This window comes from Aegilops tauschii, chromosome 7, assembly GCF_002575655.3.
Source record: "Aegilops tauschii subsp. strangulata cultivar AL8/78 chromosome 7, Aet v6.0, whole genome shotgun sequence".
NCBI lineage: Eukaryota > Viridiplantae > Streptophyta > Magnoliopsida > Poales > Poaceae > Aegilops > Aegilops tauschii.
The window spans coordinates 322,706,469-322,778,557 of NC_053041.3; the positions used below are offsets into that span (position 1 = coordinate 322,706,469).

Sequence of the window (72,089 nt, forward strand, 5' to 3'; positions counted from 1 at the left end):
ACAACGGGGCGGTGAGAACCTCCAGCCCTTTTGCCATGGGCTGCTGAAACGCAAATGTGGCATGCGCCATCACGCAGGACTTCGCAAAGACTGCAGAAGATGAGAGGCGAGCCTCCAATAGGACTTTGCAAGACTGCAAAACCTGAGAGGCGAGTCTCCCATAGGCCCTAGCCAAAGACTAGCTATTCAGGACTCAGGCGCCGTCAATCATGGGTATCGATGGTTGACCCCCGCGGTCTAGGCTACCCAGATACACTAGGGAGTAGGGCGGTCACGGTGCACCCTCCATAGGTCACGAGCTGGACCCCTAACAAAGGGCATCAGGCACCGTGATTAGAGATTCGGCTCAATAAAGAGATGTGAGGGTGTTCCTCGGGGACACTACCTCTGTACCGGCCCGACCAGACTAACAGGTGCCACTCAAGACTCTGACCTACTACTGACAATAGCCGGACTCCACCCGCTTGAAGTAATTGGATACCACCGAATCTTACCCGCTCGTAACTCAACCGCCACGGCGTCCTTGCCCGACGGGGAGGTCATCGATAGGCTTTTGTTTCCTTCTCTCTTCATCCTTTTTTGCAGAAATTCAACAAGTCCTAGGCAGGCGACTTCCCGCCAGGTAGGTCACGCGGTAATCAGGGGCTACTGACAAGGATATGACACTCGGACATGCCAGGCAAGCATAGGGTCAGCTACAACATCGACCAAGGTGACGAGTCAAACCAACTTGGGAGACAGGGAAGCAGGCGGCTACCCACACACAGCATGGTCCGATTCGACCAAGGGACCAAGGGGCGCGAGCCCACAATTAGTCCGACCCGAGCAATGTAACCCTAGCTCGACCAAGTATAAGGCAAGCTAGGGGGGCTCTTGTGGGACAAAGACAGCATTCTAGAGCCGACTAGCTAGGGTCTTACCTACACCTCTTCTTTTTCCTCGGCCGCCGCCACCACCGAAAGCTTAGAACCCAAGAAACACATCTCTTCAAGCACTCAAGCAATACAACCACCATAGGCTAAGGTGTTGCCTCTCCAGGGAGGGCCCGAACCTAGGTAAATTGCTTGCTTCTTGTGCTACCATCTCGATTCGTCGCTAGCATCCTCTCCGAACAAATTTGTTGTCTCTCGACAGTATTGTCGGTCTCAAAACAACGACAACACGGCTCTGTCGTTTTTGGCCCTACGGACAATCTAGCATGTGCACTCCTTAATTTCTACTCCCTCCGTCCCATAATATAAGAACGTTTTTTACACTAGTGTAGTATCAAAAACGCTCTTATATTATGGGACAGAGGGAGTATTGATTAGTGTTTGTCTTTTTAGACCACTAAGCTGGTTCGCTAGATGGGAAGATAGAGAACAGTGGACATTAGCTGCTACGGCAGTTGCTTTGAGCCACGTCCGAGGAGCCGACTCCAACCCCACATGGACCTGGACCTAGCCTCGACCCATAACTAACCAGTTTAATCCAACATATCCCATTATTTATAACCTTTAGTACTATTAACAAACAAAAATTACATATGAAAGTAATAGGTGTTTATCCCGTCAATTAAACTTGTTTCGTGTTTAATGATAAAATCAGCCTTCATGGTGGATTAACACAAACACCTAAATTTCGGCGCTCTAGCATATTGGGTGATGTGTCGAGGATGCATACCCAAATTTTTCGGCAAGAAATGAGTAGCAAAATGAAAAGAATCAATAGGTCAACTGGCTTGCATCTAGCAGAAGTTCACTGCCACACCGTTTTTTGTTCTTACTTTGATTTTTGTTTGTTGTATTATGTCCTTATTCCTTTGAAAATCCTCCTCAAAATAAATGTCAGCAGTGAGTCGATTGCCTATTTCTGGATTGTCTGCTTGTACCCACACTAAAAAGAAGATTATTTATTGTGTTACGCAGATTTAATATTTCTAATATGTTTAAATAAAATTATCTAAAAGTAGGATAAAAACAAACGTGGTATCGTTATAGTATATTTTGGGTCAATCTATGTCGAGTCGAACCTTTAGCATGGTCCAATTTCTTAAATCGTGTATTAAACTACCTTATGAGTAGGCGACATATTAGCTCATTTGAGTGACCCTCCAAACTCCTCGGGTCAAACCTTTAGCATGGTCCAATTTCTTAAATCATGTATTCAACTACCTTATGAGCACCCCGCAAAAAAAACTACCTTATGAGCAAGCGATATATTAGCTCATTCGACCGACCCTCCAAACTCTATTCCTACTCTCATCTTATGTCTAATGCAGTACCAGTTAGATCTAAATGTGAATGTGAAGGATCGACAACATTTTTGTGTTCGAAAAAATTATGTGGCGACCATTAGGCCAAACAATCTGTTCACCATCCGATCTAGAATCTAAGGGCGACGCGTCGCTCCCCTCTTTAATTGCCTCTTACTTTTCTCCCGCAATCACACTCCACGACTCTATCATCAACCATGTACCCATATTTTCTCTTTCCAGGTTCCGAAGCCGCATGTGCGCCCAGCATTGCCCCTCTCCGGCATTCTCATCACACTATTCCACTCCAAGATTTTCTACCAAGATGTCCTGTCCAGCACCAACAGAGGCTCCTAGTCTTGCCTGGGGGCGAGTTGGATAGGGACATGACCCCATGGGGCGTGGCATAAATACCGTGGCAAGTGGATTTGCTGCCATGGCAGGTTGAGGGGGCCAGGCTAGGGACCGGAGGTCACGTGTTTGCCATGGTGGGTTCCTCTAGTCTTGGACGACGTGAGCTTCCACTCCATCGAGTTGGCAACATAGTCCTACCCATGTCATACTCCTGATGTGGCGCATCTCAAGTCGTTTGTACCAAGCTGGAGATCCGAATGTAGTCTCACTTATGACAACTCGCCCGCTCCAGCATGCATCCCTCCCCACTGCGTCACATGTGCAGCTTCAATGTTATGCCATGCCTCGCCCACCACATGCTCGACATAATGCCATACACCCAATACTCTCTACAATGCCTTCCCCAGCTCTTGTCCTCACGCGCCTACGACTGCCTTGTCGCCAAACTCCGCTTCAAGCGCAGCCTGATTGATGAGGTGCTCAGAATGACTAATCTCTAGCAGCCAATCCTGTAGGTTTTGTAGACTGTCTACACAGGAGTGATTTGTCTACAACCTTGGTTAGGAGGGGAAGGTGGTGCAAAGGAACACAACATGGTGGGGAAGCTGCTTTGGCAAAGCAACACATGTGAGCCAGTGCCTCCATGAAATTGATGGAGTTACCAACAATCTAGGTGACAGTTATTACTGTTAAACAACGTAATTACCCAGTATTAGTATTGCAATAGTTACTGAGGTATTTTGGTTACAGATACTTGTAATCAAAGCACTACAATATCTGCCCAACTTTCATATTGAAGTTACCACTATGGCACTTTTAGTTACCCAGTTGTCCGGGTTACAGTTACCATCAAAGTACCATGTAGTTACTCGGTAGTTCAAGCTTAATTTGTCACTCAGACTTCATAACGCTAATATAGTTGCCCAGTTTCTCACTGATGCTCAAGTTTCAGGTATCACGGCCGATATATTTACCCAGTTATCCATAGTACAATTACCATCATAACACTACTACTGTAAGTCGCAATTATCAACATGACAATTATGCAGCTACCCAGTTGGTCATGCTGGTCATGCTACAGTTACAAAGCAATTATGTAGCTACCCAGCTCTTATGCTACAGTTACTAACATAGCAATTACGTAGTTACACGGCTCCTTAAGCTAAGTTACATCATGAAACAATTGTAGTTAACTAGTATAACAGGTCGTAGTGACCACCACCACTGTAGTGATGTATTTACATGGTGGTTCAGTGAGATATAGGACAACTTGTGAGTACTTCGGTAACTTTAGTGACCTGATAACCACTCAGTATAGTTACCCAACATCCAAATTATACTTACCAACATGGCAATTATGTAGGTCCCAAGTTTCTCATGCTACAACAGTTATCACCATGAGAGTTAACCAGCATACTATGTCACAGTCACCACCATACTAGTGATGAAGTAATGGTGGTTCTGGTGAGATCTATTTTCGAGGCAATCGCTACCTAGCTCGCACATTACTGTTTGGACTGTGAGCAATCCAGTAGCTCAAATAATGTTGGCTACCAGCGAGATTTAGTTTTAAAGTTGATAAGTATATCTTGAACTATCTGGCATTGTTCCAAATATCGGCCAGTTAATCGGCATCTCGGTCAGTTAATCGCTAATCGGTGCGTCACCGAATAGCCGATTAACTGATTCATTGGCCGATTAATTGGAAAATTCTCCTATTTATCCGTACTCAGCACCCGACTGATATGGTACCAATTTACCGATATCCTAAACATTGTTATCTGGTAACTGACACATTTACTTGGCTTGGTAATCTCTAAGCTCCCAAAAATTTGATTAGACATCCAACCGAGATAATTTTTCAAGACGATAACAATGACTTATATAGTAACAATGATAACTTCTGAGCTCTCAAAAGTCGCTGAAACATTCCAAGAGTTCTAGTTTTCATGTTGAATAACTACTTGTGAGTAGCTTGTAAGTAACATGTTGCAGCTTCGTAATTTTTAACCCGAAAAAGAGATGTCAGGGCATACCCATATGAGATCTAGTTTCAAAGATCTCGTCATGACGAACTTAGTGATGAAAACGGATTGTAAATTGGATGATACTATTTGGGAGTTAAATCATTCTGATTTTTCAAAATAAAATAATATTTGCTGACATCATCTTTTTTCGTTATACTTGCATGCATGCACCAAAGCTTCAGTTTTGCTAGCTGTAAGAGAAGGAGTGCGCGCCAAGATGGGGATAGGGAAGTGTTCGGCAATTCAGAAAAAAAAGATGGGAATAGGAAAATGTTCAGTAGATCATACCAAGGGCTCATTCTTTTCAGCTCCAGATTCTCCAGAATTTTATTCTGAGAAACTGCCCACAAAAACAGTTGCGTACAGATTCAGTTGTCCAGTTCTTTTCAGCTATTGCAGTCCGAGATTGTTGTATGAGTTGTGTGCTGAAATGTTTATAATGCCCACTGTGTGCTAAGCATCAAAATTCACATAGCACCACATCACATAGCATGTCCTCTATCTACTAAACATAATAGTCCAAATAAGAAATAACCACACCCAAATAGCATGCCCACTGCCAACTTAGCATCAAAATTGGTCACAACATTCACATAACAAACATTCTGTTCCTGCATACCCGTACCACTCAAAATATAATCAAAACTGGAGCCTGGACGCCCAATCCTACGGAACTGAAGATTGAATATGATAAGCAAAATGGTGACAGCGACCAGTAGCATCACAGCAACAAGCTCATGGCCACAACGCTCCTGCAGCCGACCACGGGTGCTAGCTCGTGCCCACCACCAGCATGCTCTACGGCATTGTCGCGATGCAGCACATGACAGAAGCGTCAGGAGGGGGAGGTGGCACCCTCAGCCGGTGCTCCCTGGTGCCCTCACCACACGTGCCCACGCCCACAGAGCTGCGGTGGGCGCCCTTGCCCTGGTCCAACATGATGTTGTTCAGCGCCACGTGCCAGCCTGCCAGCATGCCGGTGATAGGGTGCAGTACCTGCCAAGCGCACCCGCCTCCAACTCCCATGCGTCCACCGGCATTGAAAAAGAGGAGGCGGATCAGCGTCAGGGACGAGCAGTTGCACCGGTCGATGCGACGAGGTAAGGTGGGAGCAGGACGAGCAGCAGCGGACGTGTTGGGGATTCGGGGGGCCGAGGTGGTAGCGCTAGGTAGAAAACGATGAAAAGGGGGGCAAAGCCAAAAAAACGTTTGTTCAAGTTACATAAGTTCGGGAATCAGCTGGAAATTGGGAGTGGCGCCAATTCTCCATCCAACAATTTTTTTGAGGGAAACGGAGGCCATGAGCTGGCAGCTAGGAGGCTTTTTCTAGTTCTTTTCAGCTCAAGATTCCGCAACCCAGAAGTTGTCTCAGAAGATGAAAAGAACTTGCCCTAAATACATAACATTCAGAAAATAGCAAAAGTTATTTTGTGTTTTACACTGGATTTTATTTCCCCACTACTTTGAACACCTATGCTAAACAAAATTGGATCCCATGCCAAATTGCAGCTCCCAAGCAAGCGAACAGAATTCACAGAACCAAAGACCAGTGCGAAGCTTTGATTGGATCATTTTTATTAGCTTACCGAGGGAGAGACGGTGTGAATCTAGCTAGGTGAGGCACGGATCAGTTTTGGCCTTCGGATCTAAGGTCTACGGTAGGCTCTTCGTTTGCCTCATTGGATTCTTCTGTCGGTGGTCTTTGTTCAATGGAGGAATTGATGACCGATGTGGCGGTTGTTCGATGTGACTATTCAGTGTGTCAGTTACCGTAAAATAAAGTTAGAGGCTCCTCGATTTCTCCACGGCATCAAATATTTTTGCACAGCTGTGACTATAGGAAGTGCATGGTTCCACGAGCTGCAGAAGCACAACCGTCTATTCGTTGTTCCTAGTTCACACGTTAATGCGCATGGTAACTGAAACGTCCTTCGCCAAGGTTAAATACTGGCCGTGTTTTTGAGGTCTCCACGTCGCATTGTAGCCACAGAACATCAGGCAGTTCCCACCGTCCTCAGCACTTCCCAACCTCGTCGCAGAGTCTCAGGAATCTCCATTGGCACCTTGCTGCTCGCTGCCATGGACGACTTTTTGAACACCACCAAGTACCATCCGATAGTTGCCGATGGTAACACCAAGCTCGACGTGTGGTACACGAACGAGCCTTGCAAGGTGGAGGAGACCATTGCCTTGTACGAGGACTGGTTGCGCGAAGAGAAGTACAAGTTTGTTGGTCTTGGCATGGAGTACACACGAAAGGATTGTTATGGGCGTAGAAAAGTCACCGTCATGCAACTGGCTATGCAGGATAACCTACATGGAACATAGCCATAAAATGAGCAAATAAATAACAAGCAGTCATGCATGGCTGCACAAGAGTTTTGCAGGAACCAGCTAAGTCCCACTCCCGCATCAATCTCCGAAAAACCCGCAATTCAACCAAGACAGAAATTGGCTGCTCACCTATCGACCCAAGAAGTTCTACCCTCAAAAAAGAAAAACTCTACCATCAAGTAACCCCATCACCTCTCACATATTATCAAGATCTCAAGCTCGCGAGTAATACAAAACTTACGGGAGAAATCCTATGAGATTAATTTAGGGGAGAAAAGGGAGGGAGGGGGGGGGGGGGGGGGGGGGTAGTTAGGATTACGGGGAGGTTAGTTGAAGTTCACGGGGAGGATTATTCTGTACATCTCATCCCTAGCAATTTGTCCGTAGGTTAGTTGCCAGCACATTCAAAGTAACATCAAATCTCAATGGAGCGTTCAAAGATCCTCGCGGACCATCATAGCACCTACAGAGAAGACCCTAACACATCAAGCAAGCAAGAAAAACGCATCTACCCAGTTACTCTATTAAACATACAGTTTTGCTAAAGTACATCTAGATGTGCTCTAAGTATTGCACATCTAAGTCCTATGTCATTGATTTTATGCTAAGATCCATGCAAGCATTTTCTTTTATCTTTTTTCTCTATCTTTCTAGTTTGATTGAGTCACTTAGATGTGCAATAACTATGACACATCACAGAATCCGGTTTACGCAGGCAAGAGCAAAGGATCGCACCAGAACTTGAACTCAGGCAGGCGGCGGACGAACGGACGGAACTCGTCCGAGGAGCGCGTGGGGAGCGCGGGCCCCTCGCCGAGCACCTCGGCGAGCTCGGGGTCGACCTGAGGCGACAGGAAGGCGATGAGGAGGTTGAGGAGGTAGATGCCGAGGGCATAGGTCACGATGTAGTAGCCGCCGACGAACCACGCGCGCAGCGCGTACACCAACACTACCCCAGCGAGGCCCAGCCAACGGCGGCCCACGTGCGGAGTTGACCGGTCCAGCAGGTGCTGAAACCGCCGGGATGCCGTGGCCACCGCTGCCGACAGGGCGGCGGCGGGCCCCCCGCTATCGCTGCTGTGGGTGGAGGCAGCCGGAGCGGAGGCGGTGGAGGAAGAGGAAGGGTCCATCATGGCGTTGAGCGGACTGGGGTTGGGGATCTCGTGCAGCAAGGCCTCCGCCCTTATGGCATCCCATCCCATCCCATTGACGTCTAAACATGTGCCTCCTCGGAGCTTAGAGCTTCTCGGCCGTTCGATTGAAATCTTCTGGATAACACAGACCGTCGGATCTCGATCCAAATCACTATAAGTCGTTGGATATTTGCCAGATCAACTTTAGCCGTCGGATAAATTTCAATTGCATCAAAATGTAATATCCTTGTCCCCACCGAGGCATTTTTGTCATTTCACATATGGATATAAAATGGCAGCAGCATTGTGTTGAATAAAAACCTAGTTGCGTCCTCCTGCACTTACGGTTACGTGGTTGCGTCAACCTCGCGGCCTAGCCCCCATCCCTAACACTAGCTCATCCTCTACGCCGCCAACATCCGTCCTTCCTCCTAATGCATCCCATCCCCGTCGTCAGGCGCGTGTTGCCGCCAATTTTCCTCCTCCCCTCCTACCTTTTTCCTCGCATATGTCTAGATAATTAGATTCACGTTCGAACCTGAGCCTCCTCGGAGCTCAAAACTTCTCGACCGTCCGATTGGAATCTCCTCGCGACACAGACCATCGGATCTCGATCCAAGTCGATGTGAGTCATTGGATATATACCCAATCAACTTTAGTCGTTAGATAAATTCCAATTGCATCAAATGTAATACCCTTGCCTCCACCAGGGCGTTTTTGTCATTTCATATATGGGTTATAAAATGGCAGTAGCACCGAGTTGAGTAAAAGCCTAGCTGCGTCCTCCGGCGCTCGCGCCAACCTCGCGCCTCGGCCCCCATCCCTAACACTAGCACATCCTCTACGCCGCTATCGTCCATCCTCCTCCTCCCGCGTCCCATCCCTATCGCCAGGCGCGTGCTGCCGCCAAACTTCCTCCTCCCCTCCTACCATTCCCCTCACTTACGCCTAGAAACTGATGAGGAGGCCGAGCCGCCACCCGCTGTCGAACCTGCCAATCAGACATGGCCAGAAGCTTAGATAATATCACTAGTTTCTCTGTTCCGAACATTTCCTGGAAGTAGACGACACGTTTTAAGGACCGCCCTGCTCGAGAAAGCTCAGGGCGCGCCGCCAACTCGAGTCCTCCTGCTCCAACCCCACAGAGGGCGCCAATGGCCGGAGCAAAGGAGATTGTGGTAGAGCGCACCGTCTCTGTCGCTGCCACCCACCTCCTCTTCGCGTCTGCCCCGCCCCTTCTCCTCTTCCTTCTTTAACTGTCGATGCTTGGCAGCAGCAGCACGAGCCAAGGCGAGCCGCCGCCGATTCCGTAATGCGCCAGATAGTTGTCTCCTCCGCAGTAGCAACGACAAGCCTTGGACTAGGTTGTGGCACCAGAAGCGGGCGATGAAGGCCATTGCCAGGTGCGTCCCTTTCCCTTCCTCTCTCCCTCTCTTTTCTATCTGTCTTTATGTGTGTGTGTGTGTGTGTGTGAGAGAGAGAGAGAGAGAGGGAGGGAGGGAGAGAGAGTGTGTGTGTGTGTGACTGATTATGTTCACCATATTGCAGTTGGTCCAGGATCTTAGCGCACCTGTCGCATCTGACGTTTGTCATCCACTTGGCCGCAACCATCCACAAGAAGAGGGGATGTCGCAGTCGGGTCCTCATATGTGATGTAGGGTGGAACCCTAGGGGACGATCTTTCACAATTTGAAGGGGAATTCCCGAAGAACACGAGAGGAAACACTCAAATCAACGAGATTCGATTACACATGTGCTAGATCCGAGTACACAAAGAGACACACGATCCAAACACAATAAAGGACGATACAACGGTAGATAGTCCTCCCCAATCCGTGAGGAGATGGGGTCTTGAATCCATGAGGGGATCTTCCCCGAGAGGAGGTCTTGAATCCACTTGGGGGAATCTTCTCCTAGATTGAGGTCTTGGCCTCCAATGGAGTAGGGACACAAGTGGATGAGCAATGCTCTATCTCCAAAATGAGATATCACAATGCTAACCCTAAAATGGTGGTGGAGGAGGAGTATATATAGTCTAGGGGGCGAAGGGGTACATGGGCTTCGGCCCCTTTACTGTGCGCAAACAGGGGCCGGATGTCCGAGCTGGGGGCCAGATGTCCGGCGGCTCACGTCGGGCCGGATGTCCGGGCTGGCGGGGGCCGGTTTCGGTGACGTTCTGTGATGGAGTGCCGGATTCCGGCCTGTCGGGCCGTATGTCCGGGTCCTGGCCGGATGTTCGGGCCCTATAGCTCGTCGGCTGGGCTGCTGCTGCAGTAGTCACCTTCAGGGGCCGCATGTCCGGGGTTGTGCCCAGATGTTCGGGTCCTAGGAGTTGTCTTCGGTTCCTTTTGTCGTTCCTCTTCATCCATGTACTTGGAGACTTGTCCGTCTTCACGAGCTTCTCTGAGAGAGTCTTCTTGATGCCTAAGAACACATAGCATTCCGGCTTGAGGTAGTAGCCATGTCTCCGGTGGGTCATATGGAATGTCAATAAGGAGAGATGTCAACCTCGGTCTTGAGAGCTCTTGCACGTGCTCGTGTCATTGGTCCACTTGGCACTTGGTGAGACGTCGGTAGGTCCATGGGGATGACCATAGGATGCTCCGCATCATCTTCCCCCTGGGAAAGATCCGACCTCGAATCGAAAACCTCATCACCATGGTAGGGAGAGAGATCCTTGATGTTGAAGATATCGCTCACGTGGTATTTGTCGTGCGGTATGTCGATCTTGTATGCATTGTTGTTGTAGCGCTCGATCACCTTGAAGGGGCTGTCACTACTACAGGATGCTGCTAACGCGACACTACGATCAGAGACCCTTCGACGAAACTATGTGCGATGCAATAATCGCAAATGGTGGTGTAAAAAACCGTCAAAAAGGTGCAAAATGTTTGCGATGGAGGATGCATCAAACACAGTTCAAATTTTGGTTGTGTGTGCGATGCAGGGCATATGGTTCAGTTCAATTAACTGTTTGCAATGAGGAGGAACAAAAGAAACGGGCAGCCAGATGGAGGTGTGTGCGATATACAGCATACGGTTCACTCGGATGAACTGTCTGTGATTAGGCAACACAAAAGAAACGGTCAGCCAGATCAGGGTGTGTGCGATATACGGCATGCGGTTCACTCGGATGAACTGTTTGTGTTGAGACAAGAGAACAGAAACGGTTGAATATAACAAGATGTGTGTGATACGCGACAAACAGGTCTGTACTCAGAAATGTGTGCGAAGACCGATAATAACACAGACGGTTGCTGCTAATAAGACGTGTGTGTTGTGCGATGGGATTGCATACAGAACAACAACATTATATACACACTTATAAGGACATGGTTGCATAACCAAATTAAACATCCACTTACATATGTGGCTACTACAACCATGGCATTTGCACACACCAAGTAAACTATTACATGCAAATTACATAGGTGGCTACTACACACATGACATTTCCACACACCAATAAAGTAAACTATATATTACATGCATGATTAACTAGCATAAACGATCATCTGATCATCATCTACTTCTTGTGACGCTTGCTCTGCTTGTGGCTCGATCCGGGCTCGTCGATTTGGGTAACGAGGCACTTCCTCATGTCAACGATCCGCCTGTGCATCTCGTAGCATGTGTACACGCTCTTGGCCACGAACCTGAGGTGAGGTTCATCTAGTTGCCGCATCCAGGCCCAGTGCCAGGATACGGGACTTGTTCTCTGGGCATCCTGCTTCATCTTTCGTAGTAGGGGTCGATGATGGTCGAGGCGAGAGTCCTTCTTCGTGCTGCTCCAGACCCTGTAGTGGTCATGGATTTCAACAAGGTTCTTGCAGGCCAAGCCTGTAACACTGAGCATTTTTACATCGTCTTCGGTTTCCACCGTCGTGAACTTGTAGTCGGTGTTGTTGACAAACCTGTTGAAACGGTCGCAAGGCTCTGTGGCCATCCAGTAGTGGTAGATGAGGACATGATGGCGCATGCACAACTGGGCGATGGCAACCTTCTGATCTATGCCGGGACGACCGGCGGTGTACTGGAGGTCAATGCCGACCACCTTATACTTGTCTCGAGCAAGCAACTGCTCAACGCTGTTGATGTAGTCGTCCACCACGGCCGGGTCAATGGTGTACACCACCGAGAGATCCGTCTCCCTCGCAGTGGTCTCCACTCTATGCTCGCCGAACTCCATTGGAGTGCCGCTAGAGATCCCCTCTCTATGTGTCGTCGTGGGTGTGCTTGTTGTGTTGTGGGGCGCGATCGAAAGGTTGAAGAGACTAAGGTTATAATGGCCGCGGGAATTAAAGGGGAAGCCAGACGGACAGGAATATCGGCAGGCCCTGATGGGAGTCCTAATTTGCAGCGCGTAACTCCATCGTGCCGCACATAACTGCATCTCGTGGCAATGTGCGCGGCGCAACCGCATGCATATGGGGCCCCGACGTGATCGTGCGCACGCCCAACCGCTGGCAGAGCGCGCGCGGAGGGACATGAGCAGAGCGCTCTGCGGTCGCCTCAATGGCGAGAAACCATATATATATATGCATATAGCAGTTGAACACGCAAGGAAAAGGTGTCCACAAGCCCAGCGCGCCGACGGACGCGAGCAGAGCACGCCAACGAACGCGAGCAGAGTGCGCCACGGCGCCTAACGGCGAGCACAACGCGCTGCAGCGCCTAATGGCGAGCAGAGCTTGCCGAGGGACGTGAGCAGAGGCCGGCACATTGATAGGTGGCAAATAAGACGAACCGTGCGAGCGATGTCGGAGACATCAAGCACGAATCAGATTAGAGTTGCGCGTGCAATACATGGCATACAGTTGATCCATCCGAGCTGTTTGTGATGGAATAAGCCGTGTGTGTTGCGGGCAAACGCTTGCTGGTATATAACCTTAAATTTAACCAAAAAGTGTTAATGCATGTTACAAAAATTGTATAGCTGAAAACTATGTTCAAATACGACTCCAACGATATAATCTTTGGCGACATGCATTCGTATTTTATTAGTTAAATCCTACTTATAAACCAGGACGGGGGTATAGTAGGTAATTAAATCGCAAATGTTTTTATTAACCGTATGTGTACATGGCCTTTCATCCTCCTCTCGCACGTCTTGTCACCCTGTTGCCGCAGACGGCTTACAGCGCAAGCTTGCGCAGTGCGTGGGGGCGTTCTTTTGGCCAAACGGTGGCTCAAAGTGGCGCCAATGAATCGTCGGTGAGACCGTTCCCGCGCAACCTCGCAGGTTCCCGCGCAAGCTTCCCGCCCGGCTCGGTGAAATCCCCCAAGATCCCAATGCTTACCGGCCTGCTATATAAGCCCTCACGGCCGGCGTGTCCTGCATCGCATTTTCCCCTCCCTCCATGTAGCTTATCTCGTCTGCTTCTCCCACAATCGCCAATGGCACCGGTCCGTCGTCGTCGCTCAGCCACTCAGCCGTCATCAGAGGACAGCTCCAGCTGGGAGGATACACCGCGGCGGCGGCGCAGTCCCCGGCGTAGTGTAGTGCGTGTGGCATCCCTGTTGGGTGTGCGCGGAACACCATCACACACTCCGCCGCCGCTGCCCGCCGGCAGCTGTTGCCGGCTACCATTGCCGCCACACCACCGTTGAAAGCCAGGGCCATCTCCCGCTCTGCCGCCGCAGCCAGAAGGCGGGAGGTGGCCGTCGTGGCCGCCACCCCACTGCCGGCCACCGTGGCCATCACCCGCTCCACCACCGGGGCCCGAAGGTGGGAGGTGGTGGTCGTGGCCGCCACCCCATCATCGGCCGCCATGGCCGCCAGCCCACCGTCGACCGCCGGGATCATCACCCGCTCCGCCACCGCCACCCGAAGGAGGGAGGCGGAGGTGGAGGCCCGCACGTGCGTCAGCTACCTTGCGCGCTACATCGAGTTCCTGCGGGAGGAGGAGGAGCGCCTCGTCGAGCATGCAAAGAGCCTTACCGAAGCCGTGGCCGCAGCACACGCCGGCGCAGAGGCGAGGAATCAGGAGATCTACGAGAAGTCCGGCCGCTTCGAGAGGGATCGTCTGGAGCGGCAGTGGGCGTTCGAGCTGGCGAGCGTCGCTGAACGTGAAGTGGCGGCAGACACCGTATTGCATTTGTCCAGCTCGTTGGTAGGCTCCTCCTCCTCCTCTGCCTTTTACTGAGTGTGCTCGGCAGAGGTGAGGCTGCCGGAAGTAGCACAAAGCCCCTCCGCAGTAGTAGTAGTATTTAGGGGCTATTTTGTTCAGTTCATCTAACTATAGATGTGTGGTGGAACTGTACAACTTACTTAAAATTATCTAGTATATATAGTTGAACTAGCTATTTCAGTACGTGGTTGGCAACAATTGGGGAAAAGTTTGGTCGGTTCAGCTGTCGAGTTGAACAGTTTGTATAAATTAAGAACGACTGCTTAATCTATGAATGAAATCTATGCTTAATTACTGAATTTGAGTTGCAAAAATTAAATAGTGCTAGTGATTTTTAGTTGCATATTTTGACAAAATCACGGTGTTACAAGGATTGACAAATGGCAATGTTACTAGATCAACAAATGTCAATCTTTCCAGTTTGAAAAATGGCAACATACCCAATATGACAGATGCAAATCTTACCAAATTGTTTATACGTGGTTGCACACGGGTCATCCAAAACAACCGTTTGCGTTGAAGGGATGCACGAATCTTGCGCTGCGAATTTTCCCTCGACTTAAGGGGGAAGACCATAGCTCTCATCTTGCATACGGGTGCTCTATCTAAAATGTTTGCGATTAAGAGCTGCAGAAATCCTGCTCGGCACATTTCTCTTGGCTTCCTGGGGAAGCTGTCGGTTTGCATACGGGTGTTCTAACTAAAACGTTTGCGATCAAGAGCTGCACAAATCCTGCTAGGCACATTTTCCCTTGGCTTCTTGGGGAAGTTGTCGTTTTTCCATACGGGTGTTCTAACTAAAACGTTTGCGATAAGTGTTTTAAATTTAAAAACTGTATTAAACTGCGGCTTGGGCGTCATTAATGTAGAGGATGCGAGCAAGGCGGGCAGCCATGGAAGTCAAAGGGCTCGCTTCCCGATGAGCCTGCGCCGCGTATAGCTCGCACGCTTCCCGGTGAGCCTCCGCATTGGAGTACAACTCGCACGCCTCCCGTTTAGTCAAGCACTCAAGCACCTGTCCGCACGGCACCTCCTAGCCATTAAAAGAGTGAGGCGTGGCGTCACGTGAATGGTTAACAGAACGCACACAATTTAAATTATACAAAATGTTTGAGATGTTACAGTGGCAGCTATTTGTTTCAAAATGCCTTCGTTGGTTGTTATTCGAGTGCGCCTTCTCCCAAAATGGACACGAAAAATACCACAGCATGTCGGGTGCCATTCCCTGATAGCATGCCAAGTTTCATGAATTTCAGACGAGTTTTGGATTCACTAGAATTTAAAATAAAGTATCTCAATGTTTTGCCGGCAATCAACAGTGCCCTGGAGTTTGAAATTCATTCCCATTTCTTGCTTGGGACCTAAGCATGCAACGAAGGACACAGATCTGATTTTTCAACCAGTTTATATGCACTGGAGCATGTGCATTTAGTTCAAATTTGAATTATTCACATAAAATGTCTGGAAAACCTAGTTAATGTATAAAAATGTCCAAACGAACCTCGAAAAATTCCAAAATCAAACACAACACTCCTGTTGTTCTATGTTGACACTGGAATTTTTTTGAAAGCAATAAGAGGCAATGGATATCGTTTCGTCCCCAAAGGTGGCACGTTCCCTACCAAAACCATCACGCTTGTTGTGAGAAGCTCTGGTTTGTGAGAAGCTTATCCCCAAACCTGCCCCAAATGGGATAAAAAATTACCACGACATGTTGATGCTGCTCCATGATAGCATGCCAAGTTTCATGAATTTCACACGAGTGTTGGATTTACTAGAATTTAAAAACCAGGTGTCTCAATGTTTGAGGCCGAGTGATGGTGGCAGGGTGTTTGAAATTCATTCTCATTTCTTGCATGGGACCTAAGCATGCAACCAAGGACACAGATTTGATTTTTCAACCAGTTTATATGCACTGGAGCATGTGCATGTAGTTCAAATTTTAATTATGCACATAAAATGCCTGGCAAACCCAATTAATGTATAAAAATGTCTAAACGAACCCTGAAAAATTCCAAAATTAAACACAACACTCCTATCGTTCTATGTTGACACTGGTAAATTTTTGAAAGCAATAAGAGGCAACAGATATCGTTTCGTCCCCAAAGGTGGCATGTTCCCTACCGAAACCATCACGCTTGTTGTGAGAAGCCCTGGTTTGTGAGAAGCTTATACCCAAACCTGCCCCAAATGGGACACAAATTTTACCACGGCATGTTGATGCCGCTCCATGATAGCATGCCAAGTTTCATGAATTTCATACGAGTGTTGGATTTACTAGAATTTAAAAACCAGGCATCTCAATGTTTGCGGCCGAGTGACGGTGGTGGGGTGTTTGAAATTCATTCCCATTTCTTGCATGGGACCTAAGCATGCAACCAAGGACACAGATGATTTTCAACCAGTTTATATGCACTGGAGCATGTGCATGTAGTTCAAATTTGAATTATGCACGTAAAATGCCTGGAAAACCTAGTTAATGTATAAAAATGTCCAAACGAACCCCGAAAAATTCCAAAATCAAACACAACACTCCTGTTGTTCTATGTTGACACTGGAATTTTTTTAAGCAATAAGAGGCAACGGATATCGTTTCGTCCCCAAAGGTGTCACGTTCCCTACCGGAACCATCACGCTTGTTGTGAGAAGCCCTGGTTTATGAGAAGCTTATACCCAAACCTGCCCCAAATGGGACAAAAATTTTACCACGACATGTTGATGCCGCTCCATGATAGCATGCCAAGTTTCATGAATTTCAGATGAGTTTTGGATTTACTAGAATTTAAAAACCAGGTATCTCAATGTTTGCGGCCGAGTGACGGTGGCGGGGTGTCTGAAATTCATTCCCATTTCTTGCATGGGACCTAAGCATGCAACCAAGGACACAGATTTGATTTTTCAACCAGTTTATATGCACTGGAGCATGTGCATGTAGTTCAAATTTGAATTATGCACATAAAATGCCTGAAAATCCAGTTAATGTATAAAATGTCCAAACGAACCCCGAAAAATTCCAAAATCAAACACAACACTCCTGTTGTTCTATGTTGACACTGGAAATTTTTTGAAAGCAATAAGAGGCAACGGATATCGTTTCGTCCCCAAAGGTGGCACGTTCCCTACCGAAACCATCACGCTTGTTGTGAGAAGCTTATACCCAAACCTCCCCCAAATGGGACAAAAAATTTACCACGGTATGTTGATGCCGCTCCATGATAGCATGCCAAGTTTCATGAATTTCATACGAGTTTTTGATTTACTAGAATTTAAAACCAGGTATCTCAATGTTTGCGGCCGTGTGATGGTGGAGGGGTGTTTGACATTCATTCCCATTTCTTGCATGGGACCTAAGCATGCAACCAAGGACACAGGTTTTATTTTTCAACCCGTTTATATGCACTGGAGCATGTGCGTGTAGTTCAAATTTGAATTGTGCACGTGAAATGCCTACAAAACTAAGTTAATGTATAGAAACGTCCAAACGAACCCTGAATAATTCCAATTTTTTTGACGACACACCTATCGTTGCATGTTCACTACAGATAAAAGTTCTAGCAATTCAAACACCATCCTTTGCAGCTGTGACCCCATTACGTAATTCAAATCAAGACGAAAAATCAAGTAGATCGCACACAGTTTATTATCACCAACCGTGTGAGATGCAACACAAAATATCTTGGAGCACCGTCGGTGTATAGTATGCCTATGGCTTACGCGAGAAGGCGCGTCGGCTACAGTCCACAGCCGGCGTGTCAAGCACACTAGCTCACTCCCCAAATAACATTTCACTGTTCAATCGTGGTTGGTGAAAGATGGGGACGTGGACCCGCGTCGTGAGGGCAACTTCGCTGGCCACTCCGGCGAGAGCGCGGCCGCAGCCGCCAGACGCGTGCTAACAAGCTTCGTGAGGGCGACCGCAATCTGCGTCCGGGCGGCCAAGGCAGCTCAAACGGCCGCTGTTGCTTCTCAGGCGGCCGCGGCAGCATCTGCCTCGGGGATAGCAACTAGCGAGAGCGGCACAACAGCTGTCCGTTCCGCAGCGACATCCTTAGCCCTGATGGAGGCCGCCCACTACCATGTCGAGGCCGCCCACTACCATGTCGAGGCCATCCACGCCCTGCTCATGGCGGTCACCGCACAAATCGAACGAAGCTTCTCCGACAACGGTCGACAACCCACGACCGAAGAGTTGGCAATCGCCGAGAGAGTTCGAGCAGCCATCTGTTCCTTCGCGGCATACCTTGCCACGACGGAGCCCGCCAGAGCCCAGATCGCGGCCACCCACGCCCAGCTCGTGGCAGCCTATTCCAAAGATATGGCGGATGCGGATGGCGAGATGCTTGCCGAGTATGGTGCAATTGATGCCATGGAGCCCCTTCCCCAGGAGACCGTCGGGCGCGAGCTGGACATGGAGGCGGTGGCGGAGATCGACGAGCACCAACCGTTGTAGTACTCTTTGTTTTGTTTAATTAAGAGCGTCGGTCTTTAATTTGTTCGAGTAATGTTTAGGTCAGCTAGCTCTGTTTAATTGATGAACTTGCTCGATTAAGAAGTGTGGGTGTGCTGTAGTCTCCTTTGTGTACCCTAATTATGCAATGACGTGGATGACCACTGTAACCACGGAAATTCGAACCAAAATTTTTGACATTCAAACTCATCACACACGGTTAAGCTATCTGAATCGTTTGTGATGTTCACATACCGTACATAGTTCTGAATAAGGGACCGTGTCTGATGACAACTTGTGCACCAGTTTTTTCGTTGAAGCGATTCCAAATTTTCGGCTTCCGTGAAAATATCTACCTCCCCGCCCCCTCCCCCTTACCAAAAGCCACATTTCCCATGTTTCCGCCTTCCTTTCCAAGTTGATACCTTCACTCCTTGCTTGCAGCGCCGCCTCCTCGCCGGCAACCCTCCTTCACGCTGCTCGGCCTCGCCTATCCAAGCAGGTAATCCACACCCGACCCCCATCCTCCTCCACCTCCTTCCACATCCCACATGCCCCGACCGCCGGCGCGAGCGCGACACCTTCCACCCAAATCACCGACCCCTCCACCAAATAAGCGCCGCCCTAAGCCATGGTGCACGCAGTATAGCCAGGATCTCAAGGAGCATTTGGCAGCGGAGAAGCAAATCACGACCGCACGCGCGGATGAGGTCGCGATGGGTGCCATTCGTGCCGGCCCCCAGATCCTGGAGGAGCACCTTGCCATTTTCTAGCTACGCCGATTAAGCATGCTCGGTTTACCCGTTGTGTGTGCTGCTCCTGCCTTTCCTTCACACTTTATAGTGAATTATGCTATCTAATTTTACCATGCAATTTGTTGCTCTAGTGTATATGTTCTATATGTCGTGCAGTGTGGTGCTCACTTATTAATTGTTTTGTTAATTAGTTGTCGTCTTCAGTTAACTGTTTGGTTCAATTCTGCAAATGTGATGTTCAATTCTTCAGGCTGCAATTTTGTATTGTCTTCCATGTGAGAAATAAATCGAATTTATCTTTACAAAATACATGAGAAACGGATACAATTACTATATTTCCAAGTTGTCAAGCATGCTTGGTTTGGTTATACATTGTGCAATGTGGTGCTCAGTTAACGTTTGGTTCATTTGTGTTGTGGTGTTTAGTTAACTGTTTGGTTCAATTCTGCAACGCGATGTCCAATTGTTGTGGCTGCATTCTGTTATTGTATACCATGTGAGAAATAAATCGAATTTGGTTGTACTAAATACATGAGAAACAAATATAATTGTTTTATTTCGAAGTTGTTAAGCATGCTTGGTTTGGTTAACTGTCTCATCTTCTATTAGGAGTATGTTATATTGTGCAATGTGGTGCTCAGTTAATGTTTGGTTCATTTGTTGTGGTGTTTAGTTAACTGCTTGGTTCAATTCTGCAATGCGATGTCCAATTGTCGTGGGTAGAATTTTGTATTGTTGTGCATGTGAGGAATAAATCGAATTTGGCTGCACTTAATACATGAGAAACATATACAAGTGCTATATTTCCTAGTTCTTAATCATGCTTGGTTTGGATAAATGGGTTTTCCATGTGGCTTGAATTAATCTGATGAATCTGCAATGTGCTTATTTTTCATCAACATATTTTACTGATAGCATGCGAACCCTTACTTAACCTGATGACTAACTACCTTATATGTGTTGCAGGGAAACAATGGGAAGCACCGAGGTTTACAATCGAGGTTAGCACGTGCATGGTCCGTTGTCTAATAGCACATTATTGTGCAATTGCAGGAACCATTCTAATATTTAGATTTTTAACAATTTGGTCTTGCACATGTAGGTCCTGCTGTCAGAGGTTTTGACCCACTGTTCGACCCTTTTTGCATACGGGGAAATGAGTTGTCCATGAATATCAGTCAAGTCAAGAAACTCAGAAAGATTGTTAGGATAAAGAAATTAGCGACAAAAAACAACAAGATCTTTGTCTGCATAATGAAGAAGACATCAGTTCACTCCGGGATGGTACTAACTATTATACCTTGCCTTTTTTATTCCTTTGCCCCATTTCCAATATAGAGAAGATATTTATGCACATCCTTGTTTTCAGGCCTTTCCAAAGCAGTTCACTAATGATTACCTCTCAAACCACCTGTATGGTCAGGAGGCGAGGAAGGTATTCACACAACACCCATGGTTCAATATTGAAGTGTTCCTAAAGAGGACGAAGGATGGACGGTCAATCATCCACAGGCACTGGCCTAAAGTTACAAAGACCTTCAACAACAATGATGGCTCAATATTCGCCTTCTGCTTCAGCAGTTTTCCAGATGAGATACAGTTGTCTATGTACCGTCTATGATGCTAATTTCGAAAGGTTATAGATGTTGCATGTGAAACTTGGTGCTGGTGTAGTTGTGTAATGGGTTAGCTGAGTGCTGAAGCTATATGATGTACTCTAATGTATTTCAATTATGAAAATGAAATATATTGTGTGCTTAATATGAAATGTCAATCAGATTAATAAATAAATTATTAATAATTGGATAATTAGCCTGCTAATTGGGTTTTTCTATTGCAAACGGTTATGGAGAAAACACCGTGTGTGTGCATTCAATAACGTACATAGTTTCTAGGAATAAACCGTGTTAGATTAATGAACAATCACACACGACATCCTCTTGAAAACTGTTTGCATTAGGCCACCTGGCGCAAACGTTTAACACATAAAAGTTGTGTGTGATGGACAACCTTTGCCACACAGTTTCTTCTACGCACCTTGTGTGATGCATTCAATAACGCAAACGATAAAATTGTTAATACCGTGTGGAGTGGCAACGCTATCACAAACGATTTAATGGGGAAAATTGTGTGTGATGTACCTGTGAACGGAAACGTTTCCTTGGAGCGACTGTGTGGGATGTACATACAAACATAAACGTTTAGCGGGGACTGACTTTGTGGGATGTACTTGCGACCGGAAACAATTTCGCGTGTATAATTGTATTTTTTAGCTCTATTATACGTATTTTCGTATTTGAGCGCTCGCTGGTCGCACACGACCTCATTTTGCCGAGTGTGTGTGCCAGGAGGGCATATCCCCGACGGTTTCTGGGTTGTGTGGGAAGGACCCCCTATCACCCACACTCACTTGGTGACGGTTCCAAATGTCGTCGCGGAAAGGGGTTAAAAACCGTTTGTATAGCACCTCGCTGTACTAGTGTGTCGGCTTAAGGCAGGAGTTTGGACCTGCGTTCGTTGGGGAAGTGGTCCTTGCGAAGGTGTAGCCACACAAGATCTCTAGTGTTGAATATCATGGGGTGCTTGTTGATGTTAATCTTCACTACCAGGGAAAAGCCTAGCAGTAGCGCGGGTCAAATGCCTAGCAATAGCGCGGTGCTGCTAGTAAGGCGCTACAGCTAACTTGTAGCAGTAGTGTTGTTTGTCCCGCGTTATTGCTATACCTAGTTAGCCGTAGCGCTGTCCGGACCAGCGCTACTGCTAAGTGGCTTAGCAGTAGCGTTTTCCTGTCCAACGCTGCTGCTTCTTGCTAAAGAGCGCTACTACTATATTTTCACATTTTTTGATACGTATTTGCGATGTTTTTGTAAATGTTTTATACAGTATTCTAATCATATCATAAACATGCAATATGCTCATCATATCATACACATAATAGTCTCATCATATCATCCAACATAAATCATGTCGTCACATCATAATCACGATATAGCGATACAAGTTAACTGACATGTCCCATCATACATAATGTAGTACTTATTGAGGCGCTGGTTCGGATCCCTCTCTCGCACTAGCTGAACCTAAACTAACCATTTTCTGCTTCATCTTTGCTATCGAACCCTCTCTGGTTTTCGCTCGGATACCGGTACACCTGGGCCTGACACCCAGGCCACTCGTCGTATACTCCTGGAACCTTCCCTACGTACACGGCGTAGCACTTCTTCGCCATTGATGATCTATGTACCTGCATCGTCACATGATTCAATAATATGCAACATAATATATAGTTGAGCAACAGAAAGAGACAGAGCTAGCAAAAATAGAAGCAACATATCGTAAACATGAATAAAAAAGTTCATCATACCCAAATTGCCCTAACTAGAGTGATCTACGCTAGTTGAGGAGGATGGTTTAGTTACATCACAAAGTTTTGTCGTGCATAAATTCAATGTTTCGTCATAGAGAAAGTAGTGACTAAACGGACACATTGTCATCGTCAATCACTCCAACATGTCGTGCCGACCATCCAATTAGGGAGGAAGACCCCGAGCAAAGTGAAAGGCTTCAGGTCGAGACGCTGAGTGGCTACGCGTGTTCAGACGTCTTCCCGCAACATTTGCCCTTCTTCGTAGAACATCCCTGTTTTTTTGAGGACCTCCTTCATGATGATTTGAGCAAGTTCATGCTGGATGTGATAGAACTCAGCTTGGAGTTGATGATCCGGGACATTTCCTAGATTCTTTGCCCATTGCATAATATCGGCATCGCCGGATCTAGGTGACATGCGAAGGTTTTGGTGATCCCGTCTATTGTAGGGTGGAACCCTAAGTGAAGATCTTTCACGAATTGGAGGGGTAATCCCCAAGAACAAGAAGAACACAAAGGGGGAAAACAAGAGGAACACTCAAATTGACTTGATCCAATCACACATGTGCTAGGTCCAATTACACAAAGAGAGATACAAAGGTCCAAATCCAACACAAGAAGATACAAGAGGTAACTAGTTCATCCCAATCCTATGAGGAAAGAGGTCTTGATGATCCTATGATGGGGATCCTTCTCCAAGAGGAGGCCTTGATATCCACAAGAGGATCTTCTCCAAGCGGAGGCCTTGATCTCCAAGAGGAGGATGATGAGCAAAGCTCTCTCTTTGTCTATCCAATACTTTGCTGTCCCTAACATATGGTCTAGGTACTGAATATATAGGTAGGTGGAAGGAGGGGACGAGGTGGAGGCCCAACAGCAGCTCACAGCCGTCCATCCTGATGGGCCCGTGCGCGCGGGGTAAGTTGGGCCCGTGCGCACGGGGGTCCCGTGGGCACGGTACAAGCCCGTGCGCACGGGGTGCTCCGGCGCCAGCTCTCTGAGTAGTCCGTGGGCACGGGGTCGCATGGGAGGTGCAGAGTTGATCTTGTTGCACTCCTTCTTCCTCCTTGTGGCCTTGGGGTCCTTCTCCTACTCCTTTGGGGTGTTCCTCACCAGCTTGTGGTCGTCGGTCTTCGTATCTAAGGACACATAGAGCACTTTGGTGAGGTAGCAAGCAAGTCCAATGGATATTCATGATATTCTCAAAGAAGAGCGGGTTCACCTTAATTCCGGTAGGTCCACTTGGGACTCGAGCTGCTATGACGGTGTACATGGAGATGACCATGGGATGCTCCGCATAATCCCCTCCCCCTTGGGAGAGATCCGACCTCGGATCGTAAACCGTATCGCCATGTACACGGTCTAAAGGAATTGATGCCTTGTCACTCGGTGAGGTTCTCTAAGATGTTGGTGCCGTGCAACGTGTATGCCTTCCCATGATGAAGATAGCTCATGATGGTACCACCTTGCAAGACCTTCAAAATGAAAGAACATGACAAGCACATGGAAAAACCCATGAGGTTAGCGTGAACACAAAGCCTATCATTCGGGAAGGGACATGCCCAACAAGTGAATTTATCATGTGTATAATAAGGAAGGGCAAGGTAGGGTGACATGTCATGGAGGCATATGATGTGAGTACAACCAACTATAATAAACTCAACCAAACAAACATGCTTCACAAGTAATATGTCCAAGTCTCCAAGATCAATAAACATAGCATGGGTGCACTCACTAGAATGGCATATGAGAAGTGCAACTAATGGAGACAAGAGACAATGATCAAGACAAATCAAGTGAGAGGCGTGAACATATATGTCATCAACCCAAGAAAGCGAGTAATAAAGGAACATGGGTGATGCAACCAAGCAAGCAATCGTAGTAATCAAGTCAAGCAAGCTAGTAGTGTGAAGATGCAACATACTAGAAGGAGTCATGGCAATCATGTCATGTGTGTAAATGGTAGTCATGAATAATGCACAAGACATATCACAAGTATGGAAGCAAGATATGAGCAAAATATCATCAATGTATTGGCGAGAGGCCATATGTAAATAGTAATGGGGCAGCATGACTCTCCCAACACAACAAGCATCACTAGCATGAGGCACATGATAAACATGGCAATAGCAACAAGGATCTCCACCAAGCATGCAAATACACATAGGAGTAGTATAATGATGAAGCATGGGTAGATGCAAGCAAGGGTCACAATTGCATGGCAAAGGCATAGAAGCAAGCATAACATGCAAAGTGAACACGGGAAAATGAGCATAAGATGACAAATGGTAAATAGCCCATAGCCGTGTGAGAGACAAGTAAAAGAGATGCGCGTAGTCCTTGCGCAAAAGGAATGGTGGGAAGGATAGTCCATGGGATCCCAAATCGTCATTGCTCTCAAGAGCTCGTTTCGTCAACTCGTGGGATTGAGAGGTTGTCGAGTATACGTGAGTACCTACACACAACAAAAACAAAGGGAAAATTGTGTGTGCGTGGTAGATGTACACATCATCCATCATGATGCGCACGTGCTTGTGTTGGTTAGCACCAAATAGCCAATGCTCAAATAGATGAGTTGCATGACATAGAAACATGTCATCCATCATGAGAGGTTTGTTGTTATGTATAGCATAATGGAGACTCAAAGTATGTAATGCATCACTCGCAATATCTAGAGCATTGTGAGGAATGGTATGCATGTGGTGCACACAAGGGATGTAATCAGGCGATACACAATAATTTTCATGGCATGGCATATGAGATGAATTGCACAAATTTTGCAAAGGAAGCATAGCAATATCATCGCAAGAGAAACAAAAGCCAATGACCATCATCTCGTCATTTATGCCATAAGTGCAAATTGGATTTATTTTAATGGGACGTGCATAGTTACTATGTTGAGATTGAAATGAAGTAATATGGGAGATCTCACTCATAGCATATGACAAGTTCAATGGATTGTCAAACATGACGTGACCAATAGAATTTTGGGACAATTACATCTTTCTCCCTAGTTGGTTCCCACCCCCGGGTTTTGCCCTTACTTTTTGGGCATGCTCAGTTTTGCCCTTAGTTTTTCCCCTCCGTCAGCTCGAATGCCCTTCTGTCACAGCTCCGCTTGGTCAGCGCCGTTTGACCGTGACGGCTCGACGTTTTGGACATCGGTTGCCCCTGGGCCTTCCTTACAGGTGGGTCCACATAGAGTAGACAGTGTAGTTGCCATTTCCCCTCCCCCTCCCTCTGTCTTATCCCAGCCCCGAACCCTAAATCGGCGACGACAAAGGCGACCCAAACCCTAGCACTCGGCGGCGACGCGGGCTCCCATAGAAACCGTGGCCTTGATGTCGTGAAGTCCTCTTCGCCGGATCTACATCGCGCGGCGGTGATGGTGGACACACGCTCTTCGCGCGGCGGTGGTGGCGGCGGCGACGATGCCATGAGGAGTGGCTGCACGACAGATTCAAGGCAGGAGATCCCGGCAGGGTAAGTTTCCAGATCCAGTACTTACTCATCTGTTTCCATGATTAGAAAGGTGCAGTCCATGACTTCGGTTGTGTTCACAATCGTAGGATGGATCCATCGCGTGCGTTCTTTCTGACAATTAGAATGGAGACCACTCTTTTAGCAAAGGGTGGTACTAAGGGACATGATGCAAGCTTCAGTTTCCCTCTATTGGTGGACTGCACAAGCTCTTTCAATGATTTTAGGTCTGCAATCTATAGGAAATATCCTTGGGGTATGCATGATGCAGTTGGGTTCAGATTCTGGGATGTAGAGAAAGCAACTTGGAATCCTCTACAGTGTGATGATGAGTTAGGTGTAATGTTTGCTACATATGTTGATTCCAAAACTGCAAATGTTGAAACTACTGTAATTTAGAGATGTAGAGCAGAAGCAGCAACTACAGCAGCAAAGCCCCTGCCTCTAAAGCAACTACAACAGCAGGAAGTACTTCTAGGAGCAGGTCAGCACCCCCTAGTAGTACTTGCAATCCACCTGTAACTCCTACTGCAAATGTACCAAGGCAACCTGGCTGCAAAGACACTGAAATTCCTTTAGAGCCTATGATTGAGGAGGCTGAGCCTGATGATGTGCTAGGCTCAGATGAGGAGGATGAGAGGATGTTTCCAGATCTTGTGCAGAAGACAAATGAAGAGATAGATGAGGATTTTATTCCTTGTGAGTTTTCAGATACAGATTCAGAGGAGGAACAAGAGAACATTGACATGGGACATTTTGAGAATGATGATGAGGACAGGCCTGAGATGATGTATGACAGGGAAAATCCTAGTTTAGCTGAAGGAGTTGTTTTTCCTTCTGCTGTTGACTGCAGAAATGCAGTTGCCACATTCTCAATTCAGCATGAAGTAGAGTTCAAAATAGAGAAGAGTGATCCATCAAGGTTCACTGTTTATTGTGCATTTCCAAGGTGTAGATGGAGGCTACATGCCTCTTTAATGAGAAATAGTACTTTGTTTCAGGTAGTAACAGTACTAACTAACTAATCTCATTGATAGTATTTTGCATATTTAGTTTGCATATCCAGTTTCATTGAGCCACACAGTTTGCCTTAACGTTTACCTTTGTTTCAATTTACAGATTAAAGTAAATCCTTATGAGCACCACTGCCCAAGTGTGAACAGAAGTGAGAGGCTCAGAGCAGCCAAGAGGAGGTGGATAGCTGATGCTGTGCAAAATTGGGTCAGAGAAAACTCCAACATTGGTCCTGGTGAGTTGGTAACAAATTTGAAGAAAAAATATGGTATAGAATTGCATACATGAGAGTGTTTTATGGTAAACAAATGGCAATTGACAACTTGTATGGTAAATATGAGGATAGTTTTTAGCTTTTGTACACATTCAATGCTGAGGTTGAGAGGGCTTCTCCAGGTAGTGTAGTAGAAATTGACACACACACAGTTCCTTTCCAGCTAAGAGGAAAGAGGTATGAGAAGCAGTGTTTTAGGAGAGTTTTTGTCAGTTTCAAAGCTTGCTGGCAGGGATTTTTAGCTGGTTGTAGGCCCTACCTTGCTGTTGATGCTACTGCACTAAATGGTAGGTTCAGAGGTCAGTTGGTTGCTGCATGTGCAATTGATGCACATAACTGGATTTTTCCAGTTGCATATGGTGTTTTGGAGACTGAGTCTAAAGAGAGCTGGGGTTGGTTTATGTGCTTTTACCTGCAAATATCTCTTGTACTGTTACTAACCAACTATTTCTTCCCTATTTGTTAGCACACCAAGGAAGAACTACAAGAAGGCAGCAGAGAGAGGAGCATCTCCAATGGCTATCAGCAAGAAGAGGAAGCTAAACACTTCTACAAGTCCAGAAGAAGAACCTTGCTCAGTTACTGGCAGCAATGTAGATGCAAGAGTTGCTGCATGTGAAGAGCAAGTTCTCCCTCTAGTTGTTCCCCAAATCCCCGTGAAACTGACTAGGAGCAGGGCTAGGGAGATGACAATCCCAGCTAGCAACACAAGGAGCAAGAAGGCCAAATCTGGAAAATGAGTACTAATGTGCTGTGCAAGTTTGAAACTGTTAGATTTGTTGTAATGTGTTCTTTTGGTTGCAGCAAGATTGGTTGTGAACTATGTTCTTTTGGTTGTTGAAGAATATCAAATGCTGCTTGTGAACTATGTCTAGTTGCAGCAAGATTGGTTGTGAACTATGTTCTTTTGGTTGTTCAAGAATATCAAATGCTACTTATGTTCCGGCAAGATTCATGTTTGATCTTTCTTTTCACAATACATGCATTTGGCAAATTGTTGCGTCCATAAAGCTTCATAACATAACATAACAACTGTTAGGTTCATACAACTTCATATGTTCATTACAGCTTCATAACATAGCAAGTGCATTTGAGCTACATAGATCATAAACTAATGTGCATTCTGTGCACAGACAGCCATTGAGATTGCTAGAAAACAAATGAAAATGCTAGCAAACAACATTGTCCCGATGCGCATCATTTCTTTCATTTTCTTCAACTCCTTGTTCAATGCACGATTCTTCTTCGCAAGATCAATTGCTCTCTTCTCCAGGTGGTGACTTTTGATCCAACTATGTTCGATCACTCCGTGCAATTCTTCAAAGGCAAGACCAACACGTTCTGGAGGTGGCGGGTCAACCCAAACTGCCCATTCACATTCATCTGGCAACTGAATCAATAAATTTGGTTAAAATTTTCCTTGAAAGTTAAATTAGAAAATGGAAACGAAAATGCAATGCAAATGAAATCATACATCCAGAGGGCAACCCAAAAAACGACGTCCAGTGCTTGCGCCTCCCCAGGCGACACGACGAGCCGGGATTAGCCGGTGCCCCGGACAATGATGCTTCGAGCGCGGCTCCAGGCCACAGTACGTCGAGTCTGCCAAGTAGAACTCAGAGCTGTGCTGAACATTGCCTACCCCATCCACCTAAATCAGGCCAAGATCCAGAAATTAACCCCCAAATCTAGCAAACCCTAGAAAAGCAGGGGAGCAGATGAGCTATAAAACCTGTTCGGCTGCCGGCGACGAGTTCTTCGACGAGATGGCCGACGTCGACATGTTCCTTCCCACCTCTCCCCACACCGCGATGTCACACCTCTCTTCCCAGCCGCTTCTCTGTTTTCTTGTGCAGCGGGAGCTAGAAGACGACTAAAAGGGAGGGGGTATCAAACCCAGGGCAAATGTGTCCAAAACGTCGAGCCGTCACGGTCAAACGGTGCTGACCAAGCGCAGCTGTGACAGAAGGGCATTCAAGCTGACGGAGGGGAAAAACTAAGGGCAAAACTGAGCATGCCCGAAAAGTAAGGGCAAAACCCGGGGGTGGGAACCAACTAGGGGCAAGAATGGAATTGGCCCTATAATTTTCACATGATATCCGATGGAGCATAGCATCACAACTAGGCAACTCAACATGATCATCATCATATTTATCATAAATTGGTAAGTCGTGACATGAGGAAGTCGCACTAGCATGAAGCATGGTAATATGTGTGTCAACATCATGCAAGCAATCATTGGTAAGATAGTCCACTAGTGGGACAAGAGAAGCACCATCACCTATGTTACCTTTGGAGCATCGCTCATGTGTTGTAGTTGAGGTGTCCAAGATCCACTCGTTGTCATCTTCATCTTGATGGAACCATGTGGGGGGTGCATCGTTGTACACCATGGCCATCGTCGTCTCCATTGGAGGTATGGACTCATCGAGGATAGGCATGTCGTCATGTAGGAGACCTAGCACCAAAGAAGAAAACACACTAGGAGTAGAGGTTAAGTCATTAGAAATCATAGTGGCCTCACATGTTGTGTCAACTACCTCACTCACTAAGTGTTGTGGCTCACTCACTCCCTCTTGGATGCTCTCACTCGTATGGTTGGTGGAGTCACTCAAATGGCTCTCAACCTCACATAGGATGTGTGGCATGCTCTCATGTGTGGGGCTAGTGGTGGTCACACTCATCCGCTCATAGGAAATGCACTTAATGTCACATATGGTGGAGTCACTCATATCACTCATGGTGGGGTGGCTCTCCTCACATGGGAATTGAGGCATCTCTTCATATGTTGATGTCAGAGAGATGGTGGTGCAAATGTCTCCATGCTCAACTCCTATCGCCGCCTTGGTTGACGGGATAGTCCCATGCTCAACCTTCTTGTCGCCGTCTTGTTGTTGGAGGCCCATATGATGTGGCACCTCATAGCTCGTCTCCATGACCGAAGGGAATTTCCCATGCTCGGCCATCGTCCTTGATGGGATTCCGAAGATGGAAGTGTCGCCCTCGCTCGTAGGTGGTCGCCTTGTTGTAGAAGATGTCGATGTAGGCGAACTCACGGGAAGTAGGCAAAGATGCCGTACGTCCAAAGGCGAAGATGCCTTCATAGCACTTGGCGAAGATGCCGAAGTGGTTGTTGTGGTAGCTCCGTCTTGGTGGTGCTCGTCTCGCGGTCTTCTCTTGTGCTCTTGAAACTTGGACTTGTCGTGAAGTAGAGCTTGTTGGGACTTGTGCATTTGCGCTTGTGGAGCATCTTCATGATGGTGTCGTTGTCGCACTTGAGCTCGTAGTAGATGTCGTTCATCGTCGTCGTGCACATGTTGCTTGGAGGTGACTTGCCCTTCATGACGATGTGGATCACGAACGTGATGGTAGTCGCCGTGGAGATGTGGACGTGGACGACTTGCACTTGCATCATTTTTGCGCTCCGAAGATGATCGACTTGCTCACCGCCGCCTTGAGGATGATGAAGGCGAAGAAGACTTGTAGTCGGCCACCAAATCTCGTAGTTGATCCTTTAGCTCGCCCAACTTGGTGTCGATGTAGTCCCTTTACCTTGCTTCAGAGTGGTGTATGTCGATGGCGAGGTTGTCGAGGCGCTCTCGCAAGGTAGATTGTGCGCCTTGCATTTCGTGTTGTAGTCCGAAGATGGACATTTTGGTGATGTAGTTGTTTGCGTCATCGTTGTCGTGGAAGACCGGAGATGAAATGCCTTGCCTATCCATCACAAGACTCGAGCAAATGTGAGTGGAAGAAAGGAAAGAAATAGACCAAATGTACCTTTTCCAATGTTGAAGATGGATCAATGATCACTCAATAATGTATCAAGGAAATATCACAATTGGTACCGGATCTTGTCAATTCTCACACCTACACAAATAAGGCTTATGGTGGAGCTCGGTGAGGATAGTGGCACAAAAAATTGATGCAAAATGTTAGCAAGAGTCAATAATGTTGGAAAAGATTCACAAATTCGCAAGTGAAACAAGTATACCAATAGCAATATGTGGCACACGGAAACACGCACACGGATAGATAAATGGGGTCGTGCAACCAAGGAATGAGCACAAAATGTGGAATCCACGGAAAACGCTCGTGTTGCACAACTCAAGAGAGACGCTAGCACGATTGCTCAATAGGCGGATACGACACTTGTGCACAACCTATAAGGTGCAAAATGTATGAGCTTTCTATCCCAAGTATGCTATGTGTATGATGTTCCCGTTGTTTGATCCAAGATGATCGGATATGGCAATCTTATGCGATGTTGTAGGATGCTATGGCGATTGCTTACAAGCTCTTTGCTCTCTTTTCTTTTGCTTAAAAGCTTATTCTTTTTTTTGATATGGCCACTATGCGAAATGCACAAACCAAGATAGCAATTGTGTATATGCGGGAACAATCTTGTGACACAAGAGATGATATGATGATACCAATATGATATGGTATGTATGCAATGGAAGGGTGGATCACTAATGTGCACAAGTAACGTTGCCGGCAATACTCAAAGGCTAGTCTCGGTAGGTAAGTGACGCAAACATGGGCTAAGGGGTTAACAATGTAATGGCAAGAATGTACAATGATGGGATACCACGATACCAAGATGATATAGAGGTTACCGTTCTTGCTTACGGTTAGGTTGTCAAAATGGTGAAGTGGTCGATGTCGAAGACGACCTCGTGGCGATGATGAGTGGCGGTGTTCTTGATGTAGATACCAAGATGATGTAGACCCGTCCCTAAGTAGCCGAAACACCTTAGGAAACGGTAAAAACCGCAAACGCAAAATCTCCAAAGGAAAATGTCAAATGGCGGTAGCGGGGATGGCAATGCGGAAGTGGTGGTGGTGGTTGATGAAGAAGCAACCATCCCTAAGTAGCCGAAACACCTTAGGAGACTCAAGTCACCACTCAAACAACCACAAATGCTTAATGGAGCAAAATGGGTTAGGTTGCGGGAGTTTATGGTGGGTTTGCGGATGATATGGTGGAAGGCCTAGGCAAGGATGCCAAAATATCAAAGTTTTGATGAAGTCAAATGGTGTTGGAGCCTATCTATATGGATGGGGAATGTCAATAGCTACTCAACGAGCTAAAGAACGTGAAAATCGGACTCCGGATGTGGAAGTTATGGCAGAAACGGTGAAGTGCACGCGGCTGCTGTAGGGGGGCCGTGCGCACGGGGTATAGGGCCCGTGGGCATGGGGTGCCGTGCGCACGGTACACACACCGAGGGCACGGGGTCACCTGGGACACGCGGGTTTGGCGGATTTCTTCCCGATCTGGGCTCCAAATGGATGGATCTCGTTGCTGGGGTTTAGTTGGGGGTATGGTGGTGGTATGGGAGGGTGGGAGGTCGAAGTGACAGCGGCCGAAGCGCACTGAAGGGGTCGTGCGCACGGCGTCTGTCTGGCCCGTGTGCACGGGGTCCGATGGCCCGTGGGCACGGGGTGCTCTGTGAGCGGACGAACTGCTCCGGATCCGTGGGTAATCTCGAAATTGTGGTCAAAATCGAAGGATGGAAGGTAGGGGGAGGTAGAGGAAAGCTAGATCCACTTGAAATCAAGCAAATCCATGGATCAAATCCAACAAAACCTCATCAAACCAACAAATCACAAAAAAAATTGGGGCTATTTTTGGTGGGGAATTTTCGAAATTGGGCAAGAACAAGCAAAATTAGGCTAGAAAAACAAAGAGGGGGCTCCAATTTCATGATCAACGTGGCTCTAGATACCAAGATGTTGTAGGGTGGAACCCTAAGTGAAGATCTTTCACGAATTGGAGGGGTAATCCCCAAGAACAAGAAGAACACAAAGGGGGAAAACAAGAGGAACACTCAAATTGACTTGATCCAATCACACATGTGCTAGGTCCAATTACACAAAGAGAGATACAAAGGTCCAAATCCAACACAAGAAGATACAAGAGGTAACTAGTTCATCCCAATCCTATGAGGAAAGAGGTCTTGATGATCCTATGATGGGGATCCTTCTCCAAGAGGAGGCCTTGATATCCACAAGAGGATCTTCTCCAAGAGGAGGCCTTGATCTCCAAGAGGAGGATGATGAGAAAAGCTCTCTCTTTATCTATCCAATACTTTGCTGTCCCTAACATATGGTCTAGGTACTGAATATATAGGTAGGTGGAAGGAGGGGACGAGGTGGAGGCCCAACAGCAGCTCACAGCCGTCCATCCTGATGGGCCCGTGCACACGGGGTAAGTTGGGCCCGTGCGCACGGGGGTCCCGTGGGCACGGTACAAGCCCGTGCGCACGGGGTGCTCCGGCGCCAGCTCTTTGAGTAGTCCGTGCGCACGGGGTCTTCGAGGCCCGTGGGCACGGGGTCGCATGGGAGGTGCAGAGTTGCTCTTGTTGCACTCCTTCTTCCTCCTTGTGGCCTTGGGGTCCTTCTCCTACTCCTTTGGGGTGTTCCTCACTAGCTTGTGGTTGTCGGTCTTCGTATCTAAGGACACATAGAGCACTTTGGTGAGGTAGCAAGCAAGTCCAATGGATATTCATGATATTCTCGAAGAAGAGCGGGTTCACCTTAATTCCGGTAGGTCCACTTGGGACTCGAGCTGCTATGACGGTGTACATGGAGATGACCATGGGATGCTCCGCATCACCGTCTGTACTCCAGCATGTGGTGGAGGACATAGAATCCATCACTGAGAGTACCTCTCGGTTGCTGGATGCAGCAGAAGTCGGTCTTATGGCCGAAGCAGGGCGCGCGGTTCCTTGTCTTCTTGTCTGTGATCTCTCCACCCCATATGCCGTAGCTTAAGATAGCACTGTCGAGAACAGTCTTGATGTGGGTGTAATCCTTTTTGTTCATGTTCTTCAACGAGTCTAAGTAAAGAGCGTGGGAGAATCGGGGGTAAAGGATGATGAGGAGGGCGTGCCCATCGCTGCACAAAGTAAGTACACCTCAAATTAGCCTCCACGCGTACAAATGAATGATTGAAATCGAAGGAAGGATATCCATAGATGACTTACATGGGATGATGAGGCAGGAGAATTGTCTCCTTGTCCTTATTGCCGACCATGAAATCAACGATGTAGTTCCTCGCGTAGTCACGGTGCTCTTGGCAGACTGCCAAGAAGCCCTCGTGCATGAAGTACGGGTCAACGACACATATGCTCAATCCTGATGATGTAGTTCATGTACGAGGCAAAAAGGTGGACAAACATAAAATCCAGATTTTTCAAGTGAAACATGTCGAAGATGTAATCGAATCGGAGGAAGAACTTTTCCGCAGGGAATGTTTTGACGTACAACATTTGTTGCCGCACGTTAACCACGTAGAGCAGGTATCCTGGATTTTTCAAGGCGATCAGGCTTTTCTCTCTCCGCAGCACATCGTCATGAAGTCTCCTTAGATCGCCGTATATGGCCTCTACCACTGCCTTAGGTAGGATCGGATCGCCGGGGATATGGTATTTCGCCGCACCTATGATAGGTATATGGTCTTCAACCCGAGGCTGCGGAGGCGGCTGGCTCATAGAAGCGGCTTTGCCTTTCTTCGGTCTCTTACTATGCTTCTTTGCTACTGGGGGTGAGCCTATCATACATTCATCCTTCAAAAATTCAGGCACCAACTCATCACGCTCAAACCCTGAGTACTCATACTGCTGAGCCATCAATCCTCCGTCGTCATAGGCGCCGGTATTGAGATACTTTAGAGGGTCATCATCCTCGTCGATGGCATCATGCATTGCTTCTTCGACGGTGGCGATGTCATCAGCCACTAATGGAGCCTCTTCCTCACACCATTCGCTATCACCTGACATGACAAGCAACGCTAATTGGGTAGGTGCGGTGTTGGTGTTCATACCTTGCTGAGGCTACTTGGTCGTGGGTATGCTCCCGGCCGCCTCCAGACGAAGCAGACTCACCGGACACAACATGACCCAACTCTTGCAATCGCCAAGCCGCTGCGGGGTCTCGTCGTCATCTCGCCCTAGTGCTACCGGAGGAGCCAAATTCTCGTGGCCCGGTTTGACACTGGCCACAGAAACCTTGAAGATGTTAGGGGGGTCGGCCAGCCGTGGAACAATTCTTCCTTCGGCTTCACTATCGTCGCCTTTCCCACGTCCACCTTCTGGCCACTGATGGTGTATAGTATGGTGCACGGGGTTACGTCGGCCCGCAAAGACATGTCTGCGACGTGAGACATCCGAAAGGCAACAGAAATGGGAGATTATACATATATTTAAGAGGGTCGGTGTGACAGGTACCGTGAGGGCGTCGAGCTCAGCCAAAGACAAAGCCTCGCCGAGCACGCCAGAGACGGAGGACGAGCTGCTGTGAGCAGGTGCTGGTGCAACGCTAAACGAGCTGCTCCTGAAGAAGTTGAAAAGGGGAAAGTCCGCTGCCTCTTTATCTGGATTTTGCTTGGTCCAATTGACGATAGCCGGAATCAAGACACTATACGAAGCTACCATTTCCCCTCTTGCGGCAGCTACCTCTACTTTGACTGTCTCAGCTGATTTCGTATCAGCCGCAATCTCAACCTTCTTGTCGATGTTTTCTTCGTTTAACCTCCGTCTTTCCTTTCTCTCCTCGGTGGTCTCACGGTAGTACTTTTTCCATGTGGCACCGTCTCCGACGTCGTGCATGCGTCCATACGGCGGTCGAGTGTCCACCGGGAGTCCTTTCAATATGTTCAAGGCCCGATTGAATGGGGTGTCCCACTTGGGGCCTCGCCAACGCCTCAGACGGTGAGTCGCTTTCGGCCGCAATCCTGTGCTGCTCTTTCTGCAAACGGAACGTGGATCGTTTACAAATGTGACTAAACATGTAGTCGAATTGATCACAAGCTAAAATTAGGGGGTAAATTAATAATTACCAGCAGTCTCATGAACTCCTTCGTGACCGCGTTTATATCAAAAACCTTCTTGACTCGGTCCCAACGGTACCGGGCCTTGATGACGTCACGCTCATGCGGGATGGTGAACTCCGCCAAGGGGTATGGGATCCCCAGACTTTCGCGTTTCGCGTCCTCCTTGGCCCATATGGGCCTCTTCCCCGCGTAACCACGACTTCCGAGGTGGTGGCACCCCATGTTCCTCTCTTGAAGCCCCTTCATGCACTGGTATGACGAGGTGCTATACAAACGGTTTTTAACCCTTTCCGCGATGGCGTTTGGAACCGTCGCCAAGTGAGTGACTATGATAGGGGGGTCCTTCCCACATGACCCTGAAACCGTCGGGGATAGGGAGCCTTGATGTATATAGTTGTCCCTATAAAACCGTTTCTGATATCTTGAATATCCCAAACGCTTCATCATTGCTACTCGTTTGTGCTCGCATTGCCATCACAATTGGAGTTCTGTGGGTTTACCTAAAACCAGGCACATTCCACGAACGAGAGTTTTCCAGGCACGTACCAAACTGGCTCTACGTTTACGATGCCTGGCACATCACAAACAGTTCATGATTGTAAACCGTGTACGATAGGTCGACAATCACACACATTTAGTTTTCCGGCATCGTTTGTGATAGTGTCTGACATTACACACGCTTTGCAAACGGCAACTGTGTGCATTGTTACACACGTTTCCCTCTTTGTGAACCGTGTTGGATTATGATGTATATCGCACACGCTGTGCTTTATAGACCGTGTGCGCCGTAATGACCTGCAAACGTAATTTCACCCTAATTTAATTGCTACTATTTAAAATTGTACCTAATTTGAACTTGAAAGTAGGCTATAGCTTTATTCATATCCATCGGGTTCAAACAACCAATGCATTATTGGATTCACAGGTACATGTGTTCAAGAATTACATAAGCACCAAATAAAGAATGATGAACCAGGGTTCTATACTTGTACTATTACAGATGGTAAAGGAAGAGGCAACAAACATTCTGGTTGCTGAACAAGGTGAAGCGGAATGGCCCTATTATGCTCTCCTGGATGCATAAGGCACGCACGACTATAGTCCAACCCCTTCTGATGGACGGTCGCCAATCATGTAGTTTGAGAGGTAATCTTGAGTAACTGCTTCAGGATCCACTGCAAAGGAAAAAAGATTCAGACATTGTCATCAAACACAACCCATTATGGGCAGTAAAAAGAAGGTGAAAGTGCTAGTTATCGATTAGAGGGGGGGGGGGTGAATAGGCAATTTTTATGGAAGTCTTCAAAGCACGAGGTCTTTGAAGACAAACAAACAATTAAACCTATATGATATGCAGCGGAAGATGAACTATACTAGACATGCCATAGTCAAGTAAGCAATATAGTGAAGGCACGAAGACTAATAGCAGCTAGGTAGTACGGATCAGAATGGAAGACAATATGAAGTCAAACAGGTAATAGTCTTCGCATAGTGAAGTCAAACAGATCAGGCAAGCAAGCAAAGACTTCACGAAGACAAACTAAAATGTAAAGAAGGGAAGGGGTAAAACCAGTAGCTTGGTGAAGACAAGGATTTGGTATACCAGTTCCAGTTGTTGTGACAACTACGAAAGAAACTATGTCTTCGCACTCCGTAGTCTTCAAGTGAATGTCTTCACAGGTCACTATCTTCAACGTGAATGTCTTCATGAACCACCATTGTCTTCAATGTCTTCATACATTTTTAGGGGTCATCTCTGGTAGGTAAATTGAATCAATGAGGGACTACTACCTATGTTATCCTGCAATTCTCACAAACACATTAGTCCCTCAACCATGTTTGTTGTCAATACTCCACAACCAACTAGGGGTGGCATTAGATGCATTTACAATCTCCCCCTTTTTGGTGATCGATGACAAACTGGTTGAAGTTTCCAACGAGGATAAAACTATGTGACAGTTAAAGTACATGGGCATTGTCTTCAAAGGTTGGAAGATGCTCCCCCTAAAGATGTGCATATAAATGTTTTGCTTTTGAATGCAAGTGCACATGGCAAGTTTTGCTTTGTGGAGATCCTCTTCAACACATGAAGACAATTCTGAAGGAAATATGCCCTAGAGGCAATAATAAAGTTATTATTTATTTCCTTATATCATGATAAATGTTTATTATTCATGCTAGAATTGTATTAACCGGAAACATAATACTTGTGTGAATACATAGACAAATAGAGTGTCACTAGTATGCCTCTACTTGACTAGCTCGTTGATCAAAGATGGTTATGTTTCCTAGCCATAGACATGAGTTGTCATTTGATTAACAGGATCACATCATTAGGAGAATGATGTGATTGACTTGACCCATTCCGTTAGCTTAGCACTCGATCGTTTAGTATGTTGCTATTGCTTTCTTCATGACTTATACATGTTCCTATGACTATGAGATTATGCAACTCCCGTTTACCGGAGGAACACTTTGTGTGCTACCAAACGTCACAACATAACTGGGTGATTATAAAGGTGCTCTACAGGTGTCTCCGAAGGTACTTGTTGGGTTGGCGTATTTCGAGATTAGGATTTGTCACTCCGATTGTTGGAGAGGTATCTCTGGGCCCACTCGGTAATGCACATCACTATAAGCCTTGCAAGCATTGCAACTAATGAGTTAGTTGCGGGATGATGTATTACAGAACGAGTAAAGAGACTTGCCGGTGATGAGATTGAACTAGGTATTGAGATACCGACGACCGAATCTCGGGCAAGTAACATACCGATGATAAAGGGAACAACGTATGTTGTTATGCGGTCTGACCGATAAAGATCTTCGTAGAATATGTAGGAGCCAATACGGGCATCCAGGTCCCGCTATTGGTTATTGACCAGAGAGGTGTCTCGGTCATGTCTACATAGTTCTCGAACCCGTAGGGTCCGCACGCTTAACGTTCGTTGACGATATAGTACTATGAGTTATGTATGTTGGTGACCGAATGTTGTTCGGAGTTTTGGATGAGATCACGGATATGACGAGGAACTCCGGAATGGTCCGGAAGTCAAGATTGATATGTGGATAGTAATGTTTGATCTCCGGAAAGGTTCCAGAATCCATCGGAAGGGGTTCCGGATGTTTCCTGAAATGTTTGGGCACAAGAACACTTTATCTGGGCCAAAGGGGAAAGCCCACGAGGTTTTTGGAAAGCGCAAAAGGAAGTTTTGCGGAGTCTAGGGGCCAGATGCCAGGGTCCCTGGCGTCTGGGTCCAGACGCCGGGAACCCTGGCGTCTGGCCCTGGAGTCCGAGAAGGACTCTTGCCTTTCGGGTGAAACCGACTTTGTGGAGGCTTTTACTCCAAGTTTCGACCCCAAGGCTCAACATATAAATAGAGGGGTAGGGCTAGCACCCAAGACACATCAAGAAACACCAAGCCGTGTGCCGGCAACCCCGTCCCCTCTAGTTTATCCTCTGTCATAGTTTTCGTAGTGCTTAGGCGAAGCCCTGCGGAGATTGTTCTTCACCAACACCGTCACCACACCGCCGTGCTGCCGGAACTCATCTACTACTTCGCCCTTCTTGCTGGATCGAGAAGGCGGGGACGTCATCGAGCTGAACGTGTGCAGAACTCGGAGGTGCCATGCTTTCGGTACTTGGATCGGTCGGATCGTGAAGACGTACGACTACATCAACCGCGTTGATATAACGCTTCCGCTTACGGTCTACGAGGGTACGTAGACAACACTCTCCCCTCTCGTTGCTATGCATCACCATGATCTTGCCAGTGCGTAGGATTTTTTTTTGAAATTACTACGTTCCCCAACAAATTCATCATGCATACACAAATGTAATGAAGATAATGAAATGCATAATGAGAAATGGGCGTCTGCAGAATGACTTCATGCGGGATTTATCATCGCATCATAAGGTAGCAGCAAAAGTGGCAGACGACCATCAAGTTTAAGTGTTACAACTCAAAAGCCAATAGTTCAAGAACGAGAGTTGTAAAAACTTTGGAAAAATAAATAAGCACCCGACCCATATGGACCTGCTTGAAGACTATCAACTCATATGTTTCTCCCCCTTTTGTCAGTAATGACCAAAAAGGTTTGAAGACATAGAGTGTTGCTACCTCTTGAGCACTGCATTGGTTTTCCCTTGAAGAGGAAAGGGTGATGCAGCAAAGTAGCGTAAGTATTTCCCTCAGTTTTTGAGAACCAAGGTATCAATCCAGTAGGAGGCTACGCGCGAGTCCCTCGCACTACACAAAACAAATAAATCCTCGCAACCAACGCGATAAGGGGTTGCCAATCCCTTCACGGTCACTTACGAGAGTGAGATCTGGTAGATATGATAGGATAATATTTTTGGTATTTTAGGCTCCGTATCTCATCGTTTGGGGGTACATAGGTATATATAGGAGGAAGGACTACCTCGATGGAGCAACAGGGGGCCGACGAGGGTGGAGGGCGCGCCCTGGGGGGTAGGCGCGCCCCCCTACCTCGTGGCCTCCTCTTTTGTTTCTTGACGTAGGGTGCAAGTCTCCTGGATCATATTCGTTCTGAAAATCACGTTCCCGAAGGTTTCATTCCGTTTGGACTCCGTTTGATATCCATTTTTCGCGAAACTCCGAAATAGGCAAAAAACAGCAATTCTGGGCTGGGCCTCCGGTTAATAGGTTAGTCCCAAAAATAATATAAAAGTAAATAATAAAGCCCAATAATGTCCAAAACAGTAGATAATATAGCATGGAGCAATAAAAAATTATAGATACGTTGGAGACGTATCAAGCATCCCCAAGCTTAATTCCTGCTCGTCCTCGAGTAGGTAAATGATAAAAACAGAATTTTTGATGCGGAGTGCTACTTGGCATAATTTCAATGTAATTTTCTTAATTGTGGTATGAATATTCAGATCCGAAAGATTCAAGACAAAAGTTTAATATTGACATAAAAATAATAATACTTCAAGCATACTAACTAAGCAATCATGTCTTCTCAAAATAACATGGCCAAAGAAAGTTGTCCCTACAAAATCATATAGTCTGGCTATGCTCTATCTTCACCACACAACGTATTTAAATCATGCACAACCCCGATGACAAGCCAAGCAATTGTTTCATACTTTTGACGTTCTCGAACTTTTTCAATCTTCACGCAATACATGAGCGTGAGCCATGGACATAGCACTATATGTGGAATATAATGGTGGTTGTGGAGAAGACAAAAAGGAGAAGATAGTCTCACATCAACTAGGCGTAACAACGGGCTATGGAGATGCCCATCAATAGATATTAATGTGAGTGAGTAGGGATTGCCATGCAACGGATGCACTAGAGCTATAAGTATATGAAAGCTCAACAAAAAAAACTAAGTGGGTGTGCATCCAACTTGCTTGCTCACGAAGACCTAGGGCATTTTGAGGAAGCCCATCATTGGAATATGCAAGCCAAGTTCTATAATGAAAAATTTCCACTAGTATATGAAAGTGACAAAATGAGAGACTCTCTATCATGAAGATCATGGTGCTACTTTGAAGCACAAGTGTGGTAAAAGGATAGTAACATTGTCCCTTCTCTCTTTTTCTCTCATTTTTTTATTTGGGCCTTCTCTCTTTTTTTTATGGCCTCTTTTTTTATTATTATTTTTCATCCGGAGTCTCATCCCGACTTGTGGGGGAATCATAGTCTCCATCATCCTTTTCCTCACTTGGGACAATGCTCTAAAAATGAAGATCATCACACTTTATTTTCTTACAACTCAACAATTACAACTCGATACTTAGAACAAAATATGACTCTATATGAATGCCTCCGGCGGTGTACCGGGATATGCAATGAATCAAGAGCGACATGTATGAAAGAATTATGAATGGTGGCTTTGCCACAAATACGATGTCAACTACATGATCATGCAAAGCAATATGACAATGATGGAGCGTGTCATAATAAACGGAACGGTGGAAAGTTGCATGGCAATATATCTCGGAATGGCTATGGAAATGCCATGATAGGTAGGTATGGTGGCTGTTTTGAGGAAGGTTTATGGTGGGTGTATGATACTGGCGAAAAGTGCGCGGTATTAGAGAGGCTAGCAATGGTGGGAGGAAGAAAAGTGCGTATAATCCATGGACTCAACATTAGTCATAAAGAACTCATATACTTATTGCAAAAATCTACAAGTTATCAAAGCAAAGTATTATGCGCATGCTCCTAGGGGGATAGATTGGTAGGAAAAGACCATCGCTCGTCCCCGACCACCACTCATAAGGAAGACAATAAATAAATTAATCATGCTCCGACTTCATCACATAACGGTTCACCATACGTGCATGCTACGGGAATCACAAACCTTAACACAAGTATTTCTCAAATTCACAACTACTCAACTAGCATGACTCTAATATCACCATCTTTATATCTCAAAACAATTATCAAGCATCAAACTTTTCATAGTATTCAACACACTCATAAGAAAGTTTTTATTAATCTTGAATACCAAGCATATTAGGATTATTTAAGAAAATTACCATGATATTTAAGACTCAAAAAATAATCTAAGTGAAGCATGAGAGATCAATAGTTTCTATAAAACAAATCCACCACCGTGCTCTAAAAGATATAAGTGAAGTACTAGAGCAAAACTATATAACTCAAAAGATATAAGCGAAGCACATAGAGTATTCTAACAAATTCCAAATCATGTGTGGCTGTCTCAAAAGGTGTGTACAGCAAGGATGATTGTGTTAAACTAAAAAGCAAAGACTCAAATCATACAAGACGCTCCAAGCAAAACACATATCATGTGGTGAATAAAAATATAGCTCCAAGTAAAGTTACCGATGGAAATAGACGAAAGACGGGATGCCTTCCGGGGCATCCCCAAGGTTTGGCTTTATGGTGTACTTAGATTATCTTGGGGGTGCCATGGGAATCTCCAAGCTTAGGCTCTTGCCACTCCTTGTTCCATAATCCATCAAAATCTTTCACCCAAAACTTGAAAACTTCACAACACAAAACTCAACAGAAAATCTCGTGAGCTCCGTTAGCGAAAGAAAACAAAAGACCACTTCAAGGTACTGTAATGAGCTCATTCTTTATTTATATTGGTGTTAAACCTACTGTATTCCAACTTCTATATGTTTTATAAACTATTTTACTAGCCATAGATTCATCAAAATAAGCAAACAACACACGAAAAACAGAATCTGTCAAAAACAGAACAGTCTGTAGTAATCTGTAACTAACGCAAACTTCTGGAACTCCAAAAAATCAGACATAATAGGACGACCTAGACAATTTGTTTATTGACCAGAAGAAATTGGAATCACTATTTTATCACGTTCTGGTGAGTTTTAACAATTATTTTTGTGAGCAGAAAGTTTCTGGAAATTACAGCAAGATCAAATAACTATCATCCAAGAAGATCCTATAGGTTTAACTTGGCACAAACACTAATTAAAACATAAAAACACATCTAACAAGAGGCTAGATCAAATATTTATTCCTAAACAGAAGCAAAAAGCAAAAAACTAAAAATAAAATTGGGTTGCCTCCCAACAAGCGCTATCGTTTAACGCCCCTAACTAGGCATAAAAGCAAGGATAGATCTAGGTATTGCCATCTTTGGTAGGCAATCCATAAGTGGCTCTCATGATAGATTCATATGGTAATTTTATTTTCTTTCTAGGGAAGTGTTCCATGCCTTTCTTTAATGGAAATTGGAATCTAATATTCCCTTCCTTCATATCAATAATTGCACCAATCGTTCTAAGGAAAGGTCTACCAAGAATAATAGGACATGAAGGATTGCAATCTATATCAAGAACGATAAAATCTACGGGCACATAGTTCCTATTTGCAACAATAAGAACATCATTAATTCTTCCCATAGGTTTCTTAATAGTGGAATCCGCAAGGTGCAAGTTTAGAGAGCAATCATCAAAATTACGGAAATCTAGCAAATCTCACAAAGTTTTGGGAATAGTGGAAACACTAGCACCCAAATCACATAAAGCATAGAACTCATGATCCTTAATCTTAATTTTAATAGTAGGTTCCCACTCATCATAAAGTTTTCTAGGGATAGAAACTTCCAACTCAAGCTTTTCTTCATAAGATTGCATCAAGGCATCAACGATATGTTTAGTAAACGCTTTATTTTGACTATAAGCATGAGGAGAATTTAGCATGGATTGCAACAAGGAAATACAATCTATCAAAGAGCAATTTTCATAATTAAATTCCTTGAAATCCAAAATAGTGGGTGTATTGAGATCTGAAGTTTTGACCTCTTTATTACCACTTCTATCAATTTTAGCATCAAGATCTAAAAATTCCAAATTTTTGGAACGCCTTCTAGGTAAAGGTGGATCATATTTAGTCCCATCATTCTCAAGATTCATATTGCAAAACAAAGATTTAATAGGGGACACATCAATAACTTTTAGATCTTCATATTTATTTTCATAGAAATTTGAAGAACACGCTTTCATAAAGCAATCTTTCTTAGCACGCATCCTAGCGGTTCTTTCTTTGCACTCATCAATGGAAATTCTCATGGCTTCGAGAGACTCATTGATATCATGCTTCGGAGGAATAGATCTAAGCTTTAAAGAATCAACATCAAGAGAAATTCTATCAACGTTCCTAGCCAATTCATCAACTTTAAGCAATTTCTCTTCAACCAAAGCATTAAAATTCTTTTGCGAATTCATAAACTCTTTAACACTAGTCTCAAATTCAGAGGGCATCTTATTAAAAATTCCATAAGAGTTGTTGTAGGAATTACCATAATTATTAGAGGAATTGCTAGGATAAGGCCTAGGATTAAAGTTTCCTCTATACGCGTTGTTACCAAAATTATTCCTACAACAGAATTCACATCCATAGATTCATTATTATTCTCAATCAAAGTAGACAAAGGCATATCATTAGGATCAGAAGAAACACTCTTAGTAGCAAATAATTTCATAAGTTCATCCATCTTTCCACTCAAAACATTAATTTCTTCTATCGCATGCACTTTTTTATTAGTAGATCTTTCAGTGTGCCATTGAGAATAATTAACCATAATATTATCTAGGAGTTTAGTAGCTTCTCCTAAAGTGATTTCCATAAAAGTGCCTCCCGCGGCCGAATCTAAAAGATTTCTAGAAGCAAAATTCAATCCGGCATAAATTTTTTGTATAATCATCACAAATTCAAACCATGAGTAGGGCAATTACGTATCATTAATTTCATCCTCTCCCAAGCTTGTGCAACATGTTCATGGTCAAGTTGCTTAAAATTCATAATATCGTTTCTAAGAGAGATGATCTTAGCGGGAGGAAAATACTTAGAGATAAAATCATCTTTGCACTTGTTCCAAAAATCAATACTATTTTTAGGCAAAGACGAAAACCAAGCTTTAGCACGATCTCTAAGCGAAAAAGGAAATAGCTTCAATTTAACAATATCATTAACAACATCTTTCTTCTTTTGCATATCACACAAATCAACGAAGCTATTTAGATGAGTAGCGGCATCTTCACTAGGAAGGCCGGCGAATTGATCTTTCATGACAAGATTCAACAAAGCAGCATTGATTTCACAAAGATTCAGTATTGGTAAGTGGAGCAATCGGAGTGCTAAGGAAATCATTATTGTTGGTATTGGTAAATTCACATAATTTGGTATTATCTTGAGCCATCGTGACAAACAAGCAATCCAACACACGAGCGAACAAAAAGCAAGCGAAAAAAAAGGCAAACGAAAAAGAGAGGGCGAATAAAACGGCAAGGGTGAAGTGGGGGAGAGGAAAACGAGAGGCAAATGGCAAATAATGTAATGCGGGAGATAAGGGATTGTGATGGGTACTTGGTATGTTAACTTTTGTGTAGACCTCCCCGGCAACGGCGCCAGAAATCCTTCTTGCTACCTCTTGAGCACTGCGTTGGTTTTCCCTTGAAGAGGAAAGGGTGATGCAACAAAGTAGCGTAAGTATTTCCCTCAGTTTTTGAGAACCAAGGTATCAATCCAGTAGGAGGCTACGCGCGAGTCCCTCGCACCTACGCAAAACAAATAAATCCTCGCAACCAACGCGATAAGGGGTTGTCAATCCCTTCACGGTCACTTACGAGAGTGAGATCTGGTAGATATGATAGGATAATATTTTTGGTATTTTATGATAAAGATGCAAAGTAAAATAAAAGCAAAGTAAAAAGCAAAGGAAATAACTAAGTGTTGGAAGATTAATATAATGAAGATAGACCCGGGGGCCATAGATTTCACTAGTGGCTTCTCTCAAGAGCATAAGTATTTTACGGTGGGTGAACGAATTACTGTTGAGCAATTGACAAAATTGAGCATAGTTATGAGAATATCTAGGTATGATCATGTATATAGGCATCACGTCCGAGACAAGTAGACCGACTCCTGCCTGCATCTACTACTATTACTCCACTCATCGACCGCTCCAGCATGCATCTAGAGTATTAAGTTCATAAAAACAGAGTAACGCCTTAAGCAAGATGACATGATGTAGAGGGATAAATTCATGCAATATGATAAAAAAACATCTTGTTATCCTCGATGGCAACAATACAATACGCGCCTTGCTGCCCCTACTGTCACTGGGAAAGGACACTGCAAGATTGAACCCAAAGCTAAGCACTTCTCCCATTGCAAGAAAGATCAATCTAGTAGGCCAAACCAAACTGATAATTCGAAGAGACTTGCAAAGATAATCAATCATACATAAAAGAATTCAGAAGATTCAAATATTGTTCATAGATAAACTTGATCATAAACCCACAATTCATCGGTCTCAAAAAACACACTGCAAAAGAAGATTACATCGAATAGATCTCCATGAGAGAGGGGGAGAACATTGTATTGAGATCCAAAAAGAGAGAAGAAGCCATCTAGCTACTAACTATGGACCCGAAGGTCTGAGGTAAACTACTCACTTCATCGGAGGGGCTATGGTGTTGATGTAGAAGCCCTCCGTGATCGATGCCTCCTCCGGCGGAACTCCGGAACAGGCCCCAAGATGGGATCTCGTGGGTACAGAAGGTTGCGGCGGTGGAATTAGGTTTTTGGCTCCGTATCAGATCGTTTGGGGGTACGTAGGTATATATAGGAGGAAGGAGTACGTCAGTGGAGCAATAGGGGCCCACGAGGGTGGAGGGCGCGCCCTAGGGGGGGGTAGGCACGCCCCCTACCTCGTGGCCTCCTCTTTTGTTTCTTGACGTAGGGTCCAAGTCTCCTGGATCATATTCGTTCTGAAAATCACGTTCCCGAAGGTTTCATTCCGTTTGGACTCCATTTGATATTCCTTTTCTGCGAAACTCTGAAATAGGCAAAAACAACAATTCTGGGCTGGGCCTCCGGTTAATAAGTTAGTCCCAAAAACAATATAAAAGTGAATAATAAAGCCCAACAATGTCCAAAATAGTAGATTATATAGCATGGAGCAATCAAAAATTATAGATACGTTGGAGACGTATCAAGTGTCTACTCGTTCCCAGCGGTGAAGATGTTGGGGCAGCAGGGTCGACGTTGGAGTTGGGCGGTGCAGAGGGGCCTGATGCAGAATCCTGATGCAGTGAAGCCATCGCTGGTGAAGTGGCGTCGTCCTCTTCATCTATGACTCGCGCAACAATAGTGGGAGCTGAAGATGAATAGTCAGAATCTTCAAGGGAAGGAGTTGGACGCCAACTTGCTGATTGGGGAGGCCTGGAGTCAAACTTGAAACATTCCGTGAAGCCATCTGCTCGAAGATTGTCTTCAGAACAGAGCATTGTGAGACTCTTCCAGGACCGCCGACACGCTTAATGTGCAACAAATGAGTTCTTGGTTGCAAGGTTGCGTATACGGTTGACATCAATGAGCAGACTCTGCATCTGGCACTTCAGCCAGTCATGATGCCTATCCTGCTTCTGGTGAAGGGATACAAGAAGCTCTCTGTCATTCAGGACACGAGCACGCTTCTAAGGCCTGTGAGCTACCGTGCTGGCTATTGCATTAGTGTTTGCACGATGCGGTGGATGAAGCTGACCGGCAAGAGGACCAGCAGGAGCGGGAGGATTTGGCACATGAACACCTTCAAGAGGTTGAGTGAAGCTTTATCAGCCGAATGACCCATGGAGCATAAAACTTGCGGCCAAATAGATCAATGCCTGAAGATGCCAACTGACGAATAAAGAAGTCTTGAGTTTTGAATCTGATGCCATTGATGATATAGAAGACCAATGTCTTCATGGTGCCTTCAAGCTTGGCGTCAGGAGAATGCCCTTTGATAAGCCACAGAGTATGCCTTAGAATGTGATATATGGTGCGAGGCAGGTACTAGAGGTCTTTGACATAGAACTCCTTGGGATATTCAGCATCAATGGGCAATGGCTTCATCATACTGAGCATTTGACTCATGTTGGGCTCAGGCCTATGGAATACACTCTGCAATTCTTGCACATGAAACTGACAACCTAGCTCATACAGATTACCAGGAGTGGTCAGGGAAGTTGATGATGTTTGCTAAGACTACGTCGGTGTTTCCCCCAAGAGGAGAGGATGATGTAGCACAACAACGGTAGGTATTTCCCTCAGTCATGAAACCAAGGTATCGAACCAGTAGGAGAACCAAGCAACAAAACATAAACAGCCCCTGCACACAAATAACAGCCACTCGCAACCCGACGTGTTAAAGGGGTTGTCAATCCCTTTCGGGTAACGGCGCCAGAAGGCACGATGACGGGAGAAAATTATAATAGATTGAAATAATAGATTGCAAATAAAATAAAGTGCAGCAAGATATTTTGTATTTTTGGTTTAATAGATCTGAATAAAAACGCAAAGGAAAAATAGATCGCAAGGCAAATATATGAGAAAGAAGACCCGGGGGCCGTAGGTTTCACTAGTGTCTTCTCTCGAGAAAAATAGCAAACGGTGGGTAAACAAATTACTATTGGGCAATTGATAGAACTTCAAATAATCATGACGATATCCAGGCAATGATCATTACATAGGCATCACGTCCAAGATTAGTAGACCGACTCCTGCCTGCATCTACTACTATTACTCCACACATCGACCGCTATCCAGCATGCATCTAGTGTATTAAGTTCATGGAAAAAGGGAGTAATGCAATAAGAACGATGACATGATGTAGACAAGATCCGTTTATCTATATGGCGGTAGATATAGATCTCGTCTTTTTATCCTTAGTAGCAACGATACATACGTGTCGGTTCCCTTTCTATCACTGGGATCAAGCACCATAAGATCGAACCCACTACCGGGCACCTCTTCCCATTGCAAGATAATAGATCAAGTTGGCCAAACAAAACCCAAATATCGGAGAAGAAATACGAGGCTATAAGAGATCATGCATATAAGAGATCAAAGAAACTCAAATAACTTTCATGGGTATAACAAGATGTAACTGATCATAAACTCGAAGTTCATCAGATCCCAACAAACACACCGCAAAAAGAGTTACATCATATGGATCTCTAAGAGACCATTGTATTGAGAATTCAGCGAGAGAGAGGAAGCCATCTAGCTACTAACTACGGACCCGAAGGTCTACAAAGAACTACTCACGCATCATCGGAGAGCACCAATGGAAGTGGTGAACCCCTCCATGATGGTGTCTAGATTGGAGCTGGTGGTTCTGGACTCTGCGGCGGCTGGATGAATATTTCGTCAACTCCCCTAGGGTTTGTGGAATTTTGGGGTATTTATAGAGCAAAGAGGCGGTCCAAGGGGCACCCGAGGTGGGCACAACCCACCAGGGCACGCCTGGGCCTCCCGGCGTGCCCTGGTGGGTTGTGCCCCCCTGGGGCACCCCCCAGGTGCAACCAGGGCCCATTGCCTTCCTTCTGGCCCATAAAAATTCATCCTGGAGTTTCATGGCATTTGGACTCCATTTGATATTGATTTCCTGCGATGTAAAAAACATGGAAAAAATAGTAACTGGCACTTGGCACCATGACAATAGGTTAGTACCAAAAATGATATAAAATGACTATAAAATGATTATAAAACATCCAAGATTGATAATAAAACAACATGGAACAATCAAAAATTATAGATACGTTGGAGACGTATCAGCATCCCCAAGCTTAACTCCTACTCGTCCTCGAGTAGGTAGGTGATAAAAACAGAATTTTTGATGTGGAGTGCTGTTCCTCAAGTCATATTGTCGGGGGAAACGACACCTACAGGATCACGGAGAATCCCGTTTGCTACGGTTGGCGGGCGCGGGGCTATAGAAAGAGCGGGATTGAGAGATCAACGCGGTGGGATTATCCAGGTTTGGGCCGCAAGTGATGCGTAATACCCTACTCCTGCTGGTTTCTGTTTATCTGGTGTTCTTGGACTAGCTACAAGGCGTGCAGGGTCCAAAAAGTCCGAATCCTCCCCCAGTACGCTGCGGGCCTCCTTTTATAGACAAAGGGGCTGCCACAGTGGCACACAGGAGGTGGAAAGCTATACAGTGGTCGGGTCTATCCTCTGGCACCGTAGGACAAACGCATTTAATGCGCTGCCGACTGATACATCTCCAACGTATCTATAATTTTTGATTGCTCCATGCTATATTATCTACTGTTTTGGACATTATTGGGCTTTATTATTCACTTTTATATTATTTTTGGGACTAACCTATTAACCGGAGGCCCAGCCCAGAATTGCTATTTTTTTGCCTATTTCAGAGTTTCGCAGAAAAGGAATATCAAACGGAGTCCAAACGGAATGAAACCTTCGGGAACGTGATTTTCAGAACGAATATGATCCAGGAGACTTGGACCCTACGTCAAGAAACAAAAGAGGAGGCCACGAGGTAGGGGGCGCGCCTACCCCCCCCCCCAGGGCGCGCCCTCCACCCTCGTGGGCCCCCTGTTGCTCCATCGACGTACTCCTTCCTCCTATATATACCTATGTACCCCCAAACGATCAGATACGGAGCCAAAAACCTAATTCCACTGCCGTAACCTTCTGTACCCACGAGATCCCATCTTGGGGCCTGTTCCGGAGCTTCGTCGGAGGGGGCATCGATCACGGAGGGCTTCTACATCGACACCATAGCCCCTCCGATGAAGTGTGAGTAGTTTACCTCAGACCTTCGGGTCCATAGTTAGTAGCTAGATGGCTTCTTCTCTCTTTTTGGATCTCAATACAATGTTCTCCCCCTCTCATGTGGAGATCTATTCGATGTAATCTTCTTTTGCGGTGTGTTTGTTGAGACCGATGAATTGTGGGTATATGATCAAGTTTATCTATGAACAATATTTGAATCTTCTCTGAATTCTTTTATGTATGATTGGTTATCTTTGCAAGTCTCTTTGAATTATCAGTTTGGTTTGGCCTACTAGATTGATCTTTCTTGCAATGGGAGAAGTGCTTAGCTTTGGGTTCAATCTTGCGGTGTCCTTTCCCAGTGACAGTAGGGGCAGCAAGGCACGTATTGTATTGTTGCCATCGAGGATAACAAGATGGTTTTTTTTTATCATATTGCATGAATTTATCCCTCTACATCATGTCATCTTGCTTAAGGCGTTACTCTGTTTTCATGAACTTAATACTCTAGATGCATGCTGGATAGCGGTCGATGAGTGGAGTAATAGTAGTAGATGCAGGCAGGAGTCGGTCTACTTGTCTCGGACGTGATGCCTATATACATGATCATACCTAGATATTCTCATAACTATGCTCAATTTTGTCAATTGCTCAACAGTAATTCGTTCACCCACCGTAAAATACTTATGCTCTTGAGAGAAGCCACTAGTGAAACCTATGGCCCCCGGGTCTATCTTCATCATATTAATCTTCCAACACTTAGTTATTTCCTTTGCTTTTTTACATTGCTTTTATTTTACTTTGCATCTTTATCATAAAATACCAAAAATATTATCCTATCATATCTACCAGATCTCACTCTCGTAAGTGACCGTGAATGGATTGACAACCCCTTATCGCGTTGGTTGCGAGGATTTATTTGTTTTGTGTAGGTGCGAGGGACTCGCGCGTAGCCTCCTACTGGATTGATACCTTGGTTCTAAAAAATTGAGGGAAATACTTACGCTACTTTGCTGCATCACCCTTTCCTCTTCAAGGGAAAACCAACGCAGTGCTCAAGAGGTAGCAAGAAGGATTTCTGGCGCCGTTGCCGGGGAGGTCTACGCAAAAGTCAACATACCAAGTACCCATCAAAATCCCTTATCTCCCGCATTACACTATTTGCCATTTGCCTCTCGTTTTCCTCTCCCCCACTTCACCTTTGCCGTTTTTATTCGCCCTCCTTCCGTTCGATCTTGTGTTACCATGTGCCTTCTTTTTGCTTGCATCTTTGCTTGCTAAGAGTTTATGGATCCCCATCCACTTGCTAATCTCTTTAAGAGATCCAATTATGATGAACCTATTGCTAGTGAGTTAAGTGCACTAGATTATCTTTATGAGGTTTTGCTTGAAATTCGTGAATCTAAAAATTGTGATGAAGTACTTTATGAAGCGATTCACGATAGATCTTTGAATAAAAAGCATGATTGCAATGATTTTACTATAAATTATCTTGATGTTAATTGTGCTAAAAATATGCAAAACCCTAAGCTTGGGGATGCTAGTTTTGCTATGCTACTACTTGTTGCAATGATCATGATTGGAGTGATTCTTCATATGATCTTGAAAATTTATTTAAGCTCCATGATGAATATGAGATTGATAATACTGTTTGCAATAATATTGAAAGTGGGTTTGGAAGAGTGTCAACTTTAGATCCCACATATTTGGAGCATGTTCAATCTTATGAAATTTTTGATAAAAGTGGGTTTGGAGAGGTCATGACTTTATTTTATGATAATCCCACTATTTTGGAAGAGTGTCAACTTTGCATGCATGTGGATCATCAAGAGAAAATTTTATGTGATAGCCATTTTGTTGAATTTGCTTATGATCCCACATGTAATTGTTATGAGAGAGGAAAATATGGTTGTAGAAATTTTCATGTTACAAAATTACCTCTCGTTATGTTGAGATTGCAATTGTTTCTTTCCACTTCCTTGCATATGCTAGTTTTTGCGTGCTATGATAATTTATTTGCCTATAAGATGCCTATGCATAGGAATTATGTTAGACTTAGATGTGTTTGTCACATGTTTCATGATGCTCTCTTTGTGCTTCAATTCTTGTCTTTCATGTGAGCATCATTAAAATTATAGATGCCTAGCTAGGGGCGTTAAACGATAGCGCTTGTTGGGAGGCAACCAGATTTTATTTTTAGTTTTTTGATTTTTGCTTCTGTTTAGGAATAAATATTTGATCTAGACTTTGGTTAGATGTGTTTTTATGTTTTAATTAGTGTTTGTGCCAAGTTAAACCTATAGGATCTTCTTGGATGATAGTTATTTGATCTTGCAGAAAATTCCAGAAACTTTCTGTTCACGAAAATAATTGTTAAAAATCACCAGAACTTGATAAAATATTGATTCCAATTGCTGCTGATCAATAAACAAATTTTCTAGGTCTTCCTATTTTTCCTGATTTTTTGTAGTTCCAGAAGTTTGTGTTAGTTACAGATTACTACAGACTGTTCTGTTTTTGACAGATTCTGTTTTTCGTGTGTTGTTTGCTTATTTTGATGAACCTATGGCTAGTAAAATAGTTTATAAACCATAGAGAAGTTGGAATACAGTAGGTTTAACACCAATATAAATAAAGAATAAGTTTATTACAGTACCTTGAAGTGGTCTTTTGTTTTCTTTCGCTAACGGAGCTCACGAGATTTTCTGTTAAGTTTTGTGTTGTGAAGTTTTCAAGTTTTGGGTAAAAGATTTGATGGATTATGGAACAAGGAGTGGCAAGAGCCTAAGCTTGGGGATGCCCATGGCACCCCCAAGATAATCTAAGGACACCTAAAAGCCAAAGCTTGGGGATGCCCCGAAAGGCATCCCCTCTTTCGTCTACTTCCATCGGTAACTTTACTTGGAGCTATATTTTTATTCACCACATGATATGTGTTTTGCTTGGAGCGTCTTGTATGATTTGAGTCTTTGCTTTTTAGTTTACCACAATCATCCTTCCTGTACACACCTTTTGAGAGATCCACACATGATTTGAAATTTGTTAGAATACTCTATGTGCTTCGCTTATATCTTTTGAGTTATATAGTTTTGCTCTAGTACTTCACTTATATGTTTTAGAGCACGGTGGTGGATTTGTTTTATAGAAACTACTGATCTCTCATGCTTCACTTAGATTATTTTGAGAGTCTTAAATAGCATGGTAATTTGCTTAAATAATCCTAATATGCTTGGTATTCAAGATTAGTAAAAACTTTCTTATGAGTGTGTTGAATACTAAGAAAAGTTTGATGCTTGATAATTGTTTTGAGATATAAAGATGGTGATATTAGAGTCATGCTAGTTGAGTAGTTGTGAATTTGAGAAATACTTGTGTTAAAGTTTGTGATTCCCGTAGCATGCACGTATGGTGAACCGTTATGTGATGAAGTCGGAGCATGATTTATTTATTGATTGTCTTCCTTATGAGTGGCGGTCGGGGATGAGCGATGGTCTTTTCCTACCAATCTATCCCCCTAGGAGCATGTGCATAATACTTTGCTTTGATAACTTGTAGATTTTTGCAATAAGTATATGAGTTCTTTATGACTAATGTTGAGTCCATGGATTATACGCACTTTTCTTCCTCCCACCATTGCTAGCCTCTCTAATACCGCGCACTTTTCGCCGGTATCATACACCCACCATAAACCTTCCTCAAAACAGCCACCATACCTACCTATCATGGCATTTCCATAGCCATTCCGAGATATATTGCCATGCAACTTTCCACCGTTCCGTTTATTATGACACGCTCCATCATTGTCATATTGCTTTGCATGATCATGTAGTTGACATCGTATTTGTGGCAAAGCCACCATTCATAATTCTTTCATACATGTCACTCTTGATTCGTTGCATATCCCGGTACACCGCCGGAGGCATTCATATAGAGTCATATTTTGTTCTAAGTATTGAGTAGTAATTGTTGAATTGTAAGAAAATAAAAGTGTGATGATCTTCATTTTTAGAGCATTGTCCCAAGTGAGGAAAAGGATGATGGAGACTATGATTCCCCCACAAGTCGGGATGAGACTCCGGACGAAAAAAAAGAGGCCATAAAAAAAGAGAGAGAAGGCCCAAATAAAAAAATGAGAGAAAAAGAGAGACGGGGCAATGTTACTATCCTTTTACCACACTTGTGCTTCAAAGTAGCACCATGATCTTCATGATAGAGAGTCTCTCATTTTGTCACTTTCATATACTACTGGGAATTTTTCATTATAGAACTTGGCTTGTATATTCCAATGATGGGCTTCCTCAAAATGCCCTAGGTCTTCGCGAGCAAGCAAGTTGGATGCACACCCACTTAGTTTCTTTTGTTGAGGTTTCATATAATTATAGCTCTAGTGCATCTGTTGCATGGTAATCCCTACTCACTCACATTGATATCTATTGATGGGCATCTCGATAGCCCGTTGATACGCCTAGTTGATGTGAGACTATCTTCTCTTTTTTGTCTTCTCCACAACCATCATTCTATTCCACATATAGTACTATGTCCATGGCTCACACTCATGTATTGCGTGAAGATTGAAAAGTTTGAGAACGTCAAAAGTATGAAACAATTGCTTGGCTTGTCATCAGGGTTGTGCATGATTTAAATACTTTGTGTGGTGAAGATAGAGCATAGCCAGACTATATGATTTTGTAGGGATAACTTTCTTTGGCCATGTAATTTTGAGAATACATGATTGCTTAGTTAGTATGCTTGAAGTATTATTATTTTTATGTCAATATTAAACTTTTGTCTTGAATCTTTCGGATCTGAATATTCATACCACAATTAAGAAGAATTACATTGAAATTATGCCAAGTAGCAGTCCGCATCAAAAATTCTGTTTTTATCATTTACCTACTCGAGGACGAGCAGGAATTAAGCTTGGGGATGCTTGATACGTCTCCAACGTATCTATAATTTTTGATTGCTCCATGCTATATTATCTACTGTTTTGGACATTATTGGGCTTTATTATTCACTTTTATATTATTTTTGGGACTAACCTATTAACCGGAGGCCCAGCTAGAATTGCTGTTTTTTTGCCTATTTCAGAGTTTCGCAGAAAAGGAATATCAAACGGAGTCCAAACGGAATGAAACCTTCGGGAACGTGATTTTCAGAACGAATATGATCCAGGAGACTTGGACCCTACATCAAGAAACAAAAGAGGAGGCCATGAGGTAGGGGGCGCGCCTAGCCCCCCCCCCCCAGGGCGCGCCCTCCACCCTCGTGGGCCCCCTGTTGCTCCATCGACGTACTCCTTCCTCCTATATATACCTACGTACCCCCAAACGATCAGATACGGAGCCAAAAACCTAATTCCACTGTCGTAACCTTCTGTACCCACGAGATCCCATCTTGGGGCCTGTTCCGGAGCTTCGTCGGAGGGGGCATCGATCACGGAGGGCTTCTACATCGACACCATAGCCCCTCCGATGAAGTGTGAGTAGTTTACCTCAGACCTTCGGGTCCGTAGTTAGTAGCTAGATGGCTTCTTCTCTCTTTTTGGATCTCAATACAATGTTCTCCCCCTCTCTCGTGGAGATCTATTCGATATAATCTTCTTTTGCGGTGTGTTTGTTGAGACCGATGAATTTTGGGTTTATGATCAAGTTTATCTATGAACAATATTTGAATCTTCTGAATTCTTTTATGTATGATTGGTTATCTTTGCAAGTCTTTTCGAATTATCAGTTTGGTTTGGCCTACTAGATTGATCTTTCTTGCAATGGGAGAAGTGCTTAGCTTTGGGTTCAATCTTGCGGTGTCCTTTCCCAGTGACAGTAGGGGCAACAAGGCACGTATTGTATTGTTGCCATCGAGGATAACAAGATGTTTTTATTATCATATTGCATGAATTTATCCCTCTACATCATGTCATCTTGCTTAAGGCGTTACTCTATTTTTATGAACTTAATAATCAAAGAAATCCTTCTTGCTACCTCTTGAGCACTGCATTGGTTTTCCCTTGAAGAGGAAAGGGTAATGCAGCAAAGTAGCGTAAGTATTTCCCTCGGTTTTTGAGAACCAAAGTATCAATCCAGTAGGAGGCTACACGCGAGTCCCTCGCACCTACACAAAACAAATAAATCCTCGCAACCAACGCGATAAGGGGTTGTCAATCCCTTCACAGTCACTTACGAGAGTGAGATCTGGTAGATATGATAGGATAATATTTTTGGTATTTTATGATAAAGATGCAAAGTAAAATAAAAGCAATGTAAAAAAGCAAAGGAAATAACTAAGTGTTGGAAGATTAATATGATGAAGATAGACCCGGGGGCCATAGGTTTCACTAGTGGCTTCTCTCAAGAGCATAAGTATTTTACGGTGGGTGAACGAATTACTGTTGAGCAATTGACAGAATTGAGCATAGTTATGAGAATATCTAGGTATGATCATGTATATAGGCATCACGTCCGAGACAAGTAGACCGACTCCTGCCTGCATCAACTACTATTACTCCACTCATTGACCGCTATCCAGCATGCATCTAGAGTATTAAGTTCATGAAAACAGAGTAACGCCTTAAGCAAGATGACATGATGTAGAGGGATAAATTCATGCAATATGATAAAAACCCCATCTTGTTATCCTCGATGGCAACAATACAATACGTGCCTTGCTGCTTCTACTGTCACTGGGAAAGGACACCACAAGATTGAACCCAAAGCTAAGCACTTCTCCCATTGCAAGAAAGATCAATCTAGTAGGCCAAACCAAACTGATAATTCGAAGAGACTTGCAAAGATAACCAACCATACATAAAAGAATTCAGAGAAGATTCAAATATTGTTCATAGATAAACTTGATCATAAACCCACAATTCATCGGTCTCAACAAACACACCGCAAAAGAAGATTACATCGAATAGATCTCCACGAGAGAGGGGGAGAACATTGTATTGAGATCCAAAAAGAGAGAAGAAGCCATCTAGCTACTAACTATGGACCCGAAGGTCTGAGGTAAACTACTCACACTTCATCGGAGGGGCTATGGTGTCGATGTAGAAGCCCTCCGTGATCGATGCCCCCTCCGGCGGAGCTCCGGAACAGGCCCCAAGATGGGATCTCCTGGGTACAGAAGGTTGCGGCGGTGGAATTAGGTTTTAGGCTCCGTATCAGATCGTTTGGGGGTACATAGGTATATATAGGAGGAAGGAGTACGTCGGTGGAGCAACAGGGGGCCCACGAGGGTGGAGGGCACGCCCTGGGGAGGGGGGTAGGCGCGCCCCTACATCGTGGCCTCTTCTTTTGTTTCTTGACGCAGGGTCCAAGTCTCCTGGATCATATTCGTTCTGAAAATCACGTTCCCGAAGGTTTCATTCTGTTTGGACTCCGTTTGATATTCCTTTTCTGCGAAACTCTGAAATAGGCAAAAAACAGCAATTCTGGGCTGGGCCTCCGGTTAATAGGTTAGTCCCAAAAATAATATAAAAGTAAATAATAAAGCCCAAAAATGTCCAAAACAGTAGATAATATAGCATGGAGCAATCAAAAATTATAGATACGTTGGAGACGTATCAAGCATCCCCAAGCTTAATTCCTGCTCGTCCTCGAGTAGGTAAATGATAAAAACAGAATTTTTGATGCGGAGTGCTACTTGGCATAATTTCAATGTAATTTTCTTAATTGTGGTATGAATATTCAGATCCAAAAGATTCAAGACAAAATTTTAATATTGACATAAAAATAATAATACTTCAAGCATACTAACTAAGCAATCATGTCTTCTCAAAATAACATGGCCAAAGAAAGTTATCCCTACAAAATCATATAGTCTGGCTATGCTCTATCTTCACCACACAAAATTTTAAATTATGCACAACCCCGATGACAAGCCAAGCAACTGTTTCATACTTTTGACGTTCTCAAACTTTTTCAATCTTCATGCAATACGTGAGCGTGAGCCATGGACATAGCACTATATGTGGAATAGAATGGTGGTTGTGGAGAAGACAAAAAGGAGAAGATAGTCTCACATCAACTAGGCGTATCAACGGGCTACGGAGATGCCCATCAATAGATATCAATGTGAGTGAGTAGGGATTGCCATGCAATGGATGCACTCGAGCTATAAGTATATGAAAGCTCAACAAAAGAAACTAAGTGGGTGTGCATCCAACTCGCTTGCTCACGAAGACCTAGGGCATTTTGAGGAAGCCCATCATTGGAATATACAAGCCAAGTTCTATAATGAAAAATTCCCACTAGTATATGAAAGTGACAAAATGAGAGACTCTCTATCATGAAGATCATGGTGCTACTTTGAAGCACAAGTGTGGTAAAAGGATACTAACATTGTCCCTTCTCTCTTTTTCTCTCATTTTTTATTTGGGCCTTCTCTTTTTTTTTATGGCCTCTTTTTTTTCGTCCGGAGTCTCATCCCGACTTGTGGGGGAATCATAGTCTCCATCATCCTTTTCCTCACTTGGGACAATGCTCTAAAAATGAAGATCATCACACTTTTATTTTCTTACAATTCAACAATTACAACTCGATACTTAGAACAAAATATGACTCTATATGAATGCCTCCGGTGGTGTACAGGGATATGCAACGAATCAAGAGTGACATGTATGAAAGAATTATGAACGGTGGCTTTGCCACAAATACGATGTCAACTACATGATAATGCAAAGCAATATGACAATGATGGAGCGTGTCATAATAAACGGAACGGTGGAAAGTTGCATGGCAATATATCTCGGAATGGCTATGGAAATGCCATGATAGGTAGGTATGGTGGCTGTTTTGAGGAAGGTTTATGGTGGGTGTATGATACCGGCGAAAAGTGCGCGGTATTAGAGAGGCTAGCAATGGTGGGAGGAAGAAAAGTGTGTATAATCCATGGACTCAACATTAGTCATAAAGAACTCATATACTTATTGCAAAAATCTACAAGTTATCAAACCAAAGTATTACGCGCATGCTCCTAGGGGGATAGATTGGTAGGAAAAGACCATCGCTCGTCCCCGACCGCCACTCATAAGGAAGACAATCAATAAATAAATCATGCTCCGACTTCATCACATAACGGTTCACCATACGTGCATGCTACGGGAATCACAAACTTAAAACAAGTATTTCTCAAATTCACAACTACTCAACTAGCATGACTCTAATATGACCATCTTTATATCTCAAAACAATTATCAAGCATCAAACTTTTCTTAGTTTCAACACATTCATAAGAAAGTTTTTACTAATCTTGAATACCAAGCATATTAGGATTATTTAAGCAAATTACCATGCTATTTAAGACTCTCAAAATAATCTAAGCATGAGAGATCAATAGTTTCTATAAAACAAATCCACCACCGTGCTCTAAAAGATATAAGTGAAGTACTAGAGCAAAACTATATAACTCAAAAGATATAAGCGAAGCACATAGAGTATTCTAACAAATTCCAAATCATGTGTGGCTCTTTCAAAAGGTGTGTACAGCAAGGATGATTGTTGTAAACTAAAAATCAAAGACTCAAATCATACAAGATGCTCCAAGCAAAACACATATCATGTGGTGAATAAAAATATAGCTCCAAGTAAAGTTACCGATGGAAGTAGACGAAAGAGGGGATGCCTTCCGGGGCATCCCCAAGCTTTGGCTTTATGGTGTCCTTAGATTATCTTGGGGGTGCCATGGGCATCCCCAAGCTTAGGCTCTTGCCACTCCTTGTTCCATAATCCATCAAAATCTTTCACCCAAAACTTGAAAACTTCACAACACAAAACTCAACAGAAAATCTCGTGAGCTCCGCTAGCGAAAGAAAACAAAAGACCACTTCAAGGTACTGTAATGAACTCATTCTTTATTTATATTGGTGTTAAACCTACTGTATTCCAACTTCTCTATGGTTTATAAACTATTTTACTAGCCATAGATTCATCAAAATAAGCAAACAACACACAAAAACAGAATCTGTCAAAAACAGAACAGTCTGTAGTAATCTGTAACTAACGCAAACTTCTGGAACTCCTAAAAATCAGCCAAAATAGGAAGAACTAGATAATTTGTTTATTGATCAGCAGCAATTGGAATCACTATTTTATCACGTTCTGGTGATATTTAACAGTTATTTTTGTGAGCAGAAAGTTTCTGGAAATTACAGCAAGATCAAATAACTATCATCCAAGAAGATCCTATAGGTTTAACTTGGCACAAACACTAATTAAAACATAAAAACACATCTAACCAGAGGCTAGATCAAATATTTATTCCTAAATAGAAGCGAAAAGCAAAAAACTAAAAATAAATTGGGTTGCCTCCCAACAAGCGCTATCGTTTAATGCCCCTAGCTAGGCATCTATAATTTTAATGATGCTCACATGAAAGACAAGAATTGAAGCACAAAGAGAGCATCATGAGTTCACAAATAAAAGGACATACGGGAAGAAGGCAAGGAAAAGGCGAATAAAACGGCAAGGGTGAAGTGGGGGAGAGGAAAACGAGAGGCAAATGGCAAATAATGTAATGCGGGAGATAAGGGTTTGTGATGGGTACTTGGTATGTTGACTTTTGCGTAGACTCCCCGGCAACGGTGCCAGAAATCCTTCTTGCTACCTCTTGAGCACTGCGTTGGTTTTCCATTGAAGAGGAAAGGGTAATGCAGCAAAGTAGCGTAAGTATTTCCCTCGGTTTTTGAGAACCAAAGTATCAATCCAGTAGGAGGCTACACGCGAGTCCCTCGCACCTACACAAAACAAATAAATCCTCGCAACCAACGCGATAAGGGGTTGTCAATCCCTTCACAGTCACTTACGAGAGTGAGATCTGGTAGATATGATAGGATAATATTTTTGGTATTTTATGATAAAGATGCAAAGTAAAATAAAAGCAATGTAAAAAAGCAAAGGAAATAACTAAGTGTTGGAAGATTAATATGATGAAGATAGACCCGGGGGCCATAGGTTTCACTAGTGGCTTCTCTCAAGAGCATAAGTATTTTACGGTGGGTGAACGAATTACTGTTGAGCAATTGACAGAATTGAGCATAGTTATGAGAATATCTAGGTATGATCATGTATATAGGCATCACGTCCGAGACAAGTAGACCGACTCCTGCCTGCATCAACTACTATTACTCCACTCATTGACCGCTATCCAGCATGCATCTAGAGTATTAAGTTCATGAAAACAGAGTAACGCCTTAAGCAAGATGACATGATGTAGAGGGATAAATTCATGCAATATGATAAAAACCCCATCTTGTTATCCTCGATGGCAACAATACAATACGTGCCTTGCTGCCCCTACTGTCACTAGGAAAGGACACCGCAAGATTGAAGCAAAGCTAAGCACTTCTCCCATTGCAAGAACGATCAATCTAGTAGGCCAAACCAAACTGATAATTCGAAGAGACTTGCAAAGATAACCAATCATACATAAAAGAATTCAGAAGATTCAAATATTGTTCATAGATAAACTTGATCATAAATCTACAATTCATCGGTCTCAACAAACACACCGCAAAAGAAGATTACATCGAATAGATCTCCACGAGAGAGGGGGAGAACATTGTATTGAGATCCAAAAAGAGAGAAGAAGCCATCTAGCTACTAACTATGGACCCGAAGGTCTGAGGTAAACTACTCACACTTCATCGGAGGGGCTATGGTGTTGATGTAGAAGCCCTCCGTGATCGATGCCCCCTCTGGTGGAGCTCCGGAACAGGCCCCAAGATGGGATCTCATGGGTACAGAAGGTTACGGCGGTGGAATTAGGTTTTTGGCTCCGTATCTGATTGTTTGGGGGTACGTAGGTATATATAGGAGGAAGGAGTACGTCGGTGGAGCAACAGTGGGCCCACGAGGGTGGAGGGCGTGCCCTAGGGGGGTAGGCGCGCCCCCTACCTCGTGGCCTCCTCTTTTGTTTCTTGATGTAGGGTCCAAGTCTCCTAGATCATATTCGTTTTGAAAATCACATTCCCGAAGGATTCATTCCGTTTGGACTCCGTTTGATATTCCTTTTCTGCGAAACTCTGAAATAGGCAAAAAAATAGCAATTCTGGGTTGGGCCTCCGGTTAATAGGTTAGTCCCAAAAATAATATAAAAGTCAATAATAAAGCCCAATAATGTCCAAAACAGTAGATAATATAGCATGGAGCAATCAAAAATTATAGATACGTTGGAGACGTATCACCGACGTGCCCTTCTTGCTTTATCGGGGACGACAAGGAAGCTCGTCCCAGCTGTCGCCGCCTCGCCTGGCTTCAACGCGCGTCCGAGCTGACGAGGCATGTAGCGCCACGCTGGCTGGCAAGATGACTAAAACTTCGTTCTCCGGAACAATGGAATGAGCTACTGACTTATTGGAAATAATACATACCGATGTATGTGGTCCAATGAGTGTTGAGGCTCGTGGCGGGTATCGTTATTTTCTTACCATCACACATGATTTGAGCAGATATGGTTATATCTACTTAATGAAGCATAAGTCTGAAACATTTGATAAGTTCAAAGAATTTCAGAGTGAAGTGGAAAATCATAGTAACAAGAAAATAAAGTTTCTACGATCTGATCGTGGAGGTGAATATTTGAGTTACGAGTTTGCTCTTCATTTGAAACAATGTGGAATAGTTTCACAACTTATGCCACCTGGAACACCACAGCGAAATGGTGTGTCCGAACGTCGTAACCGTACTTTATTAGATATGGTGCGATCTATGATGTCTCTTACCGATTTATCGCTATCGTTTTGGGGTTATGCTTTAGAGACGGCTGCATTCACGTTAAATAGGGCACCATCCAAATCCGTTGAGACGACACCATATGAATTGTGGCTTCGCAAGAAACCCAAGTTGTCATTTCTTAAAGTTTGGGGCTACGATGCTTATGTGAAAAAGCTTCAACCTGATAACCTTGAACCCAAATCGGAGAAATGTGTCTTCATAGGATACACAAAGGAGACTGTTGGGTACTCCTTCTATCACAGATCCGAAGGCAAGATATTCGTTGCTAAGAATGGATCCTTTCTAGAGAAGGAGTTTCTCTCGAAAGAAGTGAGTGGGAGGAAAGTAGAACTTGATGAGGTAATTGTACCTTCTCCCGAATTGGAAAGTAGTTTATCACAGAAATCAGTTCCAGTGATTCCTACACCAATTAGTGAGGAAGCTAATGATGATGATCATCAAACTTCAGATCAAGTTACTACAGAACCTCGTAGGTCTTCCAGAGTACGGTCCGCACCAGAGTGGTATGCTAATCCTGTTCTGGAAGTCATGTTACCAGACCATGGTGAGCCTATGAGGAAGCGATGATGAGCCCAGATTCTGCGAAATGGCTTGAGGCCATGAAATCTGAGATGGGATCCATGTATGAGAACAAAGTGTGGACTTTGGTGGATTTGCCCGATGATCAGCAAGCCATAGAAAATGAATGGATCTTCAAGAAGAAGACTGACGCTGACAGAAATGTTACTGTCTACAAAGCTCGACTTGTTGCAAAAGGTTTTCGACAAGTTCAAGGAGTTGACTATGATGAGACTTTCTCACCCGTAGTGATGCTTAAGTCTGTCTGAATCATGTTAGAAATTGCCGCATTTTATGATTATGAAATTTGGCAAATGGATGTCAAAACTGCATTCCTGAATGGATTTCTGGAAGAAGATTTGTATATGATGCAACCAGAAGGTTTTGTCGATCCAAAGGGTGCTAACAAAGTGTGCAAGCTCCAGCGATCCATTTATGGACTGGTGCAAGCCTCTCGGAGTTGGAATAAACGTTTTAATAGTGTGATCAAAGCATATGGTTTTATACAGACTTTTAAAGAAGCCTGTATTTACAAGAAAGTGAGTGGGAGCTCTGTAGCATTTCTAATATTATATGTGAATGACATATTGTTGATTGGAAATGATATAGAATTTCTGGATAGCATAAAAGGATACTTGAATAAGAGTTTTTCTATGAAAGACCTCGTTGAAGCTGCTTACATATTGGGCATCAAGATCTATAGAGATAGATCAAGACGCTTAATTGGACTTTCACAAAGCACATACCTTTATAAAGTTTTGAAGAAGTTCAAAATGGATCGGTCAAAGAAAGGGTTCTTGCCTGTGTTACAAGGTGTGAAATTGAGTCAGACTCAATACCCGACCACTGCAGAAGATAGAGAGAAAATGAAAGTCATTCCCTATGCTTCAGCCATAGGTTCTATCATGTATGCAATGCTGTGTACCAGACCTGATGTGTGCCTTGCTATAAGTATAGCAGGGAGGTACCAAAGTAATCCCGGAGTGGAGCACTAGACATCGGTCAAGAACATCCTGAAATACCTGAAAAGGACTAAGGATATGTTTCTCGTTTATGGAGGTGACCAAGAGCTCGTCGTAAACGGTTACGTCGATGCAAGCTTTGACACTGATCCAGATGACTCTAAGTCACAATCCAGATAGTATTTTTATTGAATGGTGGAGCTGTCAGTTGGTGCAGTTCCAAGCAAAGCGTCGTGGCGGGATCTACATGTGAAGCGAAGTACATAGCTGCTTCGGAAGCAGCAAATGAAGGAGTTTGGATGAAGGAGTTCATATCCGATCTAGGTGTCATACCTAGTGCATCGGGTCCAATGAAAATCTTTTGTGACAATACTGGTGCAATTGCCTTGGCAAAGGAATCCAGATTTCACAAGAGAACCAAGCAACATCAAGAGACGCTTCAATTCCATCCATCATCAAGTGTCGAAAGGGGACATAGAGATTTGCAAGATACATACGGATCTGAATGTTGCAGACTCGTTGACTAAGCCTCTTCCACGAGCAAAACATGATCAGCACCAATACTCCATGGGTGTTAGAATCATTACTTTGTAATCTAGATTATTGACTCTAGTGCAAATGGGAGACTGAAGGAAATATGCCCTAGAGGCAATAATAAAGTTATTATTTATTTCCTTATTTCATGATAAATGTTTATTATTCATGCTAGAATTGTATTAACCGGAAACTTAGTACATGTGTGAATACATAGACAAAACATAAGTGTCCCTAGTATGCCTCTACTTGACTAGCTCGTTTATCAAAGATGGTTATGTTTCCTAACCATAGACATGTGTTGTCATTTGATGAACGGGGTCACATCATTAGGAGAATGATGTGATGGACAAGACCCATCCGTTAGCTTAGCATTATGATCGTTACAGTTTCATTGCTACTGCTTTCTTCATGACTATACATGTTCCTCAGACTTTGAGATTATGCAACTCCCGAATACCGGAGGAACACTTTGTGTGCTATCAAACGTCACAACGTAAATGGGTGATTATAAAGATGCTCTACAGGTGTCTCCGAAGGTATTTGTTGGGTTGGCATAGATCGAGATTAGGATTTGTCACTCCATGTTTCGGAGAGGTATCTTTGGGCCCTCTCGGTAATGCTCATCACTATAAGCCTTGCAAGCAATGTGACTAATGAGTTAGTTGCGGGATGAAGTATTACGGAACGAGTAAAGAGACTTGCCGGCAACGAGATTGAACTAGGTATGATGATACCGACGATCGAATCTCGGTCAAGTAACATACCGATGACAAAGGGAACAACGTATGTTGTTATGCGGTTTGACCAATAAAGATCGTAGAATATGTAGGAGCCAATATGAGCATCCAGGTTCCGCTATTGGTTATTGACCGGAGATGTGTCTCGGTCATGTCTACACAGTTCTCGAATCCGTAGGGTCCACACGCTTAACGTTCGATGACGATTTGTATTATGAGTTATGTGATTTGATGAACTGAAGTTTGTTCGTAGTCCCGGATGAGATCACGTACATGACGAGGAGTCTCGAAATGGTCGAGACATAAAGATTGATATATTGGAAGGCTATATTCGGACATCGGAATGGTTCCGGAGAAGTTTGGGTATTTTCCGGAGTACCGGGAGGTTACCGGAACCCCCCGGGGAGTTGATGGGCCTTAGTGGGAAGGAGAGGCGGCAGCCAGGAGGTGCCCCCCCCCCCGCAAGCCCAGTCCGAATTGGACAAGGGGTTGGGGGCGCGGCCCCCCTCTCCCTTCCTTCCCTCTTCTCCTTTAGGTGGAAACCTACTAGGACTTGGAGTCCTAGTAGGATTCCCCTTCTCCCAGCGCGCCCTAGCCTGGCCGGCCGGCCTCCCCCTCCCTCCTTTATATACGGGGGCAGGGGGGCACCCTAGAACACATAAGTTGATCTTTTAGCCGTGTGTGGTGCCCCCTCCATAGTTACACACCTCAGTCATATCGTCGTAGTGCTTAGGCGAAGCCCTGCGCCGGTAACTTCATCATGACCGTCGCCACGCCGTCGTGCTGACGGAACTCACCCTCGTCCTCAACTAGATCAAGAGCACGAGGGACGTCATCGAGCTGAACGTGTGCTGAACACGGAGGTGCCGTACGTTCGGTACTTGGATCAGTTGGATTGCAAAGAAGTTCGACTACATCAACCGCGTTACTAAACGCTTCCGCTTTCGGTCTATGAGGGTACGTGGACACACTCTCCCCTCTCGTTGCTATGCATCTCCTAGATAGATCTTGCGTGATCATAGGATTTTTTTTGAAATTACTGCGTTCCCCAACAGTATTGTGTTCCTTGAGGCCTCTCAGAGCAGCTTTGAAGAGCTCAAAAATATTCTAACTTTGTATGAAGAAGCTTCTGGGCAAAAGGTAAATTTAAACAAGTCGTCGATCTTCTTTGGAAAGGGCTACCAGGACAATGCGAAGGAGGTTTTGAAGACTGCCATCGGTGTGCAATCTGAGGCTCTGAGCGAACGCTACCTAGGCCTGCCAACGGTGTGGTTGGAAGAGCAAAAGATGGAGCGTTCAAAAATGTGAAAGAAGCATCTAAAGGCAAGGTAACAGGATGGAAGGGGCAAGGGCTTTCAAAGGCTGCTAGAGAGGTGCTTGTTAAGTCTGGGCTCCAGTCTACCCCAACGTATCCCATGAGCTGTTTTCAACTCCCAAAGAAAACATGCCGGAAACTGACTTCGATTTCTTCGAACTTCTGGTGGGGTTCAACAAGTGGTGATAAAAAGGTTCACTGGATTGCTTGGGATAAGATGTGCACCGCAAAACATGAAGGTGGTATGGGCTTCCGCAACTATCAAGTTTGTAGCCAAGCCTTGCTTGCCAAACAAGCTTGGAGGATTCTGCGGAACCCATCATCTTTGTGTGCGCGTGTGTTGAAAGCACGATATTTTAAAGAAGGGTCCATTATGAATGCAACATGCCCAAGCAACGCCTCTTTTACTTTCAGGAGTATTATTCATGGGAGAGATTTGCTTCGAGAGGGAACCATTTGGAGGATAGGTGACGGGAGCAGAATTAATGTTCACCATGACTCCTGGATCCCGAGAATGGGTAGCCTCAAGCCACTCGGCGAGGTATATGTACCTGGTGTTACCAAAGTGAGTGATTTGTTAAATTCACATGGCACCAATTGGGACAGAACGAATGTATCACAGATGTTCACACCGGATGATGTACGTGATATCTTGCTGATTCCAATTGGAGGTCCAAACGTGGAGGACTACTTAGCCTGGAACTTCACAAAGAACGGTATCTTTACTGTTAGATCGACGTACCATCTTGGGATGTCTATCCGAAGAGCGAAGACAGGACAGCCTAGGCCTTCATCCTCGGTCATACATCATAAAGCGTGGCTTGCGCTATGGGACACATGTGCGCCGGGCAAAGTTAACATCCACACATGGAGGCTCATGAGGAATGGTTTGGCACTAGGAGCGGAACTACGCAGACGACAGATAAAAAATGGGGTGGTCTGTGTTGCTTGTGGAAGGGAAGAGGATGTGATGCACAGGTTCTGGAGATGCCCCCACTCGGCTTGTTTCTGGAAGATGATGCGTTCGGAATTGGGTTACCTGGTGGCGATCCCACCGGTGTCTGTTGACTCCCAGAGCGCGTTACAGAGATGGATGACCGAATGGCTGGCAGAATCCTCATCATATCAGAGACAAGTAATGATCCAGAGCCTGTAAGGCTTGTGGCTCGCGAGGAATGGTGCACGTGATGGAAAGGAAATAGTTGAGCCTCTAGCTGTCGCAAAAACAGTGATCGCGTATATGCAGGAATGGCAAGCAGTGCAGCTGATCCGGGACAAGCCTGCGGTTCCTCCAACTCCAACGGAGCGATGGCAACCACCGCCGGAAGGATGGCACAAAGCGAACTCGGATGGGGCTACGCTCAAGTCGGGGGGAAAGTGTGGTGGAGGAGTGGTAATTCGTGATCACCACGGTGCCTTCCGCGCTGCTGCATGCCATTGTTTCGCCTCGACATCACCACGGTGCCTTCCACGCTGCTGCATGCCATTGTTTCGCCTCGACGTCGGATCCGGAGCTTGCGGAGATTCTTGCATGCAGACGAGCGGTGCAACTTGCCGTGGAGCTGAATGTGGAGAAGCTCGAGATGGAACTGGACAGCAATAATGTGGTCAATATGCTAAAAGATCCGAGCAAGAACCTTGCTGCAGCTGGGCCAGTGGTGGAAGAGATCAAAGGCATGCTACAAGTCTTTGTGAACCATAAGATTAGATGGACGAGAAGGTCAGCGAATAGCGCTGCGCATACTCTAGCTAAACTTGGTGTTAGTGATGATCTTTGTAAAGTGTGGCTCCAATCCCCACGGGACTGCATTCTGCAGGTCGTAGCGGCGGAGATCCCAAACGCTTTTGAATAAATGAAACAGGTTTTACCCCTAAAAAAAGGAGTATGTACTCCCACCCTATTAAATGGCCAAGCCAATGAATTAATTAATTAAAATATTAACAAACTGCTTGCATGCGCAAAGAACCTCCAAGATTGTAGGTAACTGATGCATGTTATCCAATGAAAAGTCTGTTTTTTTAACTTTTTTGAAAGAGTGTGTTGCGGTTTCTCTCTGAAGAAGTATGAGCATAATTGGTTTGATGCCAACAATTGGCATTGCCAATATTTGGCAAGCCAACATTTGGCAAAATCAAAATTTGCCAAATGTTGGCAACTTTTTATGAGGTTGAGAAGAAAAGTTGGTAGCCAATCAATCACTAGCCAACATTTGGCATTTGCCAAATATTAGCATGCCAACTTTTGGCATCAAACCAATCATGCTCTATATACCAAAAAAAGTATATTCTGCATCAAAAGGAGTATACATATATGCATTCCTTCATTCTCAACAATTATTATATTCATCTGAAATGAAAAGGTAAGTTTATAGAAAAAATCAGTTCATATGCATCAGAAGGGGTACATATACATCATCATTTTCTTTGCAGCGAACATATACATCATCATCAATAAGAAACATGACTCGATTATAGGTGGAAAGGAAGCTGCCAACTGTTTCTAGTGTGTACGTACTAGCAAATTATTGTCATGCACACAGTATATCATAGGGCATGGATCAATCAGGCACCATCGGTAGCTAGGACATCCATGGTGATTCATGTATTCTTCATTCTGACGTCATATTTCCATAGTGTGTGCCAGATTTGGAGACAGCAGACCCGGGGAGGGCTGCGACACTGCTGATGAGATCGGGCGAGTCGCATGACTCGTCGCGCATGCATGAAACTTAACCATGGCTGCTCCACGGCACGTGGCCGTCGGCGGTGGCGGCGTAATGCATCCGAAGACATACACCCTGCATGTACAACTTAGATCGGAGGGCATTAATTCATTGAAGTGCACCTGTACATACGATGCATGAAATCAGCGCGTACCTTGACCTGATTGACCTCACCGATTAATGCCTGTAGAACAGAGAGGGATTTGGAGAAGGTGCATGCGTTAGGAATATACTGCATCTGTTTTACTTATACAAAAGAAAGCAAGCAAACTTATAACCTAGTGGTATAATCTGATCGGTCATCCTCCTGCAACCTGCAATGGAAGTCGTCGTTTTATCGACCTTTCCGACGATGGCGCCAATTGCAAGACGGATGTGCTTGTCGTGGTCGCCGGTGGTGCTCGGGGTGGAACTTGATCGACGAGACACAGCAAAACGGACGTCAATATCGATCGTCACCGGCGACATCTATGATACAGGAGAACATATTGAATATATTGATGCGATGGAAATTATTAACGTCAACGCATGCACGCCTAGACACATGGAGATCGGTTCAACAAACTTTTAGATCCAGCGCCATCGATCCACATACAATTAATAATAATTTATTTATTTTGCGGGGGAGTTAATATCTTTTCTTAACTAAAAAACCCGAACGGTTTTGATGGATAGAGCCCGCTCAGAGGTGCAGACGGTGGATTAAGCAAAGGAGTACATACTCCCAGGTGTATCAACCCATACCACCTAGTAGTTACCTCCACCCTATCCATCGTTCGTTACATCAAGATCTGTGCACTCACGCTGCCGCATAACGGATTCGATCGAAATCTCACATGCAAACCGGATCCACTTACCATTTATCTAGTGGTTAATTAATTGAACTATTTGATTGAGTTATCTACTCACGCCTATAAATAGGTTTGTTGGCCTGTTGAGATTTTTCTGGTCATCCAGATTCATTCATCTTCTCTGCTTTTCATGGTGTCGAAGCAGCATGCCATCCATTAGTTTCTTTCCAGCAAGCGTGCAGCGGTTCTCCACCGCGGCTACACTGCGCCGCCGACGTGCAGATGAGAAGATATCCGATCTATTACT

General features: G+C 44.6%; 2 protein-coding genes across 2 annotated transcripts in view; both read right to left on the reverse strand.

Moving 5' to 3' along the window:
* Window positions 1-8,172, reverse strand: part of LOC109778471 (protein RER1A) — a 13,314-nt gene extending 5,142 nt beyond the window's left edge. Inside the window, exon 1 of the mRNA XM_020337040.4 lies at window positions 7,684-8,172. Within this exon, the coding sequence (XP_020192629.1) occupies window positions 7,684-8,150 (467 nt within the window). The 5' untranslated portion in view covers window positions 8,151-8,172. The remainder of the gene's footprint in view (window positions 1-7,683) is intronic.
* Window positions 8,173-28,558: 20,386 nt separating this feature from the next.
* LOC141026535 (uncharacterized) lies at window positions 28,559-33,606 on the reverse strand. The gene is made up of 2 exons (XM_073503251.1): window positions 29,023-33,606; window positions 28,559-28,938 (listed from the first exon to the last, which is right to left on the reverse strand). Exon 1 carries the CDS (start codon window positions 30,779-30,781, stop codon window positions 29,411-29,413), a length of 1,371 nt encoding a protein of 456 aa, XP_073359352.1. The 5' UTR covers window positions 30,782-33,606; the 3' UTR covers window positions 28,559-28,938; window positions 29,023-29,410.
* Window positions 33,607-72,089: the final 38,483 nt, after the last annotated feature.

Excerpts from the sequence above, each read along its gene's own strand:
- LOC141026535 (XM_073503251.1), bottom strand. The coding sequence starts at position 30,781 with ATGCACAAGTCCCAACAAGCTCTACTTCACGACAAGTCCAAGTTTCAA.